The sequence below is a fragment of the Ictalurus furcatus genome, chromosome 23 (genome assembly GCF_023375685.1).
Source record: "Ictalurus furcatus strain D&B chromosome 23, Billie_1.0, whole genome shotgun sequence".
Classification (NCBI taxonomy): domain Eukaryota; kingdom Metazoa; phylum Chordata; class Actinopteri; order Siluriformes; family Ictaluridae; genus Ictalurus; species Ictalurus furcatus.
The window spans coordinates 20192493-20263127 of NC_071277.1; the positions used below are offsets into that span (position 1 = coordinate 20192493).

The 70635-nt window shown below is 38.7% G+C and overlaps 6 protein-coding genes and 2 long non-coding RNA genes across 19 annotated transcripts; 6 read left to right on the top strand and 2 right to left on the bottom strand.

The window, feature by feature from the left end:
• The first annotated feature begins 1533 nt into the window (after positions 1–1533).
• On the top strand, positions 1534–3135 carry LOC128599553 (uncharacterized). The gene is made up of 4 exons (XR_008384430.1): positions 1534–1784; positions 1891–1908; positions 2010–2091; positions 2293–3135. It is a non-coding gene; the product is annotated as an uncharacterized LOC128599553 (long non-coding RNA).
• A 9472-nt stretch (positions 3136–12607) lies between these two features.
• Positions 12608–17066, top strand: LOC128599417 (myeloid cell surface antigen CD33-like). The gene is made up of 4 exons (XM_053610953.1): positions 12608–12738; positions 15725–16096; positions 16896–17002; positions 17040–17066. The coding sequence occupies exons 1-4, from the start codon at positions 12696–12698 to the stop codon at positions 17064–17066; spliced, it is 549 nt and encodes a 182-aa protein (XP_053466928.1). The 5' UTR covers positions 12608–12695.
• LOC128599554 (uncharacterized) lies at positions 17064–17815 on the top strand. The gene is made up of 4 exons (XR_008384431.1): positions 17064–17150; positions 17257–17274; positions 17376–17457; positions 17662–17815. It is a non-coding gene; the product is annotated as an uncharacterized LOC128599554 (long non-coding RNA).
• A 2105-nt stretch (positions 17816–19920) lies between these two features.
• On the bottom strand, positions 19921–27258 carry LOC128599539 (carcinoembryonic antigen-related cell adhesion molecule 2-like). Its single transcript, XM_053611235.1, has 7 exons — positions 27134–27258; positions 23733–24101; positions 22946–23200; positions 22425–22769; positions 21674–21928; positions 21436–21544; positions 19921–21260 (listed from the first exon to the last, which is right to left on the bottom strand). The coding sequence occupies exons 1-7, from the start codon at positions 27174–27176 to the stop codon at positions 21107–21109; spliced, it is 1530 nt and encodes a 509-aa protein (XP_053467210.1). The 5' UTR covers positions 27177–27258; the 3' UTR covers positions 19921–21106.
• A 1587-nt stretch (positions 27259–28845) lies between these two features.
• LOC128599549 (uncharacterized) lies at positions 28846–34452 on the top strand. 3 transcript variants are annotated; one of them, XM_053611256.1, is made up of 7 exons: positions 28846–29027; positions 30072–30428; positions 30971–31225; positions 31375–31477; positions 32984–33038; positions 33666–33769; positions 34343–34452. In XM_053611256.1, exons 1-7 carry the CDS (start codon positions 28985–28987, stop codon positions 34407–34409), a joined length of 984 nt encoding a protein of 327 aa, XP_053467231.1. In that variant the 5' UTR covers positions 28846–28984; the 3' UTR covers positions 34410–34452. The 3 variants fall into 3 exon arrangements, with proteins under 3 accessions (XP_053467231.1, XP_053467232.1, XP_053467233.1); XM_053611257.1 differs by having other exon boundaries at positions 33675–33769; XM_053611258.1 differs by lacking the exons at positions 30072–30428; positions 30971–31225.
• Positions 34453–35944: 1492 nt separating this feature from the next.
• Positions 35945–43698, top strand: LOC128599542 (uncharacterized). 7 transcript variants are annotated; one of them, XM_053611242.1, is made up of 13 exons: positions 35950–36523; positions 37404–37775; positions 38137–38391; positions 38498–38515; positions 38657–38744; positions 38952–39006; positions 39143–39279; positions 39472–39579; positions 39771–41067; positions 41532–41897; positions 42462–42716; positions 42820–42910; positions 43059–43698. In XM_053611242.1, exons 1-8 carry the CDS (start codon positions 36310–36312, stop codon positions 39536–39538), a joined length of 1206 nt encoding a protein of 401 aa, XP_053467217.1. In that variant the 5' UTR covers positions 35950–36309; the 3' UTR covers positions 39539–39579; positions 39771–41067; positions 41532–41897; positions 42462–42716; positions 42820–42910; positions 43059–43698. The 7 variants fall into 7 exon arrangements, with proteins under 7 accessions (XP_053467214.1, XP_053467219.1, XP_053467212.1 ...); XM_053611240.1 differs by having other exon boundaries at positions 35951–36523; positions 39472–41067; XM_053611239.1 differs by having other exon boundaries at positions 35945–36523; positions 39146–41067.
• A 2745-nt stretch (positions 43699–46443) lies between these two features.
• LOC128599419 (myeloid cell surface antigen CD33-like) lies at positions 46444–50930 on the top strand. The gene is made up of 5 exons (XM_053610954.1): positions 46444–46503; positions 49519–49890; positions 50125–50379; positions 50492–50618; positions 50870–50930. The coding sequence occupies exons 1-5, from the start codon at positions 46461–46463 to the stop codon at positions 50928–50930; spliced, it is 858 nt and encodes a 285-aa protein (XP_053466929.1). The 5' UTR covers positions 46444–46460.
• A 13257-nt stretch (positions 50931–64187) lies between these two features.
• LOC128599725 (uncharacterized) lies at positions 64188–68478 on the bottom strand. Of its 4 annotated transcripts, XM_053611638.1 has the most exons (8): positions 68118–68478; positions 67627–67881; positions 67503–67520; positions 67264–67351; positions 67002–67056; positions 66729–66865; positions 66429–66536; positions 64188–66237 (listed from the first exon to the last, which is right to left on the bottom strand). In XM_053611638.1, exons 1-7 carry the CDS (start codon positions 68353–68355, stop codon positions 66470–66472), a joined length of 858 nt encoding a protein of 285 aa, XP_053467613.1. In that variant the 5' UTR covers positions 68356–68478; the 3' UTR covers positions 64188–66237; positions 66429–66469. The 4 variants fall into 4 exon arrangements, with proteins under 4 accessions (XP_053467613.1, XP_053467612.1, XP_053467610.1 ...); XM_053611637.1 differs by having other exon boundaries at positions 64188–66536; XM_053611635.1 differs by lacking the exon at positions 64188–66237 and having other exon boundaries at positions 66464–66862.
• Between the last annotated feature and the right edge of the window lie 2157 nt (positions 68479–70635).

The following is a 70635-nucleotide window of genomic DNA, read 5'->3' on the forward strand; positions in this document are numbered from 1 at the left end:
TGTGTGTGTGTGTGTGTATGCATCTACCATCATCTACCATTTACCACCTGCCCTCAAGTGTCAACATTTTAAGAAATATTGAATAAATATATATTATAATTTTGTATTTGTGTGTGTACACTATGTATTAAATGGTAGAAATATATACAAAAATACCCGTATAATTATATATATATATAAATAGTGTGTTTGTTTATACACCTGTAGAAATGAATAAATGTTTCCAGGTATGAATTTATACAGTAATAAAAATAAGAATGCAGTAATAAGAACTTAAAAACTCTTGAAAACACACGAGATATAAAACAATAAATAACTTCATCGATCTCCTTTAATCTCCGTTTATTTCTCTACACAGGTGTTCTCACTCAGGACAGTGGATGGGGTGTGAACTATCCGGATAATCCGATCTGTGCTGTGAGAGGATTCAGTGTCTCCATTCCCTGTAGTTATTCTTATCCAACATCAAATCCCAATATTCAGGTGACACAAATGCTTTGGTGCTCAATGAACTCAAACACAGATAAGTGTCATAACCCCCCGTATGTTTATAACAGTGCATCAATCACCACATCAGACTTTGAGTACGCTGGAGACAACAAATCAAACTGCACTTTGTTAATCCACAATGTACAGTTCAGTTATTCTGGAGAGTACAAATTCAGATTTCTAACTGATAATCCCAGTGCCAGATGGATAGGTATACCTGGAGCGATTCTACAAGTTGCAGGTAATTTTTAATGATTAAAATAAAAATAAAAATGATTCCTTATCTTCATAATTTACTTTACTCACTCATAATAAAAATGTAATAATTTTGCAGTCATCTTTCTCTTCAGGAACCCTGACAGTAAATTTGAGTCCAGCTTTAATTTTGATCAAGAAATCTCATTTAGCTGATGTTTATTTTTCAATAATACATTTTTAACTGTGTGAGAAATCCTCATGTGTAACTGAAATCTAAACAAACGCTTCAACTTACACTCTCAGAAAAAAGGGTGTAAACTGTCCCTTTCCTGCCGAGCTAGTCTTATCTTTTTACCTTTAACATGCATTTCACCTGGAAATTAGAACATAGTGTCCCTTTAAAATGAAGCTATGTAAATGAACTTTTAATTCTCTGTTAGAATAAAGCTTAAACATGTATGCATTGGTTTGTAAGCTAGCTACAGAAGGTGAAAACTTCAGGGACAAGGAACTGTACAGTTTAGTGCCTTTTTTCCCTGAGATTTTATTAGAATCAAACAGTAATAAGTTCAGTATTCTCCCAACACACAGTGTTAATGTCTTCATTTCTTAACTCCTAACACCTGAGAGTGACTCAGTTAATACACTCTTCTGTGTGTTTATTATCCCTGCTGCTGTCAGTCAATACAAACACACTGTACTGGACTGCATTACTGAGTCATTTAATTATAAGTAGATTTCATAAAAACAGTTAATGGTTTAGGACTCGACTGTATTATAACGATTAACACCCTCTCAGTCCTGATCGACTGACGTGGAGTCTTTCCTGCTCTCTGGAAAAGATTTAAAGGTGTCACTAATCAGGCTCAGTGGAATCGGAAGCCTTAAACAAGGAGACTCGTTAAATCTGACGTGTGATGTGAACTGCACACAAAGTTCCTCACAGTTTGTGTGGTCTAAGAACAACGAGCGCTTAAATACATCAGGACCCGTTCTTCACTTTCCTGCTGTAACCGTGAGGGATTCTGGGAGTTACACCTGCACTTGGAAAACCAGCATGACGTCAGGATCTGAAACGATCAGCCTTCTCGTCGAGGGTGGGTCCATCTGCTCACAACACTCCTGAATGTCTCGAATGATTACTGAAGGAAATAAAGTTAAATATTCACATGTAAATTCAATATTGCTCTTTTCTTTTAACAGGTGAAAACCCTGAAAGAGGTGGGTCCATCTGCTCATAACACTCCTGAATGTGTAAAATATTTAGAGCAGGAAAAAGTGACTTGTTTTGACTTTAATATTGGCGTGATTTTATTGAACAGATGAAATTCTTTCATGGCCGTTCTGGATCATTGCTTTGGTGGCAGCTGGACTGATTTTGGTAGTTGTGATGTACAACAGGAGGTACATTTATTCATTTACATTTATTCATTTAGTAGACGCTTTTATCCAAAGCGACTTACGAATGAGAAAATACAAGCAAGGTAAAACTATATTTTCATACATTACAATGTAAAAATTATTATTATTATTATTATTATTATTATTATCATTGTTATCAATGTGTATTTTGTGTCTCTTAAATGAGTTTGTGTGTGATTGCAGGTGCGTCCACACTGATCAGCTGAAGGAGGACGATTCAGACATCTACACCACAGTACAGTACAGTACATTCACCATGAACTGATCACACTTTCACACCTCAGTTACAGTTCAAATTTTAATTTTTCATTTTAAACAGGTTTAAAGTGCTGATCCTGGAGACTCCTTTCATAAATGTTATATAAACACTTCCTCACGAAAACCTTCATCATATCATCAATATATCAATTATATCATATCAATTTTAAGAATTTGTTTTTAGGATTCGACAGGGCTGTGGTGTAAGATTTGTTTTTATTGTGCTACTGATACTGAGCTTCAGGTTTTTATCACTTACTGCTTTAAACAATCTTTACATCTTTGAGTTACTGTTATAACGTAATAGTTTCCTGCTTTTTTGCTTATTGTTGTATAGAATAACTTGTTGATAAGAGGTATTGAATGAATTTGTGATGATGCATGAATGATGTAAACCATGTTTTTTTAAACCGTGGCTATATCATGTAACATTTCTTAGTCAGCAATATTTCACAACAGAAACTGGAGGGAAACAGCAGGCGTGATGTTACTGATTATTACTGATTCAAGAACTTCATTATCAAATGTATAAACCTTCCTTGTACAATGAAATTCTTAGTTTGTATGCTTTCACAGATGCTGCAGTGAAAAAAGTTAAATAGTAACAAATAAAACAACAGAATTGTTTAGACGTTGTTCAAAGTAAGCTGGAACAAAATCAAAATATGACCTAAAATTTGGAATTATAAGAATTATTCAACATAAATAACAGTGGAAGCAAATAAACCTATATAAAGTAAACTCTTGGTTATATTTACATGAGGTTTTGTCCAGTTTAACATAACGTGTGACTTCTGTATTGATGACTAAAGCGAGTTCACTATATCATAATGTTCATTGTTAAAGTAACATGTTTATCTGCTTTGGTTTGACTTTCATGTGAATCAAGGTTTTATAATTTATTAAACTGAATCCTCTAGTATCTAGTCTGATCTTTGAGGAAATTAATGGATAAGTGTTTCAGTGTGATGTGTGAAGAGCGTTCATTTCTAGATCTTATAAATGAATTAAATTGAAATAGCGCTATACATTCATCAATATTGCCCTCTACTGGCGAAAAACTGAAGCGCTACTGGAGCTCTATATTCACTAAATGATGAATTTCTGCACTGATATTTGTTAATATTTTACGACTTGTAATCCGATCCTGCATGTCTCCTGATGAAGTAGAAAAAGGCCAAAATGTTGTTGTGCTGTTTTTAAACTATCATTTGGAAAGTAACAAGTCAAGTCTGTGGGTTTTCTGCTTAAACCAGGTATTTTTCTTTTCTGTTTACTATCTTGTTTACTGCTGTGATCATTTTGAGGATAAAACCCTGTATGCAAAAAACAATCGTGGAAAGAGTACACAACACACTGACTTGGGTAAAAGTAATGGCGTAATAATTACTTTAAAACGTCAAAGTAGTCACTAAGAAAATTACTCCAGTAAGAGTAAACAAGTAAAAACAAAACAAAACTTAAAAAAAAAAAAAACTAATTTCTTTACAACAAATTACAGAACTAATCCGAAAGTCATATTTTCTCTTCAGCTCTTATGCTAACACAGTGAGCTATACTGAAGTAAACACCTCTATTATTAACAGTATATATACAAGAAAGGTAACGTTAGCTCGCTAGCTAATGTATACAAATGTACGGAGCCCCCTAGTGCCCAAGTCATGCACTTTTTAGACGGTCCCTTACTGACTGCACTGATGACCTGCGTTTCCCAAAACCCGCTTCCGCTTCCGGGCTTTAACCGGAGAAAATGTAAAAATATATTCAGTTGTATTGGTTCTATGTCCACTCAATACAGATTATGTCCCTTTTGTGTGTTTATTTCTTGAGAAATAGATGAGAGAAGCTCGAATGTACAGCGAATGTCCAATAGAAACCCAACTTTAACGCGGTGCGCGCGGTTTACAAAACCGAGAGCACGGATTACACACGGCTGTTTTATTTATTTATTTTTTAAACCTGGCACTAGGGGGCTCCGCACAAATGCATAGTTAGCTATCAAGAAAAGATTAATTTACACTTTACACAGTATCCTGAGCCTTAGCTGTAGTCTGTAGCAGCATTTAGATATATTTAACACAACAGGCACACACTCTGAGGTGATATTTGTTGGTTTGGTTCTCTACCAATTTGAAATGGTCGTTTTATAGTTAATTTGAATCCTGGCTCGATCTGAGTGAATTATCTCCATACTTGGACTCCAATTACTTTAAAATCCTACAGTAAAATTAATTCCTTTACATTCCGAGCATAATGAAACCCACTGAAACTAATATGTGTTGGTTTGATGGTCTATCAATGACTGTATTTATGAGTGGACAACATGGCGCCACTCACTCCCATTGTGTGTTTTTGAAGCCTTTTTGGGGTTGCAATGGGAGTCGCCATCTTGAAAAAATTAGTGCCAGAGTCTGCACAGTAGAGACTTGGGACAGTAGATACAGCAGGACAGACAGTGTGTCCTCCTCTCACCTGCCCCGACAGGAACCTGTCCACGATTACCTACAGAGCAACTTAAAATGGCGCTGTGGGAAGTAGAGCTTTAATAATTAATATGTAAAATGTGAAGCTCTACCCCATCTGAAAAAGTGCTCTTACATCCACTGCTCATCATCAGTTCATTTAAAAAGGAGAGACTGGCTAACATTACCAAGATATTTGAGTGTTCGCTAAGGTCGTACAGTTAATAAATTAATATGAAATGTAGCTAGTGTTAGGTGACTTGGATTGTGCCATCATTTCATCCACTCATGTCGGTTTGCTAGCTATAACATCAGTACAGTGAGCTACAGCTTAGACATCAAAATGAGCCACAGATCAGAAATTCTGTAGGCCTAGAGAATTCCCTGAGGAGGCTCTGTTAGAACAGTTTACAGTGGAACAGGACATGGCTTTGATACAGAACTGTCCAGAGCTTCAGGTGTGTGTTGGAAATGTGTGTGTTCCTTAGGCTTGACTGTAATATCTGACTCCTTCAATCACCTCATCAACCACACCGTTTTTTATTTATCACCAAATTTAAAAACAACCCACACATTTATCATAAGAAAAATATTGGGGGAGATGTTAATGTCAACGTGTAAAAATGACAGAATACTATTCCTGAAAATAATTTGTGGAGAAGTAACTTAAACTGGAAGTTTGACTCAGTCTCCATTCACTAACATGGGAATGGGCGGGGATAAAAACTGTTCTGCAGCCAACCACTAGAGGGCATCAGAGACATTCTGGCTTCACTTTTGGCTTTCTTGTTACAACGTCCAGTTTAGTATTATAACGTGCAGTTAAGTTCAAATGCAAAACAGGAAATGAATATGCTGTTTCACACCTCATGAGCTGAAAAATAAAAATAAACTTTATTCACAGGCAGAAGCGTTAAAGCATGAGGTGTGAACCTGTGATCAGCTCGCTGCTACTAAACATTAGCATAGATGTCAGAATCGTCCTCCTTCTGCTGGGCATTAGCATAGATGTCAGAATCATCCTCCTTCTGCTGGGCATTAGCATAGATGTCAGAATCATCCTCCTTCTGCTGCTCAGTGTGGACACTCCTGCGCTCACACAGAAACCTGTTTATGAGGCACAAACTATAAATTAATTGCTGTTAATTACTCAATTAACAGTTTGGCAGTGCAGCTCGTGACACGTCAAAATTGTATGCTTTCATAGAGACCTTTTTGGTTTCACCAAAAGATCGTGAATTTTTTAGACCGTAAAGATCTAGAAAAGCATGCAGAGTATTACCTCCTGTGGAAAATCACAGCTGCGATAGCTAAGATGAGGATAATCAGTCCACCTGTCACCACAACAATCATCCAGACTGACCAATGGTCAGGATTTTCAGGATTGTCACCTTTTAAAAAACAACAAGTGTTTAATATGTGAATATTTAAGTGAACACAAGTCACTTTATTTAGTAATCATTCGAGACAGTGTGATATTTAAACTTCAGGAGTGTTGTGAGCAGATGGACCCACCCTCGACGAGAAGGCTGATCGTTTCAGATCCTGACGTCATGCTGGTTTTCCAAGTGCAGGTGTAATTCCCAGAATCCCTCACGGTTACAGCAGGAAAGTGAAGAACGGGTCCTGATGTATTTAAGCGCTCGTTGTTCTTAGACCACACAAACTGTGAGGAACTTTGTGTGCAGTTCACATCACACGTCAGATTTAACGAGTCTCCTTGTTTAAGGCTTCCGATTCCACTGAGCCTGATTAGTGACACCTTTAAATCTTTTCCAGAGAGCAGGAAAGACTCCACGTCAGTCGATCAGGACTGAGAGGGTGTTAATCGTTATAATACAGTCGAGTCCTAAACCATTAACTGTTTTTATGAAATCTACTTATAATTAAATGACTCAGTAATGCAGTCCAGTACAGTGTGTTTGTATTGACTGACAGCAGCAGGGATAATAAACACACAGAAGAGTGTATTAACTGAGTCACTCTCAGGTGTTAGGAGTTAAGAAATGAAGACATTAACACTGTGTGTTGGGAGAATACTGAACTTATTACTGTTTGATTCTAATAAAATCTCAGGGAAAAAAGGCACTAAACTGTACAGTTCCTTGTCCCTGAAGTTTTCACCTTCTGTAGCTAGCTTACAAACCAATGCATACATGTTTAAGCTTTATTCTAACAGAGAATTAAAAGTTCATTTACATAGCTTCATTTTAAAGGGACACTATGTTCTAATTTCCAGGTGAAATGCATGTTAAAGGTAAAAAGATAAGACTAGCTCGGCAGGAAAGGGACAGTTTACACCCTTTTTTCTGAGAGTGTAAGTTGAAGCGTTTGTTTAGATTTCAGTTACACATGAGGATTTCTCACACAGTTAAAAATGTATTATTGAAAAATAAACATCAGCTAAATGAGATTTCTTGATCAAAATTAAAGCTGGACTCAAATTTACTGTCAGGGTTCCTGAAGAGAAAGATGACTGCAAAATTATTACATTTTTATTATGAGTGAGTAAAGTAAATTATGAAGATAAGGAATCATTTTTATTTTTATTTTAATCATTAAAATTTACCTGCAACTTGTAGAATCACTCCAGGTACACCTGTCCATCTGTCACTGGGATTATCAGTTATAAATTTGAATTTGTACTCTCCAGAATAACTGAACTGTACATTGTGGATTAACAAAGTGCAGTTTGATTTGTTGTCTCCAGCGTACTCAAAGTCTGATGTGGTGATTGATGCGCTGTTATAAACATACGGGGGGTTATGACACTTATCTGTGTTTGAGTTCATTGAGCACCAAAGCATTTGTGTCACCTGAATTCTGGGATTTGATGTTGGATAATAATAACTACAGGGAATGGAGACACTGAATCCTCTCACAGCACAGATCGGATTATCCGGATAGTTCACACCATATTTACTGTCCTGAGTGAGAACACCTGTGTAGAGAAATAAACGGAGATTAAAGGAGATCGATGAAGTTATTTATTGTTTTATATCTCGTGTGTTTTCAAGAGTTTTTAAGTTCTTATTACTGCATTCTTATTTTTATTACTGTATAAATTCATACCTGGAAACATTTATTCATTTCTACAGGTGTATAAACAAACACACTATTTATATATATATATAATTATACGGGTATTGTTGTATATATTTCTACCATTTAATACATAGTGTACACACACAAATACAAAATTATAATATATATTTATTCAATATTTCTTAAAATGTTGACACTTGAGGGCAGGTGGTAAATGGTAGATGATGGTAGATGCATACACACACACACACACACACACACAAACACACACACACTCACACACAAACACTCTCTCACACACACATATGCGTGCGCGCACACACACACACTCTCTCTCTCTCTCCAATCTCTCTCTCTCTCCTTCCATCTCTCTCTCTCTATCTCTCCTTCCATCTCTCTCTCTCTCTCTCCTTCCATCTCTCTCTCTCTCTCTCTCTCTCCAATCTCTCTCTCTCTCCTTCCATCTCTCTCTCTCTCTCTCTCCTTCCATCTCTCTCTCTCTATCTCTCCTTCCATCTCTCTCTCTCTCTCCTTCCATCTCTCTCTCTCTCTCTCTCCAATCTCTCTCTCTCTCCTTCCATCTCTCTCCTTCCATCTCTCTCTCTCTCTCCCTCCCCCATCTCCTCTTCCTCTTTCCACCTCCTTTGCTGTGAAGAACTACAAACACACAGCACATCCCTTCAGCACCGACATCTCACACACACCCACACACAGGTACACAAGCATACACACTCACACATACACGCTCCCACACATACACACTCACACATACACACTCCCACATACACACTCCCATATACACACTCACACGCATACACACTCCCACACATACACACTCCCACATACACACTCCCATATACACACTCACACGCATACACACTCCCACATACACACTCCCATATACACACTCCCACACATACACACTCCCATATACACACTCACACGCATACACACTCCCACACATACACACTCCCACATACACACTCCCACATACACACTCCCACACATACACACTCCCATATACACACTCACACGCATACACACTCCCACGCATACACACTCCCACACATACACGCTCCCACGCATACACACTCCCACATACACAATCCCATATACACACTCCCACACATACACACTCCCATATACACACTCACACGCATACACACTCCCACACATACACACTCCCACACATACACACTCCCATATACACACTCCCACGCATACACACTCCCACACATACACGCTCCCACGCATACACACTCCCACATACACAATCCCATATACACACTCCCACACATACACACTCCCACACACACACTCCCACATACACACTCCCATATACACGCTCCCACGCATACACACTCCCATATACACACTCCCACATACACACTCCCACATACACACTCCCACATACACACTCCCACACATACACACTCCCACACACACACTCCCACACACACACTCCCACATACACACTCCCACATACACACTCCCACACACACACTCCCACATACACACTCCCACATACACACTCCCACATACACACTCCACACATACACACTCCCACACACACACTCCCACATACACACTCCCACATACACACTCCCACACATACACACTCCCACACACACACTCCCACATACACACTCCCACATACACACTCCCACACACACACTCCCACATACACACTCCCACATACACACTCCCACACACACACTCCCACATACACACTCCCACATACACACTCCCACATACACACTCCCATATACACGCTCCCACGCATACACACTCCCACATACACACTCCCACATACACACTCCCACATACACACTCCCACATACACACTCCCATGCATACACACTCCCATATACACACTCCCACACATACACACTCCCACATACACACTCCCACGCATACACACTCCCACATACACACTCCCACACATACACACTCCCACACATACACACTCCCACGCATACACACTCCCACATACACACTCCCACACATACACACTCCCACACATACACACTCCCACACATACACACTCCCACATACACACTCCCACACACACACTCCCACATACACACTCCCATATACACGCTCCCACGCATACACACTCCCACATACACACTCCCACATACACACTCCCACACATACACACTCCCACATACACACTCCCACATACACACTCCCACATACACACTCCCACACATACACACTCCCACATACACACTCCCACATACACACTCCCACACATACACACTCCCACATACACACTCCCACATACACACTCCCACACATACACACTCCCACACATACACACTCCCACATACACACTCCCATGCATACACTGTCCCATATACACACTCCCACACATACACACTCCCACATACACACTCCCACGCATACACACTCCCACATACACACTCCCACATACACACTCCCACACATACACACTCCCACACATACACACTCCCACACATACACACTCCCACATACACACTCCCACACATACACACTCCCACACATACACACTCCCACATACACACTCCCACATACACACTCCCATGCATACACACTCCCATATACACACTCCCACACATACACACTCCCACATACACACTCCCACGCATACACACTCCCACATACACACTCCCACACATACACACTCCCACACATACACACTCCCACGCATACACACTCCCACGCATACACACTCCCACATACACACTCCCACACATACACACTCCCACACATACACACTCCCACATACACACTCCCACACACACACTCCCACATACACACTCCCACGCATACACACTCCCACATACACACTCCCACATACACACTCCCACATACACACTCCCATGCATACACACTTTGCATATTGTAGAAAAATACAACTTGTGTGCATATATAGTGAATTTTAGTGATTTTTCTTTCAGATAAACTCTTTCTTGAGGGAAAACACAGGAATTAGTTGAGAAGCTTTTAAACACGTTTTTTAAATGACACGAGTTTGGTTACAGGACTGAGAAAAATGCGTCCATCTTCCACTTAGAAATAATGGAATAAAGTTACCTGAGATGGACCAGTGCACATTCTGAATAAGTAAATATGTGTGCTATGAGATTCAGTGTTGAAAAAAGATCAAAAATGATGGCACCCGTTCGGTGGAACGGCCCTTATCTTAATCACGTGTCTCTCTGCACTCTTTTTAAATGACTGTTTTCACTTAATACACGACTTTGCTGCCGTCAAAAAGTATTTTTAAAAGAATTATGGCATAAAGTGTTTTCTTTGTGTTATCTAATTTTGTGTTGTAGTTATGTGTTTGTGTGTAAGTGTATAATCAGTAACTGAGCGTACACACGGCTACATCAATCAGAAAACAGTTAAAACTCTGAACAATAATAGTGTGTAAGAGTGAGAGGATGTTTCATACCGGACAGCGTGAGCAGAATCACAGACCAGTGCAGCATCTTCATCTCTTCTTCAGGAAGAACTTCACACACTGTTGGGTGTGTTTATATACTGAGCTGAGCTCTTGACGTGAGAACTAAAAGATGTTCCTGCAAAAAAGGTTGCAGCCTGTATCGCTAGACCACGTAAAATAGCGTCAGACTATTTTAACAGGAAGAAGGGCAGAAGCCTCATGCGACATTTCGTCCCCACACACATTCACAGACGCACGTGTCCAAACTTTAACCAGTAATATATTTACACCATATTAACATTCAGTTCGAATACACCGGCTTAAAGAAATAACACCTACAGATTTACTCAGTGACCACAAACAGCCTTAAACAAATCCAAACCATTTTATAGTTTCAATTCTTAACAGCATCCAGAAGAAGCTTTGCACGCTCTCGACATCTCCTCACCCAACTTCATGAGGATCTTCACCCAGGGGGCTTTAGTTAAATAAACCGAGCTCCTCACCGCTCCTCTAAATACTACGTGAAAAACTATTTGTTTGAGGAAAGAATTTAATTTTAAGTAAAAACTCGATTTATATTCAGGAATACACGATAAGGCCAAATGTACGTGACACCTGAACGTCAGAATGGTTTTAAATCTGAAGCATCAACATTTCCCTTCACTGGAGCTGAGGACATGAGTTCAAACCAGGAAAAGACCATTATTCCTCTTCTACCTAACGTTACATGATGCCAGGATCACAGGGGAGGGAGGGAGAGAGAGAGACACACACACAGTTGACCTGAGGTCACCCTGGGATATAAATAAATATATATGAAAATAGTTGTATTATTATGCTGTTATTACTCACTCAAACATTATTAGTATTAGTATTCTTAAATAATAGAGAACAGTGTGTGCTTTGAGCAGGTGTATCAAACTGACTGATATATAAGGTTGGGACAAAAGCCTTTATGCTTGTGTGTGTGTATGTGCATGCGTGTGTGTGTGTGTGTGTGTGTGTGTGTGTGTGTGTGTATGTGCATGTGTGTGTGTGTATATATGTGCATGCTTGTGTGTGTGTGTGTGTGTGTGTATGTGCATGCGTGTGTGTGTGTGTGCATAGTGCATGTGCATGTGTGTGCGTGTGTGTGTGTGTGTGTGTGTGTGTTTGAGGAACAAGATGTTGCATGATGCCTCTGGTCATCTTCCTGTGTTAATGATTTGACACTCTTGTGGTGTTGTCAGACTGATTGCGTTCTTTTTTTCTCCAGGATCTGCTTTTAGTTGTCACGCTATAACGGAGTCAGTGAACTCATCTCCATATATATATATATATATACATATAAACTCAGTATATAAACACACCCAACACTGTGTGAGGTTCTTCCTGAAGAAGAGATGAAGATGCTGCACTGGTCTGTGATTCTGCTCACGCTGTCCGGTATGAAACATCCTCTCACTCTTACACACTATTATTGTTCAGAGTTTTAACTGTTTTCTGATTGATGTAGCCGTGTGTACGCTCAGTTACTGATTATACACTTTATACTGTTTAATATTAGTGGACATTTGATTTCGAGCTGATGGATGATTTCTAATGATGCTGAGTTTCAGTTTTGTTGAGAAAATAACATGATTAATAAGAAACAAATCACAATAGTAAATATACTATATCTATATATTCTTTTTATTTGAGTTTACATTTGGTTTTTGTTAGTCTTTAACATTTAGAACCCATCATTTCCATTCAGATAATTAACAGAGCCACTGTAAGTGCAACACAAAAAAAGATCACACAAAGACAAAGCACACAGAAGCAGGATCTTTTAAAAGTTCATTGTTTTGTTTATTGGGTGTAATAGAACAGGTTAACAAGCTTTAATGCACATTCATTTTCACATACTGTACATTATTGCAGTACATCTATTCCCAGTCTGTCTGAAACGCTCTGATTCAGTTCAAGTTTCTCCAAAGCCCCTCCTTCTGAAAAGCCCAGCGTGCTCTGATTGGTCAGCTGACCCATCGTGTTGGGATTGTCCAAAAACCTCAAGCGTGTGTCGGAAATGTAACACCTCCCCCTTAAAAATTCCCACAGCTGAATATCAAAACACAAAACTCTGCATTTGAACAGTCAATAGCGGTTACTTCATAAAATAATAAAACATATTTGTAGGTTCTGATTCAGAAGTGCAATATTGTCCGAGCAAAGTGGGAATCGCCCCATTTTTCAGGAATAGCCTTCGTGTACAGCCTGCGTTGTTCTCTCTCAGGTTCTGTATAATGCGCTGTGCACAAGCAAACTTTTGGGTCGTACTGCTCAGGAACAGCGTTGTAAATAAATGTTAACCACTGATTCCTAATTTCATCTGTTTTCTGAAAGGCCAAACAAAGGGGTTTTGCTTTCGCATCGAAACACGCCGCGTCTCCACGACATGCCGCCAAAACAATTCAATGAAGCTCCGCCTTCTTTCTTCACGCCTGCCTTTGGGCGGGATTGTGATAATATTTCAAATAGTGACATAGACGCTTGCTGAACTTATATCCGGTCGTTTACGGGTGATTTAGCACCAGGTTCGACACGAACTTGCGGTGCGCAATCAGAGAGTGTGCGGCGTTCGTCCGGCCTACTCCAAACCAACCGAAGATCTGCACGCTGCGGTATCGCTACGTTTAGGTGGGATTCTGACTTAGAGGCGTTCAGTCATAATCCCACAGATGGTAGCTTCACACCAGTGGCTCCTCAGCCAAGCACACGCACCAAATGTCTGAACCTGCGGTTCCTCTCGTGCTGAGCAGGATTACTATTGCATCAACACATCATCAGTAGGGTAAAACTAACCTGTAGTGGAAATCGAGGGGTATTAGACGGGTCTGGAGCAGTGCTCTCTGTTAGAGAGAATAAACGTTAGAGTGGGAGACTATGAGTTTTGCACCTTTGCAGATACATGCACTTTACACACTTTACACACTAAAGGAGAAGGAAAACATGGAAAGACATCATATGACCCCTTTAATGAAATAAAAGGCACACTAGACTCCTGCTGTACATCTAACCTCTGACCTTTAATTAACTGATAGACAGAAAACACTGCGCCCCAGGGAGCTGTACTACATTTCAAACAGGTTGCCATGTGCTGATAAAACCATTCATATCATTATGTATGGAATATGTCAGGTTTGTTTCAGAGCTAATATTACAGTTTTTTATGATTGCTGTGACAATTTTTTCAATACTTTAAACAATTTTCCTAAACTCTTAACACAGTTAGCACAACATCCGTCTGTGTGGGCTGTACAATTAACACATTTCTTGTTGCTTTGACACACAATGCATACAGTTAACACACATTTAAAATGATTGAACTTCTTTTACACACGAGATCAACCGAGAACAAAACAATGGATTTTTACTGCCACATTTACACATGCTTTCACACGGTATGTCAGCACAGATAGCATCATGTGTGTGTGTGTGTGCGTGTGTGTGTGTGTGTGTGTGAGTGTATGTGTGTGTATGTGTGTGTATGTGTGTGTGTGTGTGTGTGTGGGTGTGTGAGAGAGAAAGTGTGTGAGAGTGTGTGTGTGTGTGTGTGCGCGCACGCATATGTGTGTGTGAGAGAGAGTGTTTGTGTGTGTGTGAGTGTGTGTGTGTGTGTGGGTGTGTGTGAGAGAGTGTGTGTGAGTGTATGTGTGTGTGTGAGTGTGTGTGAGTGTGTGTGTGTGTGTGCATGCATATGTGTGTGAGAGAGAGAGTGTTTGTGTGTCTGTGTGTGTGGGTGTGTGTGAGAGAGTGTGTGAGAGAGAGTGTGTGTGTGTGTGTGTGTGTGAGAGAGAGAATGTGTGTGTGTGTGTGTGTGTGCATGCGCATGCATATGTGTGTGAGAGAGAGAGTGTTTGTGTGTCTGTGTGTGTGTGAGAGAGAGAGTGTGTGAGTGTGTGTGTGTGTGTGTGTGTGTGTGAGAGAGAGAGAGAGTGTGTGAGAGAGTGTGTGAGTGTGTGTGTGTGTGCGTGCACGCATATGTGTGTGTGAGAGAGTGTTTGTGTGTGAGTGTGTGTGTGTTTGTGTGTGTGTGTGTGTGTGTGTGTATGCATCTACCATCATCTACCATTTACCACCTGCCCTCAAGTGTCAACATTTTAAGAAATATTGAATAAATATATATTATAATTTTGTATTTGTGTGTGTACACTATGTATTAAATGGTAGAAATATATACAAAAATACCCGTATAATTATATATATATATAAATAGTGTGTTTGTTTATACACCTGTAGAAATGAATAAATGTTTCCAGGTATGAATTTATACAGTAATAAAAATAAGAATGCAGTAATAAGAACTTAAAAACTCTTGAAAACACACGAGATATAAAACAATAAATAACTTCATCGATCTCCTTTAATCTCCGTTTATTTCTCTACACAGGTGTTCTCACTCAGGACAGTAAATATGGTGTGAACTATCCGGATAATCCGATCTGTGCTGTGAGAGGATTCAGTGTCTCCATTCCCTGTAGTTATTATTATCCAACATCAAATCCCAATATTCAGGTGACACAAATGCTTTGGTGCTCAATGAACTCAAACACAGATAAGTGTATAAACCCCCCGTATGTTTATAACAGCGCATCAATCACCACATCAGACTTTGAGTACGCTGGAGACAACAAATCAAACTGCACTTTGTTAATCCACAATGTACAGTTCAGTTATTCTGGAGAGTACAAATTCAGATTTATAACTGATAATCCCAGTGACAGACACACAGGTGATCCTGGAGTGATTCTACAAGTTGCAGGTAATTTTTAATGATTAAAATAAAAATAAAAATGATTCCTTATCTTCATAATTTACTTTACTCACTCATAATAAAAATGTAATAATTTTGCAGTCATCTTTCTCTTCAGGAACCCTGACAGTAAATTTGAGTCCAGCTTTAATTTTGATCAAGAAATCTCATTTAGCTGATGTTTATTTTTCAATAATACATTTTTAACTGTGTGAGAAATCCTCATGTGTAACTGAAATCTAAACAAACGCTTCAACTTACACTCTCAGAAAAAAGGGTGTAAACTGTCCCTTTCCTGCCGAGCTAGTCTTATCTTTTTACCTTTAACATGCATTTCACCTGGAAATTAGAACATAGTGTCCCTTTAAAATGAAGCTATGTAAATGAACTTTTAATTCTCTGTTAGAATAAAGCTTAAACATGTATGCATTGGTTTGTAAGCTAGCTACAGAAGGTGAAAACTTCAGGGACAAGGAACTGTACAGTTTAGTGCCTTTTTTCCCTGAGATTTTATTAGAATCAAACAGTAATAAGTTCAGTATTCTCCCAACACACAGTGTTAATGTCTTCATTTCTTAACTCCTAACACCTGAGAGTGACTCAGTTAATACACTCTTCTGTGTGTTTATTATCCCTGCTGCTGTCAGTCAATACAAACACACTGTACTGGACTGCATTACTGAGTCATTTAATTATAAGTAGATTTCATAAAAACAGTTAATGGTTTAGGACTCGACTGTATTATAATGATTAACACCCTCTCAGTCCTGATCGACTGACGTGGAGTCTTTCCTGCTCTCTGGAAAAGATTTAAAGGTGTCACTAATCAGGCTCAGTGGAAACGGAACCCTTAAACAAGGAGACTCGTTAAATCTGACGTGTGATGTGAACTGCATACAAAGTTCCTCACAGTTTGTGTGGTCTAAGAACAACGAGCGCTTAAATACATCAGGACCCGTTCTTCACTTTCCTGCTGTAACCGTGAGGGATTCTGGGAATTACACCTGCACTTGGAAAACCAGCATGACGTCAGGATCTGAAACGATCAGCCTTCTCGTCGAGGGTGGGTCCATCTGCTCACAACACTCCTGAATGTCTCGAATGATTACTGAAGGAAATAAAGTTAAATATTCACATGTAAATTCAATATTGCTCTTTTCTTTTAACAGGTGAAAACCCTGAAAGAGGTGGGTCCATCTGCTCATAACACTCCTGAATGTGTAAAATATTTAGAGCAGGAAAAAGTGACTTGTTTTGACTTTAATATTGGCGTGATTTTATTGAACAGATGAAATTCTTTCATGGCCGTTCTGGATCATTGCTTTGGTGGCAGCTGGACTGATTTTGGTAGTTGTGATGTACAACAGGAGGTACATTTATTAATTTACATTTATTCATTTAGTAGACGCTTTTATCCAAAGCGACTTACGAATGAGAAAATACAAGCAAGGTAAAACTATATTTTCATACATTACAATGTAAAAATTATTATTATTATTATTATTATTATTATTATTATCATTGTTATCAATGTGTATTTTGTGTCTCTTAAATGAGTTTGTGTGTGATTGCAGGTGCGTCCACACTGATCAGCTGAAGGAGGACGATTCAGACATCTACACCACAGTACAGTACAGTACATTCACCATGAACTGATCACACTTTCACACCTCAGTTACAGTTCAAATTTAAATTTTTCATTTTAAACAGGTTTAAAGTGCTGATCCTGGAGACTCCTTTCATAAATGTTATATAAACACTTCCTCACGAAAACCTTCATCATATCATCAATATATCAATTATATCATATCAATTTTAAGAATTTGTTTTTAGGATTCGACAGGGCTGTGGTGTAAGATTTGTTTTTATTGTGCTACTGATACTGAGCTTCAGGTTTTTATCACTTACTGCTTTAAACAATCTTTACATCTTTGCGTTACTGTTATAACGTAATAGTTTCCTGCTTTTTTGCTTATTGTTGTATAGAATAACTTGTTGATAAGAGGTATTGAATGAATTTGTGATGATGCATGAATGATGTAAACCATGTTTTTTTAAACCGTGGCTATATCATGTAACATTTCTTAGTCAGCAATATTTCACAACAGAAACTGGAGGGAAACAGCAGGCGTGATGTTACTGATTATTACTGATTCAAGAACTTCATTATCAAATGTATAAACCTTCCTTGTACAATGAAATTCTTAGTTTGTATGCTTTCACAGATGCTGCAGTGAAAAAAGTTAAATAGTAACAAATAAAACAACAGAATTGTTTAGACGTTGTTCAAAGTAAGCTGGAACAAAATCAAAATATGACCTAAAATTTGGAATTATAAGAATTATTCAACATAAATAACAGTGGAAGCAAATAAACCTATATAAAGTAAACTCTTGGTTATATTTACATGAGGTTTTGTCCAGTTTAACATAACGTGTGACTTCTGTATTGATGACTAAAGCGAGTTCACTATATCATAATGTTCATTGTTAAAGTAACATGTTTATCTGCTTTGGTTTGACTTTCATGTGAATCAAGGTTTTATAATTTATTAAACTGAATCCTCTAGTATCTAGTCTGATCTTTGAGGAAATTAATGGATAAGTGTTTCAGTGTGATGTGTGAAGAGCGTTCATTTCTAGATCTTATAAATGAATTAAATTGAAATAGCGCTATACATTCATCAATATTGCCCTCTACTGGCGAAAAACTGAAGCGCTACTGGAGCTCTATATTCACTAAATGATGAATTTCTGCACTGATATTTGTTAATATTTTACGACTTGTAATCCGATCCTGCATGTCTCCTGATGAAGTAGAAAAAGGCCAAAATGTTGTTGTGCTGTTTTTAAACTATCATTTGGAAAGTAACAAGTCAAGTCTGTGGGTTTTCTGCTTAAACCAGGTATTTTTCTTTTCTGTTTACTATCTTGTTTACTGCTGTGATCATTTTGAGGATAAAACCCTGTATGCAAAAAACAATCGTGGAAAGAGTACACAACACACTGACTTGGGTAAAAGTAATGGCGTAATAATTACTTTAAAACGTCAAAGTAGTCACTAAGAAAATTACTCCAGTAAGAGTAAACAAGTAAAAACAAAACAAAACTTAAAAAAAAAAAAAACTAATTTCTTTACAACAAATTACAGAACTAATCCGAAAGTCATATTTTCTCTTCAGCTCTTATGCTAACACAGTGAGCTATACTGAAGTAAACACCTCTATTATTAACAGTATATATACAAGAAAGGTAACGTTAGCTCGCTAGCTAATGTATACAAATGTACGGAGCCCCCTAGTGCCCAAGTCATGCACTTTTTAGACGGTCCCTTACTGACTGCACTGATGACCTGCGTTTCCCAAAACCCGCTTCCGCTTCCGGGCTTTAACCGGAGAAAATGTAAAAATATATTCAGTTGTATTGGTTCTATGTCCACTCAATACACATTATGTCCTTTTTGTGTGTTTATTTCTTGAGAAATAGATGAGAGAAGCTCGAATGTACAGCGAATGTCCAATAGAAACCCAACTTTAACGCGGTGCGTTTTTACAAAACCGAGAGCACGGATTACACATGGCGTTTTTTGTTTTTGTTTTTTTTTTAAACTTGGCACTAGGGGGCTCCGTACAAACGCATAGTTAGCTATCAAGCAAAGATTAATTTACACCTTACACAGTATATTGAGCCTTAGCTGTAGTCTGTAACACAACAGGCACACACTCTGAGGTGATATTTGTTGGTTTGGTTCTCTACCAATTTGAAATGGTCGTTTTATAGTTAATTTGAATCCTGGCTCGATCTGAGTGAATTATCTCCATACATGGACTCCAATTACTTTAAAATCCTACAGTAAAATTAATTCCTTTACATTCCGAGCATAATGAAACCCACTGAAACTAATATGTGTTGGTTTGATCAATGACTGTATTTATGAGTGGACAACATGGCGCCACTCACTCCCATTGTGTGTTTTTGAAGCCTTTTTGGGGTTGCAATGGGAGTCGCCATCTTGAAAAAATTAGTGCCAGAGTCTGCACAGTAGAGACTTGGGACAGTAGATACAGCAGGACAGACAGTGTGTCCTCCTCTCACCTGCCCAGACAGGAACCTGTCCACGATTACCTACAGAGCAACTTAAAATGGCGCTGTGGGAAGTAGAGCTTTAATAATTAATATGTAAAATGTGAAGCTCTACCCCATCTGAAAAAGTGCTCTCACATCCACTGCATCAGTTCATTTAAAAAGGAGAGACTGGCTAACATTACCAAGATATTTGAGTGTTCGCTAAGGTCGTACAGTTAATAAATTAATATGAAATGTAACTAGTGTTAGGTGACTTGGATTGTGCCATCATTTCATCCACTCATGTCGGTTTGCTAGCTATAACATCAGTACAGTGAGCTACAGCTTAGACATCAAAATGAGCCACAGATCAGAAAATCTGTAGGCCTAGAGAATTCCCTGCGGAGGCTCTGTTAGAACAGTTTACAGTGGAACAGGAAATGGCTTTAATACAGAACTGTCCAGAGCTTCAGGTGTGTGTGTTCCTTAGGCTTGACTGTAATATCTGACTCCTTCAATCACCTCATCAACCACACCATTTTTTATTTATCACCAAATTTAAAAACAACCCACACATTTATCATAAGAAAAATATTGGGGGAGATATTAATGTCAACGTGTAAAAATGACAGAATACTATTCCTGAAAATAATTTGTGGAGAAGTAACTTAAACTGGAAGTTTGACTCAGTCTCCATTCACTAACATGGGAATGGGCGGGGATAAAAACTGTTCTGCAGCCAACCACTAGAGGGCATCAGAGACATTCTGGCTTCACTTTTGGCTTTCTTGGTACAACGTCCAGTTTAGTATTATAACGTGCAGTTAAGTTCAAATGCAAAACAGGAAATGAATATGCTGTTTCACACCTCATGAGCTGAAAAATAAAAATAAACTTTATTCACAAGCAGAAGCGTTAAAGCATGAGGTGTGAACCTGTGATCAGCTCGCTGCTACTAAACATTAGCATAGATGTCAGAATCGTCCTCCTTCTGCTGGGCATTAGCATAGATGTCAGAATCATCCTCCTTCTGCTGGGCATTAGCATAGATATCAGAATCATCCTCCTTCTGCTGCTCAGTGTGGACACTCCTGCGCTCACACAGAAACCTGTTTATGAGGCACAAACTATAAATTAATTGCTGTTAATTACTCAATTAACAGTTTGGCAGTGCTGCTTGTGACACGTCAAAATTGTATGCTTTCATAGAGACCTTTTTGGTTTCACCAAAAGATCGTGAATTTTTTAGACCGTAAAGATCTAGAAAAGCATGCAGAGTATTACCTCCTGTGGAAAATCACAACTGCGATAGCTAAGATGAGGATAATCAGTCCACCTGTCACCACAACAATCATCCAGACTGACCAATGGTCAGGATTTTCAGGATTGTCACCTTTTAAAAAACAACAAGTGTTTAATATGTGAATATTTAACTGAACACAAGTCACTTTATTTCCTTCAGTAATTATTCAAGACAGTGTGATATTTAAACTTCAGGAGTGTTGTGAGCAGATGGACCCACCCTCGACGTGAAGGCTGATCGTTTTAGATCCTGACGTCATGTTGGTTTTCCAAGTGCAGGTGTAATTCCCAGAATCCCTCACGGTTACAGCAGGAAAGTGAAGAACGGGTCCTGATGTATTTAAGCGCTCGTTGTTCTTAGACCACACAAACTGTGAGGAACTTTGTGTGCAGTTCACATCACACGTCAGATTTAACGAGTCTCCTTGTTTAAGGGTTCCGTTTCCACTGAGCCTGATTAGTGACACCTTTAAATCTTTTTCAGAGAGCAGGAAAGACTCCACGTCAGTCACTCAGGACTGAGAGGGTGTTAATCATTATAATACAGTCGAGTTCTACAATCTGAATCAACAACACGTCCTTATATAATGTGTTTCGTTAGTTTTTCTATTTTTATTAATATATGTTTTCTATATAAAGTGTTTTATCACAGCGCTGTTGAGTTCTGGACTGTGATTGGTCAGAAGGTGATTAATTTTCTATAACAGCAGCTCTGACAGTAGCGCAGCTACAAATCACAGGTTTATATTAATGCGCTTGTGCTGTTATGAGAAAATAATCAACTCATTTTCTATTATCCAATAACAGCACAGCCCATCACATTCTGTCTCTAATTTATTATCAGCCGAAAATATATTTGATAACTGGTAGAATAAAAACACGCCTTTGCAGTTGAATCTTATAGAAAGTTCATTATGCACATGAAGAATATATTATTTAAAATTAAAAAAAAACAACAACATAGGATTTACCTGCAACTTGTAGAGTCGCTCCAGGTACACCTGTCCATCTGCCTTTGGTCTCATTAGTAATAAATCTGAATCTGTACTCTCCAGAATAATTGAACTGTACATTGTGGATTAACAAAGTGCAGTTTGATTTGTTGTCTCCAGCGTACTCAAAGTCTGATGTGGTGATTGATGAGCTGTTATAAACATACGGGGGGTTTTCACACCCTCCTGTGTTTGAGTTCATTGAGCACCACAGCTTTTGTGTCACTTGATAATTGTGCTGTGGATAAGAATAACTACAGGGAACGGAGACACTGAATCCTCTCACAGCACAGATCGGCGTGGTATAATTCACACCCCAAACACCTACAAAATAAGAGTGTACATAAAGCAGTTAAGATTTAAAAAGTTACAAAATATATCTTTCTTTCAAGATCTACATTTGAGAAGAAGTACATACAGATCCTATCAATAACAATTTCTTAAAATGTTCCAGCACACACACACACACGGGCAAAAATGTTGTGAGCAGATGGACCCACCCTCGACGTGAAGGCTGATCGTTTTAGATCCTGACGTCATGTTGGTTTTCCAAGTGCAGGTGTAACTCCCAGAATCCCTCACGGTTACAGCAGGAAAGTGAAGAACGGGTCCTGATTCAGGTAAGCGCTCGTTGTTCTTAGACCACACAAACTGTGAGGAACTTTGTGTGCAGTTCACATCACACGTCAGATTTAACGAGTCTCCTTGTTTAAGGGTTCCAATTCCACTGAGCCTGATTAGTGACACCTTTAAATCTTTTTCAGAGAGCAGGAAAGACTCCACGTCAGTCACTCAGGACTGAGAGGGTGTTAATCATTATAATACAGTCGAGTTCTACAATCTGAATCAACAACACGTCCTTATATAATGTGTTTCGTTAGTTTTTCTATTTATATTAATATATGTTTTCTATATAAAGTGTTTTATCACAGCGCTGTTGAGTTCTGGACTGTGATTGGTCAGAAGGTGATTAATTTTCTATAACAGCAGCTCTGACAGTAGCGCAGCTACAAATCACAGGTTTATATTAATGCGCTTGTGCTGTTATGAGAAAATAATCTACTTCACGTCAGGCCGCATCACACCACCAAGTCAGTGATTATTTTCCAATAACAGCATGCCCCATCATCTTCTGTCCTTAATTTATTATCAGCTGAAAATATTTTTGATAACTGGTAGAATAAAATAATAAAAACACGCCTTCACAGTGGAATCTCACAGAAAGTTCATTATGCACATAAAGAATATATTATTTAAAATTTTTTTTTTTTTAAACATAGCATTTACCTGCAACTTGTAGAGTCGCTCCAGGTACACCTGTCCATCTGTCACTGGGATTATCAGTTATAAATCTGAATCTGTACTCTCCAGAATAACTGAACTGTACATTGTGGATTAACAAAGTGCAGTCTGATTTGTCGTCTCCAGCGTACTCAAAGTCTGATGTGGTGATTGATGAGCTGTTATAAACATACGGGGGGGTTTGACACTTATCTCTGTTTGAGTTCAATGAGCACCAAAGCTTTTGTGTCACCTGAATATTGTGATTTGATGTTGGATAAGAATAACTACAGGGAATGGAGACACTGAATCCTCTCACAGCACAGATCGGATTATCCGGATATTTCACACCCCAATCACTGGGAGCGAGAACTCCTGCAAAATAAGTGCGTACATAAAGCAGTCAAGATTTAAAAAGGTAAAATAAAAAATAAATCTTTTAACATCTACATTGGAGAAGAAGCACGTTCAGATCTCATCAGTAATTTTAGACATTTCTTCAAATATGCCAAAACACACACACACACACACACACACACACACACACACAGAAGAAGCGATGTTGTGAGCAGATGTATCAGTGAATCAGGACTGAAAGGGTGTTAATCATTTTAATACAGCGGTCCACCTGCTCCTGCTTGATTGGGATGAAAACCTGCACCCACAGCGGCCCTTCGCAGATGAGATTGGACACCGCTGGTCTAACTAGTATCTAGAGTAAGATGTGTTCGGGTAACATAAGCTAAGCTCATTGCTAGCTCGTTACTCTTTGCTATGACAGTAGCACCCTGTTGACTCATCTAAGATAATGAAGTATTCATTCTGTTCATTCTTACACTGTATATAAAATATAGTAATATGACTGGTGTGGGTGAGGCACTGGGTAAGTTTCCACTTCAGAAACTTCAGAGTAAGTTACTTCAGAAACGGCTCTCCAGATACTTGATTACTTTGGTTCTTTGTTAACGTTTACCTGCAACTTGAAGAGTTATTCCAGGATCACCTGTCCATCTTCCATCATCCTTATCGGCTATAAATCTGAATCTGTACTCTGCAGAATAACTGAACTGTACATTGTGGATTAACAAAGTGCAGTTTGATTTTTTGTCTCCAACGACAATGTTGTCTTTAACTCAGGGCCAATTCTAGACATTTGGAGGCCCTTGGTAAAATTTATGTTGGAGGCCAACGACACGAAATGATGCTGATTGACAGAATAAGGCCCAGTTTATTTTTAAAAATACATTACAATCAGTCCAAAATACATGACGACAACTCACATACCTGCATCATGAGCTGCACTTTTCATCGCCATCATAAGTCTCAATTAAAGTCAGTCCACTGCAGAAAAGTTGCATTTTTGCATTTTGTTCATCGTACCCTATCTGTTCGTACATTCAGAGGGTGGGACCCAGTTTGAAACGGGGACATTAATTGGTTTCACTACAGGTGAGTGACAATTCATCTATATCCAATGGACAAAGAGCCGAGACTTTTGCTGCCCGTCTTGACTGGTGGACTAGCGTACAGTGATGTGACGGTTATGGAGGCCCCGCCTCCAGGCCCAAGGTCGTAGGCATTTGCCTACTCTGACAATTAATAACTGTGAACATCTACTCTTGGCTTGAGCCCTGGGTTTCGACTGTTGTTGAAAAGGATAAACCAACGTGAAGACCAAAGAACTGTCTATGGGAGAAAAGCAATCCATTTTGAAGCTGAGAAAAGAGGAGGAATTGAGCCATTGCACACACATTTGACATAGCCAATATAACAAAATGTCCTGAAAAAGACAGAAAGCACTGGTGTACTAACAACCAGACATGGAACAGCTCGGCCAATGAAAACAACAGCAGTCGATGACAGAAACATTGTGAGAGCTGTGAAAAATAACCCAAACACCCAAAAACAAAATCTCCACAGGGCAGGGATGACTGTCACAATCCACCATTTGAAGAAGTGCAGAAGCAAAGATGCCACATATCATAAGATGCAGCCCACTCATCAGCAGTAAGAATCAGAAAGCCAGATTGATATTCACAAATAAATACAGAGATGAATCACAAAAGGTCTGGAACCAAGATTAACCAGTACCAAAGTGATGGAAAGGCCAAAGTGTGGAGAAAGAAAGGATCTGCTCATGATCCAAAACAAACGATCTTTTGGGTCAAGCATGGTGAAGTTGGTGTCATGGCTTGGGCTTGCATGGCTGCTTCTGGAACATTCTCACTAATCTTTTTTGATGATGTAACTCATGATGGGATCAGCAGAATGAATTCACAAGAGAAATGCATCCAATCGAATTGGAGGAACTTCATCATGCAGCAAGACAACGACCCAAACACACTTCCAACTCAACACAGATCTTCACCAAAGGAAAAAGTGGAAGGTTTTAGACTGGCCAAGTCAATCACCAGACCTTCACCCAACTGATCAGCATTTCACCTCCTGAAGAGGAGACTGAAGGGAGAAACCCCCGAAACAAACAACAACCGAAAGAAGTCTGTAAAAGCAGTTTGGTGGTTAGTGGATCACCGGCTTGATGCAGTTGTTGCAAGCAAAGGATATGCAACCAAATATTACGTGTTATTTACTTTAATTTCCTTAGAAAATTGGGTGTTCATTTCACCTAAAATTGTGCTTTTGCCACTAAAAGTGCCATGTTCTAAACTGTTTAACACCTCCAGATGTAAATATCAGGAAGTGAAATCTGAAAGTCTGATCTATCGTCTCATATTCATCTTTTGATCTGAAATACAAATGTCTTCAACGTATAACAAGAACAATAGAATTGGTCTTGCTGTTCCAATACTGTTTTTATGACGACCGTTACAATTATTAATGTGCTTTTTTTCTTATTAATCATCATGTTATTGCCTCAGCACAACTGAACCTTACTTAAATCATCATTAGGACTGATTTATCAGTCAATCGTTCACTAACAATAGACAGTATAATATGTTTGTGCAAGTGTATAATCCAGTAACTGACCATACACACTGACCGTACACACTGACCATACACACTGACCGTACACACTGACAATACACACTGACTGTACACACTGACCATACACACTGACAATACACACTGACTGTACACACTGACCGTACACACTGACTGTACACACTGACCGTACACACTGACTGTACACACTGACCGTACACACTGACTGTACACACTGAGCGTACACACTGACCGTACACACTGACTGTACACACTGACCGTACACACTGACTGTACACACTGAGCGTACACACTGACTGTACACACTGAGCATACACACTGACTGTACACACTGACCGTACACACTAACTGTACACACTGAGCGTACACACGGCTACATCAATCAGCAAACAGTTAAAACTCTGAACAATAATCGTGTGTAAGAGTGAGAGGATGTTTCATACCGGACAGCGTGAGCAGAATCACAGACCAGTGCAGCATCTTCATCTCTTCTTCAGAAAGAACCTCACACAGTGTTGGGTGTGTTTATATACTGAGTTTACTGACTTGGTCATAATGTGAGAACTAAAACCACTTCCTGGATCAAAAGAATGCACCCTGTAACTCAAAAACAACAGCAGCAACAAACTATTAACACAGGAAGATGGTGCCAGATGAGTAGTTTTTTGTTTTTTGCATAAATGTACACACACACACACACACACACACACACACACACACACACATGCACACACACACATACATACACACACACACACACACACACACACACACACACTGCTTGTGTCCAGATATTATATTTGAATACACCTGTTTAAAGCACGGTTTATTCACTTTTACTCTTTTCAACTATTTCAGGATACTAACCTTATACTATTAGAATAATAAAATAATTATAAAATACAAATAATGAAATAACACAAACTGCAGTCCTCCTGACCCTTTGCACACTTCTTCATGAGGCTCTTCACCCAGGAGGTTTTTCTTAAAATTCTCAGCTGAAATGAACTCCTCACTGCTTTTCCTACATGAAAACCTATTTGTCGGAGGAAAATAGTTCATTTTAAAGTAAAAAAAAGAGAAAAGATTATAATATATTTTGTCTGAGAAATGCATATATACAACGGCATTAACGTAAGTCTTTACATTTAGCAGGGGATCTGGTCAATAAGGTGCACTCGATAAGCACAGAATCGAAGTGAAATAGGCAATTAGGATTAAGCTGTCATATACGACCAATAACTGTATATACAGTATGGGTGGATGTCATAACAGGGATGTCTCTGAGGCCCTCTAGTGGCTGGCTGCGGTACCGTTTTAAACCCTGTCTATTCTCCTTAGTGATTGGGAAAGGTGGCGAACTTCCATTTTAAGATAAATCTCCTTAAATTATTTTTGGGAAAAAGTCTTCAGATGACCTTGATATCTCCCCCGTATTCTTACTTACGAGTTGTTTTATATGAGTTATTTGGTAATAAATAAAAGGGCGTGGCAGCAACCCCGGTAGTGCGAAGCAAATATGCATGCCACTAAGCTCCCTGTTCCCTGAGTACAAGTACAAGGACAATGAAATGCAGTTCACATCCAAGCAGTAGTGCACATAACATATGTTATAATGCAACACATTTAGATAACAGTGTACAGGTAAATGCCCTGCGATGGACTGGCACCCTGTCCAGGGTGTACCCTGCCTTGTGCCCGATGCTCCCTGGGATAGGTTCCAGGTTCCCCGTGACCCTGAAAAGGAGTAAGTGGTAGAAGATGGATGGATGGATGGATGGATGGATGTACAGGTAAATGTAAACAGTATGACTCATACCAGTTATGCAAATAGAATGAAGTTAAATGAAACAAATAAGAATTATAGTGCAATAAGTTGAGATAAACAGTATACAGGTAGAGGTAAACAGCAACAGGAGTAAGTAATAAAACACAATGAAGTTGATTATTTTCCTATAACGGCACAAAAATCACACATTTTTGTTATTAGTATTAGAACGAGTTCATTAATATAAACCTGTGATTTGTAGCTGCGCTACTGTCGGAGCTGCTAATTATAGAAAATTAATCACCTTCTGACCAATCACAGTCCAGAACTCAACAGCACTGTGTTTTACACTAATATACCCCTCCCCCATCACCGTGTGTGAATTTATTAGTACACACAGGTAAACTTCCTCTCTGTGTATTTTCACAGGAACACATTTGACTTCCCACTTATTATAACCAGGTCAGTGAGCTAAGCGAACATGCAGACACAAAGCTGATCACAGCTACATTTGTTAACAGCAGGGATGAAGATGCTTCAGCTGGTTACGATTCTACTCACGCTGTCCGGTATGAAACCTCATCTCACTCTCAGTTTCTTCTACATAATTATTGCTCAGTGTTGTCAGTTTTTCACTGATTCATGTTGCAGTGTGTATTGGACTATACACAGGTACAAACATACTGACATATTAATCTGTGTCTGATCAGAGACTAATAATGATGGGTTAAACTGATGTGTAGATGTTATTTGATATTTTTACATTTAAATATATCACTAGTACATTCTTAACGTGCTAATCATGCTCGACTGCTATTGCAAGTCAAAGACACACTGATGAATAAGAAATGAAACCAAATGTAATGAATTATCTGTCATCATCTTACATCTGTCTTTTTATGAGGAGCTTTATGCTATATTTTGTACATGCTGTGCTGTTTTCCCCAATGATTCGGGAGACCAGGTTCCTTTTATAGGCCGTCTAAGTCATACACTGGGGTAAAAGACTAATTAAAATAGGACATGTATTACAGGTGTGTGTGGTGAAGTAATGTCTAAGGCTTTCTCTACACGCTTATTTTGAGGCTGTTCGCTCGTCCTGTTATTGTGAAACATGCTGAGCCAGTTTGTGCTGTGAGAGGATTCAGTGTCTCATTTCCCTGTAGTTATATTATCCACAAAATGATCAGGTGATCCTAGAGTGACTCTACAACTGCACTTTATTCATATTTCATATATGTTCATATATATAATCATTTACAATCCAGAATTCAGCAGTGCTGTGGTAAAATAAATGATGGATTCTTACTGAAGAAATATAATTTAAAAAAAACCCAAACATAAAAAAACATGTTCTTGCTGCTGGATTGGGACTTTATGACTCGACTGTATTATAATGATTAACACCCTCTCAGTCCTGAGTGACTGACGTGGAGTCTTTCCTGCTCTCTGAAAAAGATTTAAAGGTGTCACTAATCAGGCTCAGTGGAAACGGAACCCTTAAACAAGGAGACTCGTTAAATCTGACGTGTGATGTGAGATTTTATAAATATGTCTTTTTTTAACCTACCTTTTAAAATCTTGACTGCTTTATGTACACACTTATTTTTCAGGTGTTTTCAGTGATTGGGGTGTGAACTATCCGGATAATCCGATCTGTGCTGTGAGAGGATTCAGTGTCTCCATTCCCTGTAGTTATTCTTATCCAACATCAAATCCCAGTACTCAGGTGATACGAATGCTTTGGTGCTCAATGAACTCAAACACAGATAAGTGTATAGCCCCCCCGACTGTTTATAACAGCTCATCAATCACCACATCAGACTTTGAGTACGCTGGAGACAACAAATCAAACTGCACTTTGTTAATCCACAATGTACAGTTCAGTTATTCTGGAGAGTACCAATTCAGATTTATAACTGATGTGAACAGATGGACAGGTGTACCTGGAGCGATTCTACAAGTTGCAGGTAAATGCTATGGTTTTTAAATAATAATAATAATAATAATAATAATAATATATTCTTTATGTGCATAATGAACTTTCTGTGAGATTCCACTGTGAAGGCGTGTTTTTATTATTTTATTCTACCAGTTATCAAAAATATTTTCAGCTGATAATAAATTAAGGACAGAAGATGATGGGGCATGCTGTTATTGGAAAATAATCACTGACCTGGTGGTGTGATGCGGCCTGACGTGAAGTAGATTATTTTCTCATAACAGCACAAGTGCATTAATATAAACCTGTGATTTGTAGCTGCGCTACTGTCAGAGCTGCTGTTATAGAAAATTAACCACCTTCTGACCAATCACAGTCCAGAACTCAACAGCGCTGTGATAAAACACTTTATATAGAAAACATATATTAATAAAAATAGAAAAACTAATGAAACACATTATATAAGGACGTGTTGTTGATTCAGATTGTAGAACTCGACTGTATTATAATGATTAACACCCTCTCAGTCCTGAGTGACTGACGTGGAGTCTTTCCTGCTCTCTGAAAAAGATTTAAAGGTGTCACTAATCAGGCTCAGTGGAAACGGAACCCTTAAACAAGGAGACTCGTTAAATCTGACGTGTGATGTGAACTGCACACAAAGTTCCTCACAGTTTGTGTGGTCTAAGAACAACATACAGTTAAATACATCAGGACGCGTTCTTCACTTTCCTGCTGTAACCGTGAGGGATTCTGGGAGTTACACCTGCACTTGGAAAACCAACAGGGCATCAGGATCTAAAGTGATCAGCCTTCTCGTCGAGGGTGGGTCCACCTGCTCACAACACTCCTGAAGTTTAAATATCACACTGTCTCGAATGATTACTGAAGGAAAGGAAGAAGTCGATCATGTGCCCCTACACTCCTGTAGCAAGTGACTTGTGTTCAGTTTTTTCTTGTTTTCTTCTCAACAGGTGAAAATCCTGATCATCTGCCAAACTGGATCATTGCTGTGGTGACATCTGGAGTGATTTTCATCATCTTAGTCCTCTTAGGAGCTGCGATTTGCAACAGGAGGTAAAATTCTGGATGTTTCCATACAGATAGGATGATACTCACGGCCCCCAAAGGTTCAGAAATGCGATATTATTTATTAAAAATACAGCATGTCTTCATGGAAGTATGCAGTCATCCTGAGGAGATGGGCAGGGCGTGTAATGTTGTAGAGCAGAGGCTAATCAGTTTGAATGTCTGTGAAGAGCAGTTCTCTTACGAGGACCTGTTGCATCTTGCAGATGGATTAGACTGGACAGTTTAAGAGGCAAATATAAGATGCTGAACATTATGAAAGCGAGTACACAGTCCTGTTTACTCTGCTATGGATCGGAAAGCGATGTTGGGACGGTCCGTCGTTTTAGAGAGTGCTGTGTAAACACAAGACTTCCACATGATACGTTACGATTTTGATTAAAAAGATAACAATTTGATGTTTGACAGTACCACTGAATCTGCGCAGTACGATATATTTCGATTCGAGTTAATAGCCTGTGATCGTTATGTGACCAGACGGATATGTTCAGAATCTGGGGTAGGCCTACCGTTAATTTGTGAATGATGATGATGTCGAAAAGGACTGTTTTAAAACTATCAGAGTTGTGGACAAATCCCCTTGCTAGCCTGTTTAATTATTTACACACCACTTTAACAATGTGAATTATTTTTTACACACCAGTTGCTTGTCCTTTTTTGACAATAATGGATCGATGATTATTAATTTCAGTCACTGCCTTTTAAATCAATGAATCAATCCAAATCATCAGATTGTTACACCCCTACAGCACCCATGAAGTGTGTTGGAACTCGGTGATGTAAATCTTTTCTGGATGATTAAAATGCTTCAGCGTCACCAGAAGTAAGATGCTTGAAGAATCAGAAGACCAAGAGCCAGAGTATAGTCAAAGAGATGGTTTATTATGTGCACAAAGACACGCTGGGCATTACAGCGTTTCGTAGTCTTAATCTTAGTCTAAACATAAGTTGGATACAGGTGGCTTTTATACTCATATGTACGTGCAAGCAACATACCCAAGGCTAGTTAAGGAAAACATAAAAGAAAAACAGAAGACAAAACACCTTGATAAAAACGTAATCAAGGACAGAAACCCAAAAGCATCATGAGACCATGAGTGAGCAAAAATCGGAAATGACTGGATCATAATCATGGCAAATAAGGAAAAATATTTCAAAAAGGTCCATCGTGTTAACCAGGTCAAAAGCATTAGACAGATCAGTGAAGGCCATGAACAGTGGCTGTCTCGGCTCTTGAGCTGAGGATCTCATGGGATCTTGGGTGTTTGTCGATTAGGATGAGGATGGAGATTCCCAGGTTGTTGCTGAAATTGTTGTGGTCACTATTATAGAGCAGCCTTCTTAGTCATGGTCCTGGAATACTAAATATTTAGTGTTTTAACGAGGCTGGTGGTTTCTGTTCCTCCCCTCTGAAGTTTACCTCATGCACTGGTTTCACCGTCCACTGGCTGGTCTGATATCTAAATTAAGGTATCGTCTTTCTGCTTCTGCTAGGAGGAAACCTGATGCTCCGGAAGACAACAGCAGAAACGCTGGAGAGCAAGCACAGGTATGACATAGTTAATAGTCGACACTTAGTTCTGCACAGTAGAGACTGCATTCTTAAATAATCATAACCAAACCCCGTCATACTCTGAACTCTGAAAGAACCTCCAACGTAAGAGGGGTTGAAAATAACCGTTAGCCATTTTTTCTAAAGCCAAAGCCGATGTTCTTCTAGCACATATTCTCTGACAGTTAAATGAATGAGAAGGAGATCTCACCAGTTGCTACGGCCAAATAAATCATTCAGAGTAACAACAGCTCAAAGAACCTCAGGAGAGAAAAAAAACCCCAGCAGCCCTCTGTGTAGGCTTCATTACTTCAGAATGGACTGCCCCATTAGCATTCCCCGTGCTTTAGCATTCCAGTTTCAATGTGAACATTAAACAATAAGTAGAATGGGGTGGAGGTGAGCACAGGAACGCTAATTTCTTTGCTTTGTAAGAATATTATCTGTGTTTATTTTTTCAAGAGTTAAAATGTGAGGTCACTTCCAAGAACCAACTTTATCATTCAAATCAAATACAAAAACTTTATTATTATTATTATTATTCAAATGTAGCTGTGTCAGAAATACTTCTTTGAATCGTGTTCACACACTTTATCATTTATTTTATTGTAATGGTAATTTGAGTCCCCGCAGGTAAAGCAGCTTCCTCTGCCCAATGAAGAAGTGCCACAGCAGGGGGAAGTGACTTATGCAACTGTGTGTGCCAAAGACAACAATCTGACCAATGGGTAAGAACTAATGCTGTGTAGACAAAGGCAGGTTCAGGTTAACTGTTTGCTAGCTCCTTTATCCAAAACACAGGGACATTTTACTCACATAAACTTGGGACTTAGCAGACCCTGTTAATTTAACCTATAGGCTTAGTCCTCTGTCAGTTTGTAATAATTATAATAATATTAGATGCAGTTATGGTTTAATAAATAGAGTGTTTTGAGTAAACTCGAATCATACTAGCTAAATACAACTTAGCTAACAGCTAGAGAACCCAGTCTTGCCGTTCTCTGTGCCGCCTCAAACGTTCAATGAATTTCGAGGTTATTGCATCTCTGAGTTCTGTCTCATCTCCATCACTGAGATTTCCTGCAGCTTTTTTCCATATTAAATTTGTCTTTTTTCATTTGTAGATGTTAGTCATTAGGAGCATGTTTTCAGCCCTGCTTTGTTTATCTTTATTTAAGCACTTCACACGTGTTCATATTCACAAATCAAAGTGCTGTTCAATGTGATCTACAACAGTTGTAAGCGGATTCCATGTGTGTATGCTATACACGGCTCATAAATGGATTTGTGTGTGATTGCAGGCGTGTCCACACTGAGCAGAAGAAGGAGGACATATCCGTTATCTACAGTACTGTGACAATAAAATGATCACGTCTTTGACATCATATCTTGAGGCGCTTATTTTACTCAGGCAGCTTAAAAAGGGGGGGGGGGGGGGGGGGATTAGCGTGTGACTATGCAACCTGGCGCGCTACTAGAAGCTGGATTCAGAGTGCACAGTGGTGACACCTGCTGGTGAAGAGGATGTTTTACACACACTCCTGCTGCCCAGTGTGATGTGATCCTGACACAGTCCTTCTTCTGGAGCAATCCTAAATGCTCTACTCCTGCTTCTTCATCTTAGAGCTTTCTACACGTCCACCTCACCTTCCTGCTGCAGTAGATAATCTCATCTGGACACTACAGATTTGAACTTCCTATGACCTGCAGCTGTAATTATAAAGACTGTCTCATGTTCATTCCAGGATTCTGATTCACAGTATGATGATACAGAACCACTCATATCATTGCAACACACATTACTATGTGCCTTTTCTCTGTAATGATTTATAATCCCACTATCCAGTGGGACCCAGAAGAGGATCTGTTCCCGCTCTAATTCTGGTTCTTCCTCATGCCGTCTCACAGTTTTTCCTTCCTCATCACCTCTGGATTGTTAGATTAGGGACCTAAATCTACATCCAGATTTCTGTAAAGCTACACCAAAAAAACCAAAAAAGTAACTGATTTACTGAAGCTACTGAAGCTACACCAAAAAAGTAACTGATTTTTATTTGTAAAATTGAATTAAAATATATATTTTAACTTGTTTGTAAGTTAGTCAAGAGCTTTGATAATATATTACATTTGCAGTTTCTTCTTTTCTTTGTCTTAAACTGTAGTAATAAACATATCAAATATCAACAGAAAAATGTTTAGTTCACTTTTTGTCCACTCAGGACCACCACATTATCATAAACTAAGCAGCTGTAAAGAAGTCTTTATGCTCTGCCCACTTCCCAATCACCTCACGTCACAGCAAACCAGTGACTACATTTCCCATCCTGCACTGCGGCCTACAAACATGGCCGCCATGGACCGCAATTCCCAGAACACTCGCCTTCATTCTAATCACGCACACCTGCATCCAATTCACAGCACAATCACAACCACAGGTTAGAAGGACTTTCTATTACTTCACTCTTTGTGAAGTAAACGCTCGTTACCTTCGGTCTCTGGCGTTACAAGCCTGGATACCGTGTTTGTTTATTCTGGTTTTGACCTTTTTTTGGTTTTGACCTTTTTTTGGCCTGATATATTTTAATACTAGATTTTAGGTTTTATTAAGTATGTACATTTATGCATACAGTATTTAATTAGATGTCTTATTTGGTTAAATAAGATTTGGTTAAATACTGTGTGTATCCACACAGTGTCTTGCCTTAAAGAATATTATTTAAATGGAAAAAAAAAAGGAACGGAAACTTAAATTAGGTTATTTGTGCCCTTGAATGACCCCCCCACCCCCCCACCCCTCCCCCCAAAGAATGTGTAAATCTGTGGTGTAAGTGGCACTTCAGCAAGCTTGTAACCGCAGGATAGGAACAGAGAGAGAAAGAGGAAGCAACTGAATAGTGAAAAAACACAAAAAGGATGCAGAATGAAGAAATATGGTCATGAGAGAGAGTAAGAGAGAGAGAGAGAGAGAGAGAGAGAGAGAGAGAGAGAGAGAGAGAGAAAAAGAGTCCAAACACAGAGATGAAGCCGTCTCGTGTTGCTAATTCCGCTAAGTCACTTCATCTCCATCAGCAGTAATGAATATCTCCATCTTGGAAAAACGACACCAAACCTGCCAAAAAAAAGTGTTGTAAAAATGAGCATGACGGTCTCAGATACCAAGTACTAGCAGATAGCTTTAGCACAATGTTAGCAAAACAGATCGCTGAGGGACCAGAGTAGATTCTCCACTGGCTTTATAATGATACTTATGTTAAATTAAATAGTTGTAATGGAGTGCGTGTACCAATTAAAAATTGTGCATGATGCCTCCAGCTACATCCCCAAGTGTTGTAATCAATTTTTTTTTGAGGAACTTCTTTCAGTTCTCACTTATAGTTACCAAATCAATGAGCTAAGTCTGTACACAGAAACAAAGCTGCTGTGCGCAGTTCTTGGTGAAGAAACGATGAAGACGCTGTACTTGTTCACGCTCACGCTGACTGGTATGAACAATATTTCACTCTTGGGTTTTAACTTTTTGCTGATTAATGTTGCAGTGTGTACGTTCAGTTATTTAATACTTTATTAAGTACTTTAAAATAATAATTAACTCTTCATTCGTTTCTGATCAAGAACTTGACTTAAGCTTCGTTAATGAAGATGCGATAAGAATTATTGTGGTGTTGTGACATTTCAAAACTTTAAATATCATCAGTGTACCTGTGTGGTGTATGAATAAGCACTTGGAACTGATATAAAATATTTTAGTGGGGTTCAAACCTGAAATCCACCACCTCTCAGATACTTCTGAATTTTCCACTGAGTGCAGAATCATGCATTATGTTACACAAATAATGTAAAAAATAACTGTACATTGTGTACTGTATAATTATATAACATAGCAGATATGATTTATCGGGTGATAGGGGTCGACAGACCGGAAGTGTGTACACGTCACACTCACTATATTACGTACATGATGACAGGCTGTAATGAGAGGTTTATATTAATGCACATGTTCTAACACTCATTCACAGGGATTTGAACTCTAAGCCTAATAATAAACAGCTAATTGATTTTACTGTACCATGACAGGCTAAAGAGACCTTTTTTAGTTCCCTGACTCTTGAATTAAAATCTTAAAAGCCTGTTGTCCAATGAGCGTTAATCTTCTGCCTCATTAAAACAGCGACTACATGAACACCTAACACACACTAACTGATGCACAATGTCAAAGACCCTTAGTTTTGGAGCTGAGGAGTCAAAGGAGATTTTTACGCAGGTGGCATTGTTTACTGACAAGAGATTGAGTTTAAAGAGAGATTTGATTAAAATAAATAAATAAATAAAACTTCAATTGATTTTGCATCACATGTTTTGCAGGTGTTCTCACTCAGGTCAGTAAATATGGTGTGAACTATCCGGATAATCAGATCTGTGCTGTGAGAGGATTCAGTGTCTCCATTCCCTGTACTTATTTTTATCCAACATCAAATCCCAATATTCAGGTGACACAAATGCTTTGGTGCTCAATGAACTCAAACAGAGACGTGTGTATAAACCCCCCGTATGTTTATAACAGCGCATTAAACACCACATCAGACTTTGAGTACGCTGGAGACAACAAATCAGACTGCACTTTGTTAATCCACAATGTACAGTTCAGTTATTCTGGAGAGTACAGATTCAGATTTATAACTGATGTGACCGGTGGAAGATGGACAGGTGTACCTGGACCGACTCTACAAGTTGCAGGTAAATTTTAATGATTAAAATAAAAATCCAAATTATTATTACATTTGTATACCTTACTTTCTTTACTGGATTATTCTGTAAATCTTGCAAATGTAGTATTCTTTTTGAATCAGGTCCAGTATTTATTTATTTGTTTGTTTGCTTGTTTAATTAATGAATCTACTTGTCTACTTAATATCCTGCTAGTCAATTATGATCAATCAGTAAAGGCTTTAAGACAATAGGTACATAAATTTGGACTCATATTAGTGAAGAATGATTGAATATTGTTTGATACTTTATGACTCGACTGTATTATAATGATTAACACCCTCTCAGTCCTGAGTGACTGACGTGGAGTCTTTCCTGCTCTCTGAAAAAGATTTAAAGGTGTCACTAATCAGGCTCAGTGGAAACGGAACCCTTAAACAAGGAGACTCGTTAAATCTGACGTGTGATGTGAACTGCACACAAAGTTCCTCACAGTTTGTGTGGTCTAAGAACAACGAGCGCTTACCTGAATCAGGACCCGTTCTTCACTTTCCTGCTGTAACCGTGAGGGATTCTGGGAATTACACCTGCACTTGGAAAACCAACATGACGTCAGGATCTGAAACGATCAGCCTTCTCGTCGAGGGTGGGTCCATCTGCTCACAACACTCCTGAATGTCTCGAATGATTACTGAAGGAAATAAAGTTAAATATTCACATGTAAATTCAATATTGCTCTTTTCTTTTAACAGGTGAAAACCCTGAAAGAGGTGGGTCCATCTGCTCACAACACTCCTGAAGTTTAAATATCAGACTGTCTCGAATGATTTCTAAAGAAAAATGTATCATTACACTCCTGTAGAAAGTGACGTGTTTAGTTACATACTGTTGACGTCTTTTCTTTTTTGAAGATTTTGCTCAGTGGCACATCTGGATCATTGTTCTGGTGATTGTTGTTGTGATTTTGGTGATTGTGGCAGCTGTAATTAACCACAGGAGGTGAGACTTAACATACGTGACTAAACTGAGATAAAATTATTGGTGATTTGATGTACTTCGATATTTAATAGAATTGCTATGATGGACAAATCAAAATATTTTTAACCCCAACTCTACATTCCATTTGGGAAAAAGCTGCCACGGTGGACAGGACACTGTATATTCTAAAAGCCGTACCTGTAAACTGTGTGTTTCTGCTTCCGTTAGGAAGAGAGTAGAAGCTCAAGAAGAAAACAGTGGGAAAGGTGCAGAGAAAGCACAGGTATGACCTTTAAAAAGAAATCACAAACCCAGCACTGGACAGTTTAGGGTTTTCCGAGTCCTAGCACAGCGATAACGTGAGCGTGAACACAGGAACACTTTAGAAGCGGTGGTGATAATTGTACTTCTTATTTTAGCAGGTTGGAGAAAACACACATGATAAACCGACAAAGCCACAGCTAAACATCGTTCCTCAACTGGATGATGAAACGTTGCACACGGAGGAAGTGACTTATGCGACTGTGTTTGTCAAAGACAAGAAACCTGAGCAGGGGTACGAGCTAGTGCAGTCACATACTAATCACCTAACACATATGATTCAGCATAAGATGTTACGGAAAACTGTGATAGATTGGATTCAGATGAATGGAGAATTGTAAAAGTTCACAAGTCACAATGCTGTTAAATATGATATTTAACACTTCATAACAATTAACACGTGTGTGTCCTGTGGCTTGGGTTTCAGACGTGTCCACACTGAACGACAGGAGGAGGATGACAGTGTTATCTACAGCACTGTCAAAAACACCTGATCACATTTTTACATCTCATTCAACCAGACACCGTGAGGCCTGTAAATATTCCCCCTGCGGGACGTTAAAATAAAATGTGTGTCATTTTAGGGCTTATTAATGTCATATAAAGTGTCCAGCTGTTTGCTTTAAACGTACACTTGGATAGGAGATTGCCTTTACAACTGAATCTGTTTTAATAATCGCTCAAGCTAATTTTTTCCTTTAATAATTGTGTTGTTTTGGGAAACAGACTTTCAGTAAGTGCTTTATCCTGGTCAGGCTCCTGGTGGATCCAGAGTCTATCCTGGGAATACTGGGAGCAAAGCTGGAATAAATTCACCCTGGATCTGACGGCAGTCCATTGCAGGGCACCGTGTACACACTCATTCACACACTCATTCACACACTCTTTCACACAATCATTCACACCTAGGAGCAATTTAACATAGCCAGTCTACCTACAGACATGTTTTTCAGAAGGTGGGAGGAAACTGGAGAACCTTGAAGAAACCCACGCTAACACAGTGAAGATTATGCTGCCTTTTCTCCCTAAAGAATGATAAATTCTGATGCTCTGTAACCATTAATGTAAATGCTTTCCTAAAACACAAAAATCCACTGTATCTTTAAGTTAAAATGTTTATTTTTATTTATTTTAACCAAAGTACAGGTGTGTTGTTGTTGTTTTATCGTATAGAGAAAATCGTAAATGTTACTAGTTCTATTTTTTTTTTTAAATTGTGGAATTCTGCATGAAAACTTTTTTTTTTTTTTTAAATTTGCTTCTCAGACAACAGCTATAATATGGAGTGTATCGTATTGTCAGAAATACATAAACATATCTTATAATCAATATATCTTTCAACACGTGTCTTTTTTTCAAACGGTTCTTTTAGTTTCACGTACTATTGACATGAATGTGATTACTTCTGAGCTGTAGTCACTTACTGTGTTTATGACAGGAAAAACAAAACCACAGCTCTGTTTACGACACTGTTCATTTGTAAAACACCCAACTGAACACTGTACTTCCATATTTGGATAAAATCTGCTCACACATACCAACTGCACCATGATAGATCAGGCTGATCCTTCAAATCTGACCCACTAGAGATATTCAACCCGAAAGACATGACTTCTCCATGCGGGGGTGTCCCGTCCCATCCACCGCTGGCTATATCATGTGACATCAACAGTAACAAGTGTGTTTTAGTGATTATTGATCAAACCCACTCATCTTACCAGTCATTTTACCCCCTCATTACCTCATCTCGCTCACCTGGGTGGGTTTTGACACTGGTTTTACCTGCCAGACACATTACTGGAAGTGCGTGTGTTTACTTCTTCTTTTGGACATTTTTTAGGAACAACATTTTAGCTCTCACTTCTCATTTATTAATCATTGAGCAAAGCATATCAGCAAACAAACACACACACACACACACACACTCACTCAGACACACACATGAAGCTGCCCGTGTGGATCACCTGCTGAACCAGAGCGATAAAAATGCTGTACCTGGTGGTGATTCTGCTCTCTGTGTCAGGTATGAAATAAACTGTTCAGTGTTCAGTTCTTAGCGTTTTGCTGGCACCAGGACACGGACAGATTCTTTCATTTTTATTTGTAAGGAATAAACCAGTGTGTTGTAAAGAAAAAAAGCTCTGATATTGGAGACTCCTTCATTAAAAGATAAATAAATGTTAATTAAATGTCACCATATCAATGATTACACACGTTTTTAATGCATTTCTGTGGAGTATCTGCTGTACCATGTGACACCGTGTCCTGGTGTCTCACAATCACTGTAACGCTCATCAACTATTCGAGAGAGCTTACAGAGATGTTTTATATGAATCTTTACGCTCTCTTTTGAAAGACTAAAACATTTTTGATATACAAGCAGCATTTTGTAGTGGAGGAAAACAATCATTTAAAACAAAATGGACATTTTATCATTTTGTTTAGTCTTTAATGTTTCACACATTTTTCGACACACTTGTTTTGCAGGTGTTTTCAGTAAATGGCGTGTGAACTATCCGGATAATCCGATCTGTGCTGTGAGAGGATTCAGTGTCTCCATTCCCTGTAGTTATTATTATTATCCAACATCAAAACCCAATATTCAGGTGACACAAATGCTTTGGTGCTCAATGAACTCAAACACAGGACTGTGTGAAAACCCCCCGTATGTTTATAACAGCTCATCAAACACCACATCAGACTTTGAGTACGCTGGAGACAACAAATCAAACTGCACTTTGTTAATCCACAATGTACAGTTCAATTATTCTGGAGAGTACAGATTCAGATTAATAACTGATAATCCCAGTGACAGATGGACAGGTGAACCTGGAGCGACTCTACAAGTTGCAGGTGAATTATAATAATGAATCCTTTAGGAATAAATGTATATTTCTGCAAAGGCGAGATTCTCTTCTTGAGATTACAGTTGCATCAACAATCTGAGTTAAATAATTTAATCATGAATTAAAAGCGAATACAGGATTAACTTTTAATTAATTCCCAAACAACTGACTTAACTGATTCAAGAACACGTTATTAAAAACTGAGAGAAACAATAAGAAACAAATATATTTATGTATTCTGTTCACACACATTATTGCTATATTTCATTTAGGTGTACGCACACACTGTGTTAATTATTGAGTGTTTTAATGACTATCACATGATATTGACTCAGATTCCCCTCTGTACGTTATGCATTATCATCTCTACGGCATTCTCTCAGTGAGAACACAGTTTGGACAAATTTTGTTGTGAAATATGAATCTGATTATTTAGAACGATCAGAAAAAAATAACTACTTTTGTTGGACTCAGATTTGAAGTCTCAACTGTATTGCGACTGTATTATAATGATTAACACCCTCTCAGTCCTGAGTGACTGACGTGGAGTCTTTCCTGCTCTCTGGAAAAGATTTAAAGGTGTCACTAATCAGGCTCAGTGGAAACGGAACCCTTAAACAAGGAGACTCGTTAAATCTGACGTGTGATGTGAACTGCACACAAAGTTCCTCACAGTTTGTGTGGTCTAAGAACAACGAGCGCTTACCTGAATCAGGACCCGTTCTTCACTTTCCTGCTGTAACCGTGAGGGATTCTGGGAGTTACACCTGCACTTGGAAAACCAGCATGACGTCAGGATCTAAAGCGATCAGCCTTCTCGTCGAGGGTGGGTCCATCTGCTCACGTCACTCCTGAATGTCTCGAATGATTACTGAAGGAAATAAAGTGACTTGTGTTCATGGTAAATAATGTAGGTTCCTCTTCAACAGGTGAAAATCAGTGGACAATCTGGATCATTGTTTTGGTGATAGCTGGAGTGATTTTCATTTCAGTGACTGGAGCTGTGATTTACAACAGGAGGTAAAACTCTGCTTCTTTTTTTATACAATACAATCTGTACAGTCTAAAACACTCACAATCTGCTGGTGAAACCAACGTCTCGCTCACAGGCTGTAATGCCAAACAGTTAAAAACAGCATTTAACATGTATTCTCTGGTCCATAAACAGGTTTCCGTGTGACTGCAGGTTTCTCCACACTGGGCAGAAGAAGGAGGACGACTCTACTATCTTCGCTAATGTACAGCAGCAGAAAGAGGACAATTCTAATATCTATGAAAATGTACAGCAGCAGAAAGAGGACAATTCTAATATCTATGAAAATGTACAGCAGCAGAAGGACAGTTTTGCTATCTATGCTAATCTATAGTAACGTAGAGCTGATCACAGTTTCACACCTCATTAACTCTATTCATGTCTTCTAAAAATAAATAAATAAATAAATAAAATCTAACAATATACAGAACACACACTTGCTGTGTATTGTGTTTGAACTGAATTTTATAATGTCATAAACAAAGTATGGTAAAGAAGTTTATGTGCTGCTGATATGTATTTACAATGTAAGGAATCAAATATTCTGAGGCGTGTTTTTATAGGAAAATAATCAGTGCCAGGGTGGCGTGATGTTCTCAACGCAAAGCAGAAATTAAATTCAATTTAATCCTAATTCAGTTATCTGGAAGGTGTATTGGTGTCTTTTTGGAACGCTTTAAAATGCTTTACGTGGAAAACAAAAGCTTAACGTTGTTTAATGTGCAAAAATAAAATCATTGATTCCGGAAGCCCTAAGCGGCCATGCATTGTTTATTTTTTGTGTTGTTTTCTCGTGATCTCGACTTCATTTAAATTGTTTTCTCGTGATCTCGACATAACAAAAGCTGCTTTCTCACTGTGTAATTTTATCCTGAGAAAATCTGGCGCTTTGTGAGTGGGACTGGTGTTACATGCACGTTACAATCTTCTCCATCATAAATGTAATAATTCCCTGCTGTAGAGATGGACGTTATCTCGGTATTGAGAGAGGGGTGTGTGTCCCCTTTTCAAGGGTCAGACACTAATGAGGTATTTTTTGTAAGCCACTCCAGAAGATAGCCTCACCCTGATTCCCTCAACACAAAGCCAGTAGGATTTTTCCATTGGCTTTTGGATTATTGCAGAAAATAAACTTAAATCTAAATCTACTGGTAAATTTTTCAGTTTCCTGTAATTGAGTAATCTTATTTTTTTTCCTATTTTAAAAATGACAGTCTTTAAGCCACTGAGACACCGTCGGTGGTCTGGAGGATTTCCAAAGGAGCAACAGACGTCGCCTGGTTATTAAAGATGTAAAGGCCGGAGTATCTAACTGCTTTGTGTTGTACTGAGATAAATCTAACGGCACCCCAAACATTGCTATACCAGGGCAAATATCAATTTTAATTTTAAGAATTGCAGATGTAGTCATAAAGTACTTACATCAGAATCTAGGTAGCATTGGACAGAGGGAAAACATATGGTTTAAAGGTTAAGGAAAGTAGTGACATCTGTCACAAGCTGTTTCTTTATGAAGGGTTTCTATAGAGCCGAATGATCAGGCTTCATAATGCTTTGGTGTAAGGTCGCAGGCCACCACGGCCCGGCCCACCACCAGAGGGAGACGGAGAGCTGCCTCTTGGTAATTAGTGGTAACCGGCTCCACCTGTGACTGGCCTAATTAAGGGCTGCTTAAAAGCTGTCGGGTTGTTCAGATGCGTAGTCTTGAGTTCCCCCTGGGCTGGGTATCTATCTATCTATCTATCTATCTATCTATCTATCTAAATAAATAAATGAAATTTAAATAAATCTATAAATTAAATTTATTAATATATTTAATTTATTATTTAAAAAAATTATTATTAATATACTGATTTCTGAATAAAATAAATATATTTTTATTTTATTTTAGTTATTTATTTTAAGCGCTGTAATCTAGTCCTTTCTTCTGAACTGTGTTGGCCCTGCCTCACCTTGTCAACCTAGCCACTCTCTCAAAGCTTCAGGTTCCTTCTCTTGGGGGGGAACCTTTTAGTTTCTTGGTTAGTTCTCTGTAATGAGCAGTTACAGGTTTCCCTGCTGGTCTTACGTTAATGCTTTTAGTTTCTCCTTTGTTCCTGTTCTTGCTAACTCATGCATTTCTTTGTTTTGATTTCAGTCCTCCTCGTGGTGCACTGCTAATGTGCTTGCTTTCTAACCCAGAGGTTGTGATTTTTTTTAAAAAAATCTGTTTTCGAGTGATGTTTAATTTGTGTATTTTAGAAGAGTTCTTTTTCAGTTTGTGACTTCTCTAAATAAGCAGTGCAGAGTGTGTTGGCCTGAGCTTATTATCTATTTGCTGTTTTGGAGGTTTCTGTTCATCGTCCTTATCTGCACTGCAATCACTCTTCTGTGACGTGAGTGTTACATGTGGCTCACACGTTTTGCCCACGTTTCCTGTATACTGAGGTTGGGGGTTTGAATTCACTGCAGGGTGATGAACTCGCACATGGACAAGTGTAAATGCCTTCATGTGTTTAACAGTTCATCAAACACCAACGCCAGTGCACAGTTCGGTTATTCTGGAGAGTACAGTTTCAGATTTATAACTGATGTGGGTGGTACCTGATACGCAGGTGATCCGGGAGTAATTTTTAATATTGATCACATAATGTTCTTTCCAAACCTACAGGAATAAATGTATAGTTTTGCAAAGGCAAGATTCTCTTCTTGAACCTACAGTTGCATCAAAAATTCTGAGGTAAATGTAGTTAAATCATTTCATCATTAAAGGTGCAGTAAGTGTAACAGTTGGGTGGGTTTGACATTTGAATGATTCCCACCAATGTTTGTGACGCTCCACCTCAGGATCTCCAGTGGTCTGTGGAGTGTGTGTATAAAATGACTGACAGGAAGTATTCCAGCCTGGAAATCAGTTTTCCAAACAGGTTTTCTCAGCCTCTTAATGTACTGGTCCTGAGGCCATGCCTTAAACCCTTATATTTTACCATGTTTTACAGATCTTCCAGGTTATTTGTACAAGTAACAAACATCTACTATAACACCTTTTAATCGAAAGCTAATACAGGAATCAAAAATGCATTATTTAAAGCTGATTAAAAAAAGCTGTATGAGTTGGGGGGAAAAAACAATAGAAAATACACCCATTATTGTTGTATTTCATTCAGGTGTACTCTCAGTGTTCATTATTGACCTCTTTTAAAGACCATCATGTGATATTGATGCATTACCATCTCTACTGCAGAGATGGGGAACAATCTAATGCCCATGCTTTTGGAAGGGGGTGTCCAACTGGATCGTATGTGATGGTCAAGTGTTCACATACTTTGACCATGCAGTGTATTTCTGTATCAAAGTGCGCGTGCAAAAGACTGTGCATGAGGCCTCTGACCATCTTCCTGTCTTAAGGGGTTGACACGTATGGTGTCTGAGTTTGTAGCTATATTGGGTATGTTCTTTTAATCCAGGAAGTACTCTAAATTGTCACATTATGACCAAGTCAGTAAACTCAGTATATGAACACGCCAAACACTGTGTGAAATTCTTCCTCAAGAAGCGATGAAGATGCTGCACTCGTCTGTGATTCTGCTCACGCTGTCCGGTATGAAACATCCTCTCACTCTTACACACGATTATTGTTCAGAGTTTTAACTGTTTTCTGATTGATGTAGCCGTGTGTACGCTCAGTTACTGATTATACACTTTATACTGTTTAATATTAGTGGACATTTGATTTTGATTTCTAATGGTGACGTTTAAGTAAGTTTCAGTAATAAGAAACAGAAAATCTTTAGTAATTAACTATAATCATTACAGTTGCTCAGGTTCTGGACTTTCAGTGCACTATTAAGATCAAGACTCAGTTAGATTTGATTAGTATTGTGTTTTTAAAAGTGGACTCTCACTGAGCAGCTTTACAGAAATATATAAACACTCAAGATATAAATTTGAAACGTATAAATTTATCCCTAATGAGCAAGCCACATGTCACGATTGCAAGAAAACTGAGACGACATGAGGAAAAAACCTTGAGAGGAACTAGACTCATAAGGAAACCCGTCTCCTTCTGGGTGACACCAGATTATAGTGTGATTATAGATTAAAAACAGATAACACAAGAGCGCACACTAGTGTATGTGATTGTGCCCTGCGATGGATTGACACCCTGTCCAGGGTGTACCCCGCCTTGTGCCCCATGCTCCCTGGGATAGACTCCAGGTTCCCCCGTGACCCTGAAGGAAGGATCAGCGGTACAGAAGATGGATGGATGGATATTAAGATATTTTATAAGGAGTCATATTTGTCAGGTTTTGCTTCTTCTGAAAGGTCTTTTTAATGGCAATAAAATCATGCTATAAGCTAAAAGAATCATTGAGACTAGAATTGTGTTGAAGCAGCGTTTGAAGAAACTTAAACGTCGCTGCTTTTGAGATGTAACTTTTCAAAGAGTGCAGAGAGACACATAGATAGAGAGATTAAACAGAGATTAACACATTTCATGTGAAATCTCTCTGTGGTGAATGGTAATACTAATTGGTGGTGGTGGTGTGTGTGTGTGTGTATTATTTGCATGCGCCATTTGCCGTTTAACACCTTCACTGAAGTGTGAAAATGTGTGTGCATCGTAGGGATGTCACGATACCAAAAATCTAGTAGTCGGTACCGATACCACCAAAAGTACATGATACTCGATACCAAAGTCAATACCGTGGTGTGGTATAAAAATAAAAAATTAAATTAAAAACTCTCCTGGAGGACATCCTCCTCTGGCTGATACTGGCGGGGGGGGGGGGTATTTTAGTTATCAAACACTGTCTGACAATGAGTGGTGGTGCACTCCTAAACGCGCGCGCGCGCACACACACGCACACCTTATACTCTGAATGCAAGCATTAGTTTAACTTCACTGATATGGTGGCAGCCCAAAAAGAGTTATTAAAAGCATGAACATGTGAATAATTATTAGTGGCATTAGACTACATGTATCTGACAGGACACGGGCTGAATGGCGATGCATGGTGGAACATTCGGAGGTAGTTTATAACATCGCAATGCGTTAGCGTCGTTAACAATAACTGGCTATCACTAACATTACATGGAGCATAACGTTAGCTGGTTTCACGGCTACAATGCCAGTTGCCTCAAACAAACATAATATAGGACCGTCTTTCAGGTGCTTCGCCAAATTCCAGGTGTTTCCGCGCTTTGTCTGAAATGAACGATAGCATCGGTTGCACACCGGAAACCCATACTAGCTTTCCTCTCTTTTCCTCTCAACGAGTCGGGGCGGAGCTAAACTGGTTGAGCTAAGCTAAACTTCTGTAGTTTTTCCCGTGTGCTTGTGGGCGTTCTTCTTCTTCTTCTTCTTCACCACTTGTGGACCAACTAAAACACTTGCGCGTATTTGCTGCCCCCTTCAGGTCCGGAAGAATTGCAACTACGGTACCTCCATTAGAATCGGTTCCAACGATAGTGCAGAAAAACAAAATTAAGACTTTAACTAAATATGAATACTTTATTCATAGTCATCAGATAATGTATCCTAATTGAATATTAATACAGATAGGCAGATTATTCCATTTTCTGATTGTTTTATTTGTTTGTTTGTTTTTAGAACGCTTGCTAGCTTTAGGGACTGGGATCCCACCAGAAGAAATGAAAAAATATATATTATGCCAAAACATTATGCGAAGACATTGAAGATGCTAAATTGCAAACGGATTTTTGATATCTCGAATGGTGTGACCATGGTAAGGGCTTAAATTAATGACAAAAAAGGGAAACAGGAAGTGTCTCGTATCTTCTAAGTGCATTGTCTTGAAATTATTCTACAGCGCTCGCTTCACTGTGTATAATTTTTATTCACCCACTGGGCGGCGACGGCACTGTAGTGCTTGGGCCCCTCATCATTGCTTGCAGCTATATTTTAAAGTTGAATTTTATAGGACAGCTTGTGGAAGCTCATGGGTAGGGCTGCCACAATTTCAGCAAAGGAACACTGATCACCTTTTATGAACCGTCTGGAATGTAACAAGCACGAAAAGTAAAGTAAATCTAATTTTTTTAAAAAAAACAAAACATTATTATACTGATATATTGTTGTCAACTGTAGCCCAAATAATAGTTTCTTGATTAGTGAAAGATGTTGCTTTGAAAAACAGTTAGCTTACTCAGTCACGTTAGATAAAAGTTCTCCAGAAAGTTCCTCAGGGCGTCTGGTCCAGGAGTTGAATAAAGTTATGTTCTGAAAGTTTCTATTCATTGTTTTTTCAGTGTTTTCCAATGATTCCAGGGCATCATGGTAGGATTAATATAAAAATAAATCCTGGTACAGACAACGCCCACTTCCAAATATGAATACAAAAGAGATATGACTAACCTGATAATGGTGTTCCATTACACCCCTGGAATACAGTGAATGTGTAAAAAGTATATATAAAAACCTAGAAGTAAAAATACATATATGAAAGTATATACAAATATAACTTTTCATTTATTTATTTATTGATTTCTGTTTTATATGAATGTATACAGGAAGTAATATATACAGATATAAAGATATAAAGGTGTATTGTGTACTCAATCTCCTTTAATCTCCGTTTATTTCTCTACACAGGTGTTCTCACTCAGGACAGTAAATATGGTGTGAACTATCCGGATAATCCGATCTGTGCTGTGAGAGGATTCAGTGTTTCCATTCCCTGTAGTTATTATTATCCAACATCAAATCCCAATATTCAGGTGACACAAATGCTTTGGTGCTCAATGAACTCAAACACAGACGTGTGTGAAAACCCCCCGTATGTTTATAACAGCTCATCAATCACCACATCAGACTTTGAGTACGCTGGAGACAACAAATCAAACTGCACTTTGTTAATCCACAATGTACAGTTCAATTATTCTGGAGAGTACAAGTTCAGATTTATAACTGATATGACTGGTGGAAGATGGACAGGTGTACCTGGAGCGATTCTACAAGTTGCAGGTGAATTTTAATGATTAAAATAAAGATACAAAATTATTCCTTATCTTCATAATTTACTTTACTCCCTTATAGAAATGCAATAGATATTTTTTTCTCTTTGTGAACTGTGAAAGTAAATTTGAGTCCAGCTTTAATTCAATTTAAAAAAAAAAGTCATCATTCAATAACTAGATTTCTATCTGTGTGAGAAATCCTGAGTGACTGACGTGGAGTCTTTCCTGCTCTCTGAAAAAGATTTAAAGGTGTCACTAATCAGGCTCAGTGGAAACGGAACCCTTAAACAAGGAGACTCGTTAAATCTGACGTGTGATGTGAACTGCACACAAAGTTCCTCACAGTTTGTGTGGTCTAAGAACAACGAGCGCTTAAATACATCAGGACCCGTTCTTCACTTTCCTGCTGTAACCGTGAGGGATTCTGGGAATTACACCTGCACTTGGAAAACCAGCATGACGTCAGGATCTAAAGCGATCAGCCTTCTCGTCGAGGGTGGGTCCATCTGCTCATAACACTCCTGAATGTCTCGAATGATTACTGAAGGAAATAAAGTGACTTGTGTTCAGTTAAATATTCACATGTTAAATAATGTTGTTTTTAACAGATGACAACACTGAAAATCCTGAAACTCCTGACCATCCTGGTCATTGGTCAGTCTGGATCATTGTTTTAGTGACAGCTGGAGTGATTTTCATGGTCTTAGCTGTCCCAGCTGTGATTTACATCAGGAGGTAAAACTCTGCATATTTCCACACATTATAATCTACACACAATCACATCCTGTGTTGGACTTTAATCGAGTCTCAGAATTTAGTTTCAGTCGTAGATTTTTCGCTCTACTTGATAACAGTTGAAGTCGAGTTTACTGCAATATTTAACGTGTACAGTATTGTTCCTTACTCTAGTGAAATGAGGTGTATGAGATCACAGTGTGTATTCCAGGGCATGTCCATGTGCACTGTGTGTTTTCTGCTTCTATTAGGAGGAAATTTAAAGCTCCGGAAGACAACGGGGGGGAAAGTGGAGAGAAAACCCAGGTATGACCTTTTCAAAGAAATGTGTTTTAAAGTCTATTTTTAAAAAGCACAGTACATACCATGAGCATAGGAGCCATTATACATGGGGGGACATGTCCCCCCCCCCCACACACACACATTTCAAAATGTTGGTTGTGTCCCTCCCACTACAATATTTTAAGAGGAAGAGGACAGAGGAGGATAAACAGCAGGTCATATGAGCAGAAAAGACAGAGGAGGATGAGCTTGTAAGTTGTATGGATAGCTACCAGTTAGCCAGCTAGTTCACATCACACCGTGTTGGATGTTTGGGACGAGGACATCATCGTGTGAGGATCGCTCCCACTGTTGGTGAGTTGGAGTGTTTTCATTTTCTGTCGTGATTCTGGAAAATGTCACCATGGTAGGTCAGTGCTGCTGCATCAAGATCTGCCGCAGTAGCTCACCCCTTCATCCAGAGAGAAACCTGCACAATGGAGTGTTTTTTCTTTAGCAAAATATCCTCCAACTCGTACTTCTAGCTTCGCCTCTCCAACACAAACAGCGATCCTCACAGGATGGACCCACGTCTCAACATGTACTGTGGCAGCTACATTCACTAGCAGCTGTTCTTAATGATTATAGTAGTTAGTGTTTTAAATGAACAATTCTCTGTTTGGAGTAATATTAATGAATAAATTGAGCTTCGTTCAGTGACGTACATCAGAACTCGTATCCCTCCCCAGTCTGAGTATTCTCAATCTTCTGTCTCTGCAGATACCCTCTTACAACCACACCAATTAGTACATTCTGTTCCCAAAAGTCATTAGAAATGAACATTTAAGTGCTTTTTTTTTTTTAATCTGTTCAGGGGAGCATGTGCTGAACCCCTCTAGCATTTCAGCGTCTACGTTTGATGTAGACTGTCATGAAGCAGCGTGTCAACTAATTCAGATGATCTTTATCTCACTTTACTCAGACTTAAACTGTTCATGAAAGTGTTTCTGACTTGTTTACACATTGCTGCACATGAGCACTGCTGATGCGTGCGTGATGTTTTTACAGACAAAGCCACAGTTAAAACAAGTTGCTCAAGTTCCTGATGAAGAAAAGTGGAACAAAGAGTACGTGACTTACGCGTGTGTCCAAAACAAAGCTACAAACAAAAGGTAAAATATATATACTGCAATATACAGTGGAGCTTGCTTTTAAAATACAGTTTAATATGTTGTAGAAAACTAATATTTAATTTAGAGTAGCGCCGGGCAATATGATGATATGAACAGGTTTTAGAGCAACCTCTGCTTCCATCCAGATTCCATCCATCTTTACTTCTGAAAGACTCTGCCTCTCTAAGATCCTCTTTTTATACCCAATCATCTTACTCACCCGTTCCCAATTAACCTCCAGCTGGTTCTTTTTACCAACACTTACTTTTCCAGCCTTTTCTTGCCCCGTCCCAACTTTTTTCAGACGTGTTGCGACCATCAAATTCGAATTTACCTTTTTTTTTCTTCTTAAAAACGGTAAATTTCCTCCGTTTAAACATTTAATATGTTTTCTATGTTCTATTGTGAATAACATACGGCTTTATGAGATTTGCAAATCACTGCGTTCTGTTTTTATTTACGTTTTACACAGCGTCCCAACTTTTTTGGAACTGGGGTTGTATGTCACAACATTCTTTTCTTAAATATAACGGATCTTTTTAAATGAATGAAACAACACACGTCGTGTTTCACAGAAATGTCTTTGAGAATGGTGATGTGATATTTTTGTCATATCTCCCGGCTCTAATCGAGAATAATATAGAATTGTAAAAACATACGCTGTGTTAGCTGTGTTAACAGTGGCAGGTTAAACTGAGACTGAAGGAGAATTGTAAGAGCAGTGTGTATTATCAGTGTTCCTTCTCTAAAATTACAGCAGGATTCTTTAAATGAAATAAATAAGGAATAAAACACTCTGTGGTGAGCTGTTATACGTAACAGTTGCATCAGTAACATCATTGCATCATTTCCACACCAGCGCCTCTCATATCTTTAAACAGAAGTGTGTTAGTGAGAAGCCACAGAGGTCAGAAACAGGTGTGTGTCATTTCAATCAATCCAGACTGCAGAATCTCTCACCATCTTCAAAAAACAGCTAAAAACCCACCTCTTCCATGAACATCTAACCAACCCATACAAATAAATAAATAAATAAATAAATAAATAAACTTACTCTGGCACTTTACTTCTTCTGGACCTCAATTAATGGATCTTGTATGATAGCACTACTTGTATTGTACTCGCTTTGCTTGTATTTTCTCATTTGTAAGTCGCTTTGGATAAAAGCGTCTGCTAAATAAATAAATGTAAATTTCAGGTGTGTCCACACTGAGCAGAAGGAGGAGGACAATTGTGTGATCTACAGCATTGTGAAAAAGGCCTGATGACGCTTTCACACCTCATTCACCCTCAGAACAGATGAGTTTTATTTAGAGAGCATCATAACGCCTGGGATTTTCCCCGTGCATGCAACTCAGTAGGATTTAAGACTTGCTAATATCACAGGAAGTGTCCGTTTATTTACTGTAAACATCCTGTTTGGAAGGACATTTTAAATGAATTTGTTTTCAACACATTCTTATGATTTCTTTAGTGTAAAAATGAACGTGTCTGGAAAGATGACACTGTAATTTAAAAGGTCCTGTAGAATAAACAAGATATTGTTTATATCCACATATTTGTGCTTTTTCTTCAGTTTAAAGTCACTCCAGGAAGCGTCCCATCTTTTCTACTGTCTCCTGATAACAGTTCCTGAGTTACTATGACAGTAGCACAGGTACAGCCTATATACATGTTCTAGTCATGTGACCATCATGTGACCTACTAATGCTCAAGCACAGCTTTTGTGGCCACACCCCCTTACAAGTTCTTACTGTATAATAAAGGACGAAGCAATCAGTTTGCATTAAATATATAAGATGTGTGTATTAGGCTACTTTTAGTGCAACAAGCGTGTGTACATCATGAAGACACGCCCATCTGTGTGATCCATACAGAGAGCCCTTCTCCTGTGTGATTTAGTTCAGAATCACTCCAGACGTCCTCCGACAACATTACTTAAGTCGGGAAAACTAATCCCATCTGAATACGGCTTTAGAAACAAGAGTCTCCGATTCTGATGTTGATTATTAGCATTTAATGCAGGAAATCTTTAATTATATAAAATCCCATCACACAAAAAAGTATCTGGCACATGAATGTAAATGTAAATGATTGTTTGCATCCTTATGTTAGTAGAGTGCTTTATTTTATTTTATTCTAACAAAAACCTATTTTAATCATAATGGGGGAAATGTTGTGATTTGACTTTTTATGTACAAGGTAACATATGTGCTGTAACATATATGCTATATAGTTTCCTTCCTATATTTTTAAGCTGTTATTTATCTTTAGATTGTTTTACTTTATTAACTAACACAGTAACAGTGATGATAATGATCATGCACACTGCTATGTTCATGTATTTGCCTGCTATGGTTTGAATAATGTAGATGAAATTGTTTTGGGGTTTTTAGCACCAGATTCTCAACTGTCTAGTTTGATTCTTTCAGAAAATAAATGTATAAAGGTTGAGTGTAAAAGTTCATGTCTTCATATACATGTTCATAATGTGTTGAGGTTTCCTGCGAAGAACAATATCGCCATCTAGTGGTGGAACCCTGAAGTTTTCATTTTCTCTTCACTGCCTGAGCTGTTGTAATAAAGCATCTGTTTAATCAGGCTGCTCTGGATGTGAATTCATTACCGTGTTTTAACCATCATCCTTCCGAATAGAGAAAGAAAAAAAATCATGGGCTTTAGAACTTAAACACAATTTTACTGATCTAGAACTTCAATGTGAAACACGTCTGAGGCCTTAAAAATAAAACCCCATCATTCTGCAGAGGAAGTAACTGTAAAAGATGTAGTTTAACACAAACAGACTGGAAGTATTTACTAAATATGTCCTGTATACAGACAAGTGGGTGTGGGTTTCTGCTTCAGGCTTCATTTGTGTATCAGTTGTATTAAAATTATACAGCACAAGTACTAATCGAACGCAGTATAAATGTGATGTACTTATGGCTGGTTTCTTTCTGAACACTTCAGTGTAAAAGCAGCGTGCACTGCATCCTGGGGAGTAGCAGCTCACTTCAAGCACTGCTTACAGGAAAAAGGAGGAGAGACTACTCTCATTTACATGCAGAAGATCATAAAAAGCAGTAAATGATCCTGAATCAGGACCTCTTCGAATGTTAAATAGTTGGAGTAAATTCTAGAAAATGACAGAATCGTATAGAAATCTTATAGAAATTAAGACTTGTTTCCAAACCAACTTAAAAAAAAAATTGTTCCACGACTGTAATGACAATAAATGTAATAAATTGCCGAGTTGTACATCATGAAAGTAAGCTCAAATGCACTACACAGGAATTGTGTATGCTGTGGAACCTTCTGTTTCAGCGCACAGAGGAAATTCGTAAGAAGAAGCCTTTAAGCTGAGCATGAGGTGTGAACCTGTGATCAGCTCATTGCTATTGTACGTTAATGTAGATATCAGAATCGTCCTCCTTCTGCCGGACATTAGTGTAGATATTAGTCACATCCTCCTTCTGCTTCTCAGTATGGACACGCCTGCATTCACACACAAACCTGTTTATGAGGCACAAACTACACGTTATTTGCTGTTAATTGTTAAATGAACAGTTTAGCATTGCAAATTGTAACATGTCAGAATCATAGGCTTTAAGTGAGACAGTTATTTAGACTGTACAGATCGTATTGTATAAAAACACGTATTTTACCTCCTGTTGAAAATCACAGCTCCTACGATGACTGTGATGATGACGACACTCACTCCAACTGTCAGTGAAGCAATCATCCAGACTGGCCAACCTTCAGGATTTTCAGTGTTGTCATCTGTTAAAAACAACATTATTTAACATGTGAATATTTAACTGAACGCAAGTCACTTTATTTCCTTCAGTAATCATTCGAGACAGTCTGATATTTAAACTTCAGGAGTGTTGTGAGCAGATGGACCCACCCTCGACGAGAAGGCTGATCGTTTCAGATCCTGACGTCATGCTGGTTTTCCAAGTGCAGGTGTAACTCCCAGAATCCCTCACGGTTACAGCAGGAAAGTGAAGAACGGGTCCTGATTCAGGTAAGCGCTCGTTGTTCTTAGACCACACAAACTGTGAGGAACTTTGTGTGCAGTTCACATCACACGTCAGATTTAACGAGTCTCCTTGTTTAAGGCTTCCGATTCCACTGAGCCTGATTAGTGACACCTTTAAATCTTTTTCAGAGAGCAGGAAAGACTCCACGTCAGTCAATCAGGATTTCTCACACAGATAGAAATCTAGTTATTGAATAATAAACCAACATTTTTTAAATAAAATTAAAGCTGATCTTGGCAACAAGTTCACAGCAAGAAAGATATCTGCAACACTATAATTTATAGATAAGGAATCATCTGGATCTTTATTTTAATAATTAATATTTTACCTGCAACTTGTAGAGTCGGTCCAGGTACACCTGTCCATCTTCCACTGGGCACATCAGTTATAAATCTGAATCTGTACTCTCCAGAATAACTGAACTGTACATTGTGGATTAACAAAGTGCAGTTTGATTTGTTGTCTCCAGCGTACTCAAAGTCTGATGTGGTGATTGATGCGCTGTTATAAACATACGGGGGGTTTATACACACGCCTGTGTTTGATTTCAATGAGCACCAAAGCATTTGTGTCACCTGAATACTGAGATTTGATGTTGGATAATAATAACTACAGGGAATGGAGACACTGAATCCTCTCACAGCACAGATCGGATTATCCGGATAGTTCACACCCCAGCCACTGACCTGAGTGAGAACACCTGTGTAGAGAAATAAATGGATTAAAAAAGATTGATAAAGTTATATGTTGTCTCTAAATAATAATAATAATAATAATAATAATAATAATAATAATATAGAAAAAATATAAAACAAACAAATAGCCTCAGGTGAAAAAAAACCCAACAGATTTTAAAATGTCCATCCATCTTCTACACCGCTTATCCTTCAGGGTCACAGGGAACCGGGAGCCTATCCCAGCAGGCATGGGGCACAAGGCGGGGTACACCCTGGATAGAGTGCCAATCCATCGCAGGGCACAATCACATACACATTCACACACTATGTGTATGAACTGTGTTGGACATGCCAATCAGGCTACCATGCATGTCTTTGGACGAATCGGGAGTACCCGGAGGAAACCCCCACAACATTGCTTCAGTTCACTGATGTTTGAGAGCATTTGTTTATGCACAGCTCTCTTAAAATCCCACCACAGTATCTCAGTGAGGTTGAGGTCTGCACTTCGACTTGATTTTTGTCTTCTTTAGCCATTCAGATGATAATGATACTTTATTGGTCACATATACAGCATAGCACAGTGAAATTGTTTTCTTCACAGCCTGTCAGGAAGTTGGGGTCAGAGTGCAGGTTCAGCCATGATACAGCACCCCCTGGAGCAGAGAGGGTTAAGCTTGCTCAAGGGCCCAACTGGGGCAGCTTGGCAGTGCTGGGGCTTGAACCCCCGACCTTCCAATCAGTAACCCAGAGCCTTAACTGCTAAGCCACCACTGCCCCATGATTTGCTTGTGTGCTTGGGATTATTGTCCCGCTGCATGAGCTAATTGTGGCCCGGATGAAGCTGCTGGACAGATTTTTGCGTTTGTCTCAAGAATATCCTGATATAAAGTGTTTATTGTTGTCTCAATGACTGCAAATTTCCCAGCTCCTGTGGCTGAAAAACAAACCCAAACATCAGATGTTTGTGGTAATATTGCGTGTTTGTTTTTTGCCAAACATCTCCATTGTAGTCTCATCAGGCCAAAGGATATTGTTCCACAACATTTATGGTTTGTTCAGACCACGACGCAGTTTTGCAAACTTTACAAAAAGTCATGCTCCATATTCTTTTTGGAGAGAAGGGTTTTTCCCTACCCACCCTCCCACGATAGCCATACTTGTTCGATGTTTCTCCAATTGTGCTGTCATGAACATAAACATTTGATGTGCTTACAGAGGTCTGTATCTCTGGGGCTTGTCCTTGGACTGAATTCACTGGGATGCCAACTCCTGAGAAGATTGCCAACTGTCTTGAAGGCTCTCCGTTTGTGAACAATCCTTCTCACTGTAGAATGGTGAATTTTAACTTGTTTGGAGATGGCCTTATGACCCTTCCCAGATTAATGAGTGGCAACAATTGCTTCTCTGCGGTCAAGGCTGATGTCCTTTCTTCTTCTCATGAAGCAAACACACACCTGAGTTCTCTGGAACACGAAACTGCCAAAAGCTCTGCTTTTATAGGTCACACTTTTTGGTTAATTAATATACTAATCATGTGCATTTTTAGCAGCCAGGTGTTTATAATCACTCTCAATGATTGGGGAAGTTTGGTTTCTAACTGTGGTTTACTTTTTGGAAAGACTGACTACATCTTGAAATTTGTTTTGTGTTTTTTTGTCTTTGTTGTGACCTAAGGTCATTTATTTACTTATAGAAGTTGAGGACCTTTATGTGACCGTTAGACCTTAATGTGACTCATGTGTGCATGATCTCATGATGTACATGAGGCTGATGGGTAATGTAGTCCTGACAGATGGAGTCATATTTATCCATTAATATTTTTTCAAACTGTTCAACCCATCTCTATCCTATCTATGTGTCTCTCTGCACTCTTTGAAAAGCTATATCTCAGAAGCAGCGACGTTTAAGTTTCTTCAAACGCTGCTTCAACACAATTCTAGTTCAATGATTCTTTTAGCTTATAGCATGATTTTACTGCCATTAAAAAGACCTTTCAGAAGAAGCAAAACCTGACAAATATGACTCCTTATAAAATATCTTAATATCCATCCGTCTTCTATACCGCTTATCCTTCCTTCAGGGTCATGGGGGAACCCCGGGAGCATGGGGCACAAGGCGGGGTACACCCTGGACAGGGTGTCAATCCATCGCAGGGCACAATCACATACACTAGTGTGCGCTCTTGTGTTATCTGTTTTTAATCTATAATCACACTATAATCTGGCGTCACCCAGAAGGAGACGGGTTTCCTTATGAGTCTAGTTCCTCTCAAGGTTTTTTGCTCATGTCGTCTCAGTTTTCTTGCAATCGTGACATGTGGCTTGCTCATTAGGGATAAATTTATACGTTTCAAATTTATATCTTGAGTGTTTATATATTTCTGTAAAGCTGCTCAGTGAGAGTCCACTTTTAAAAACACAATACTAATCAAATCTGAGTCTTGATCTTAACAGTGCACTGAAAGTCCAGAACCTGAGCAACTGTAATGATTATAGTTAATTACTAAAGATTTTCTGTTTCTTATTACTGAAACTTACTTAAACGTCACCATTAGAAATCAAAATCAAATGTCCACTAATATTAAACAGTATAAAGTGTATAATCAGTAACTGAGCGTACACACGGCTACATCAATCAGAAAACAGTTAAAACTCTGAACAATAATCGTGTGCAAGAGTGAGAGGATGTTTCATACCGGACAGCGTGAGCAGAATCACAGACCAGTGCAGCATCTTCATCTCTTCTTCAGGAAGAACCTCACTCTCAGTGTTTGGCGTGTTCATATACTGAGTTTACTGACTCGGTCATAGTGTGAGAACTTAGAGTACTTCCTGGATTAAAAGAACATACCCAATATAGCTACAAACTCAGACACCATACGTGTCAACCCCTTAAGACAGGAAGATGGTCAGAGGCCTCATGCACAGTCTTTTGCACGCACACTTTGATACAGAAATACACTGCATGGTCAAAGTATGTGAACACTTGACCATCACATACGATCCAGTTGGACACCCCCTTCCAAAAGCATGGGCATTAGATTGTTCCCCATCTCTGCAGTAGAGATGGTAATGCATCAATATCACATGATGGTCTTTAAAAGAGGTCAATAATGAACACTGAGAGTACACCTGAATGAAATACAACAATAATGGGTGTATTTTCTATTGTTTTCCCCCCAACTCATACAGCTTTTTTTAATCAGCTTTAAATAATGCATTTTTGATTCCTGTATTAGCTTTCGATTAAAAGGTGTTATAGTAGATGTTTGTTACTTGTACAAATAACCTGGAAGATCTGTAAAACATGGTAAAATATAAGGGTTTAAGGCATGGCCTCAGGACCAGTACATTAAGAGGCTGAGAAAACCTGTTTGGAAAACTGATTTCCAGGCTGGAATACTTCCTGTCAGTCATTTTATACACACACTCCACAGACCACTGGAGATCCTGAGGTGGAGCGTCACAAACATTGGTGGGAATCATTCAAATGTCAAACCCACCCAACTGTTACACTTACTGCACCTTTAATGATGAAATGATTTAACTACATTTACCTCAGAATTTTTGATGCAACTGTAGGTTCAAGAAGAGAATCTTGCCTTTGCAAAACTATACATTTATTCCTGTAGGTTTGGAAAGGACATTATGTGATCAATATTAAAAATTACTCCCGGATCACCTGCGTATCAGGTACCACCCACATCAGTTATAAATCTGAAACTGTACTCTCCAGAATAACCGAACTGTGCACTGGCGTTGGTGTTTGATGAACTGTTAAACACATGAAGGCATTTACACTTGTCCATGTGCGAGTTCATCACCCTGCAGTGAATTCAAACCCCCAACCTCAGTATACAGGAAACGTGGGCAAAACGTGTGAGCTACATGTAATACTCACGTCACAGAAGAGTGATTGCAGTGCAGATAAGGACGATGAACAGAAACCTCCAAAACAGCAAATAGATAATAAGCTCAGGCCAACACACTCTGCACTGCTTATTTAGAGAAGTCACAAACTGAAAAAGAACTCTTCTAAAATACACAAATTAAACATCACTCGAAAACAGATTTTTTTAAAAAAAATCACAACCTCTGGGTTAGAAAGCAAGCACATTAGCAGTGCACCACGAGGAGGACTGAAATCAAAACAAAGAAATGCATGAGTTAGCAAGAACAGGAACAAAGGAGAAACTAAAAGCATTAACTTAAGACCATCAGGGAAACCTGTAACTGCTCATTACAGAGAACTAACCAAGAAACTAAAAAGGTTCCCCCCCAAGAGAAGGAACCTGAAGCTTTGAGAGAGTGGCTAGGTTGACAAGGTGAGGCAGGGCCAACACAGTTCAGAAGAAAGGACTAGATTACAGCGCTTAAAATAAATAACTAAAATAAAATAAAAATATATTTATTTTATTCAGAAATCAGTATATTAATAATAATTTTTTAAAATAATAAATTAAATATATTAATAAATTTAATTTATAGATTTATTTAAATTTCATTTATTTATTTATTTAAATAGATAGATAGATAGATAGATAGATAGATAGATACCCAGCCCAGGGGGAACTCAAGACTACGCATCTGAACAACCCGACAGCTTTTAAGCAGCCCTTAATTAGGCCAGTCACAGGTGGAGCCGGTTACCACTAATTACCAAGAGGCAGCTCTCCGTCTCCCTCTGGTGGTGGGCCGGGCCGTGGTGGCCTGCGACCTTACACCAAAGCATTATGAAGCCTGATCATTCGGCTCTATAGAAACCCTTCATAAAGAAACAGCTTGTGACAGATGTCACTACTTTCCTTAACCTTTAAACCATATGTTTTCCCTCTGTCCAATGCTACCTAGATTCTGATGTAAGTACTTTATGACTACATCTGCAATTCTTAAAATTAAAATTGATATTTGCCCTGGTATAGCAATGTTTGGGGTGCCGTTAGATTTATCTCAGTACAACACAAAGCAGTTAGATACTCCGGCCTTTACATCTTTAATAACCAGGCGACGTCTGTTGCTCCTTTGGAAATCCTCCAGACCACCGACGGTGTCTCAGTGGCTTAAAGACTGTCATTTTTAAAATAGGAAAAAAAAATAAGATTACTCAATTACAGGAAACTGAAAAATTTACCAGTAGATTTAGATTTAAGTTTATTTTCTGCAATAATCCAAAAGCCAATGGAAAAATCCTACTGGCTTTGTGTTGAGGGAATCAGGGTGAGGCTATCTTCTGGAGTGGCTTACAAAAAATACCTCATCCCTGCAGGACTGACGACTTCCACATTAGTGTCTGACCCTTGAAAAGGGGACACACACCCCTCTCTCAATACCGAGATAACGTCCATCTCTACAGCAGGGAATTATTACATTTATGATGGAGAAGATTGTAACGTGCATGTAACACCAGTCCCACTCACAAAGCGCCAGATTTTCTCAGGATAAAATTACACAGTGAGAAAGCAGCTTTTGTTATGTCGAGATCACGAGAAAACAATTTAAATGAAGTCGAGATCACGAGAAAACAACACAAAAAATAAACAATGCATGGCCGCTTAGGGCTTCCGGAATCAATGATTTTATTTTTGCACATTAAACAACGTTAAGCTTTTGTTTTCCACGTAAAGCATTTTAAAGCGTTCCAAAAAGACACCAATACACCTTCCAGATAACTGAATTAGGATTAAATTGAATTTAATTTCTGCTTTGCGTTGAGAACATCACGCCACCCTGGCACTGATTATTTTCCTATAAAAGCACGCCTCAGAATATTTGATTCCTTACATTGTAAATACATATCAGCAGCACATAAACTTCTTTACCATACTTTGTTTATGACATTATAAAATTCAGTTCAAACACAATACACAGCAAGTGTGTGTTCTGTATATTGTTAGATTTTATTTATTTATTTATTTATTTTTAGAAGACATGAATAGAGTTAATGAGGTGTGAAACTGTGATCAGCTCTACGTTACTATAGATTAGCATAGATAGCAAAACTGTCCTTCTGCTGCTGTACATTTTCATAGATATTAGAATTGTCCTCTTTCTGCTGCTGTACATTAGCGAAGATAGTAGAGTCGTCCTCCTTCTTCTGCCCAGTGTGGAGAAACCTGCAGTCACACGGAAACCTGTTTATGGACCAGAGAATACATGTTAAATGCTGTTTTTAACTGTTTGGCATTACAGCCTGTGAGCAAGACGTTGGTTTCACCAGCAGATTGTGAGTGTTTTAGACTGTACAGATTGTATTGTATAAAAAAAGAAGCAGAGTTTTACCTCCTGTTGTAAATCACAGCTCCAGTCACTGAAATGAAAATCACTCCAGCTATCACCAAAACAATGATCCAGATTGTCCACTGATTTTCACCTGTTGAAGAGGAACCTACATTATTTACCATGAACACAAGTCACTTTATTTCCTTCAGTAATCATTCGAGACATTCAGGAGTGACGTGAGCAGATGGACCCACCCTCGACGAGAAGGCTGATCGCTTTAGATCCTGACGTCATGCTGGTTTTCCAAGTGCAGGTGTAACTCCCAGAATCCCTCACGGTTACAGCAGGAAAGTGAAGAACGGGTCCTGATTCAGGTAAGCGCTCGTTGTTCTTAGACCACACAAACTGTGAGGAATTTTGTGTGCAGTTCACATCACACGTCAGATTTAACGAGTCTCCTTGTTTAAGGGTTCCGATTCCACTGAGCCTGATTAGTGACACCTTTAAATCTTTTTCAGAGAGCAGGAAAGACTCCACGTCAGTCAGTCAGGACTGAGAGGGTGTTAATCATTATAATACAGTCGCAATACAGTTGAGACTTCAAATCTGAGTCCAAAAAAAGTAGTTATTTTTTTCTGATCGTTCTAAATAATCAGATTCATATTTCACAACAAAATTTGTCCAAACTGTGTTCTCACTGAGAGAATGCCGTAGAGATGATAATGCATAACGTACAGAAGGGAATCTGAGTCAATATCATGTGATAGTCATTAAAACACTCAATAATTAACACAGTGTGTGCGTACACCTAAATGAAATATAGCAATAATGTGTGTGAACAGAATACATAAATATATTTGTTTCTTATTGTTTCTCTCAGTTTTTAATAACGTGTTCTTGAATCAGTTAAGTCAGTTGTTTGGGAATTAATTAAAAGTTAATCCTGTATTCGCTTTTAATTCATGATTAAATTATTTAACTCAGATTGTTGATGCAACTGTAATCTCAAGAAGAGAATCTCGCCTTTGCAGAAATATACATTTATTCCTAAAGGATTCATTATTATAATTCACCTGCAACTTGTAGAGTCGCTCCAGGTTCACCTGTCCATCTGTCACTGGGATTATCAGTTATTAATCTGAACTTGTACTCTCCAGAATAACTGAACTGTACATTGTGGATTAACAAAGTGCAGTCTGATTTGTTGTCTCCAGCGTACTCAAAGTCTGATGTGGTGTTTAATGTGCTGTTATAAACATACGGGGGGTTTTCACACAGTCCTGTGTTTGAGTTCATTGAGCACCAAAGCAATTGTGTCACCTGAATATTGGGTTTTGATGTTGGATAATAATAATAACTACAGGGAATGGAGACACTGAATCCTCTCACAGCACAGATCGGATTATCCGGATAGTTCACACCATATTTACTGAAAACACCTGCAAAACAAGTGTGTCGAAAAATGTGTGAAACATTAAAGACTAAACAAAATGATAAAATGTCCATTTTGTTTTAAATGATTGTTTTCCTCCACTACAAAATGCTGCTTGTATATCAAAAATGTTTTAGTCTTTCAAAAGAGAGCGTAAAGATTCATATAAAACATCTCTGTAAGCTCTCTCGAATAGTTGATGAGCGTTACAGTGATTGTGAGACACCAGGACACGGTGTCACATGGTACAGCAGATACTCCACAGAAATGCATTAAAAACGTGTGTAATCATTGATATGGTGACATTTAATTAACATTTATTTATCTTTTAATGAAGGAGTCTCCAATATCAGAGCTTTTTTTCTTTACAACACACTGGTTTATTCCTTACAAATAAAAATGAAAGAATCTGTCCGTGTCCTGGTGCCAGCAAAACGCTAAGAACTGAACACTGAACAGTTTATTTCATACCTGACACAGAGAGCAGAATCACCACCAGGTACAGCATTTTTATCGCTCTGGTTCAGCAGGTGATCCACACGGGCAGCTTCATGTGTGTGTCTGAGTGAGTGTGTGTGTGTGTGTGTGTGTGTGTGTTTGTTTGCTGATATGCTTTGCTCAATGATTAATAAATGAGAAGTGAGAGCTAAATGTTGTTCCAAAAAAATGTCCAAAAGAAGTAAAGTATACACACACACTTCCAGTAATGTGTCTGGCAGGTAAAACCAGTGTCAAAACCCACCCAGGTGAGCGAGATGAGGTAATGAGGGGGTAAAATGACTGGTAAGATGAGTGGGTTTGATCAATAATCACTAAAACACACTTGTTACTGTTGATGTCACATGATATAGCCAGCGGTGGATGGGACGGGACACCCCCGCATGGAGAAGTCATGTCTTTCGGGTTGAATATCTCTAGTGGGTCAGATTTGAAGGATCAGCCTGATCTATCATGGTGCAGTTGGTATGTGTGAGCAGATTTTATCCAAATATGGAAGTACAGTGTTCAGTTGGGTGTTTTACAAATGAACAGTGTCGTAAACAGAGCTGTGGTTTTGTTTTTCCTGTGATAAACACAGTAAGTGACTACAGCTCAGAAGTAATCACATTCATGTCAATAGTACGTGAAACTAAAAGAACCGTTTGAAAAAAAGACACGTGTTGAAAGATATATTGATTATAAGATATGTTTATGTATTTCTGACAATACGATACACTCCATATTATAGCTGTTGTCTGAGAAGCAAATTTAAAAAAAAAAAAAAAAAAGTTTTCATGCAGAATTCCACAATTTAAAAAAAAAATAGAACTAGTAACATTTACGATTTTCTCTATACGATAAAACAACAACAACACACCTGTACTTTGGTTAAAATAAATAAAAATAAACATTTTAACTTAAAGATACAGTGGATTTTTGTGTTTTAGGAAAGCATTTACATTAATGGTTACAGAGCATCAGAATTTATCATTCTTTAGGGAGAAAAGGCAGCATAATCTTCACTGTGTTAGCGTGGGTTTCTTCAAGGTTCTCCAGTTTCCTCCCACCTTCTGAAAAACATGTCTGTAGGTAGACTGGCTATGTTAAATTGCTCCTAGGTGTGAATGATTGTGTGAATGAGTGTGTGAATGAGTGTGTGAAAGAGTGTGTGAATGAGTGTGTGAATGAGTGTGTGAATGCGTGTGTACACGGTGCCCTGCAATGGACTGCCGTCAGATCCAGGGTGAATTTATTCCAGCTTTGCTCCCAGTATTCCCAGGATAGACTCTGGATCCACCAGGAGCCTGACCAGGATAAAGCACTTACTGAAAGTCTGTTTCCCAAAACAACACAATTATTAAAGGAAAAAATTAGCTTGAGCGATTATTAAAACAGATTCAGTTGTAAAGGCAATCTCCTATCCAAGTGTACGTTTAAAGAAAACAGCTGGACACTTTATATGACATTAATAAGCCCTAAAATGACACACATTTTATTTTAACGTCCCACAGGGGGAATATTTACAGGCCTCACGGTGTCTGGTTGAATGAGATGTAAAAATGTGATCAGGTGTTTTTGACAGTGCTGTAGATAACACTGTCATCCTCCTCCTGTCGTTCAGTGTGGACACGTCTGAAACCCAAGCCACAGGACACACACGTGTTAATTGTTATGAAGTGTTAAATATCATATTTAACAGCATTGTGACTTGTGAACTTTTACAATTCTCCATTCATCTGAATCCAATCTATCACAGTTTTCCGTAACATCTTATGCTGAATCATATGTGTTAGGTGATTAGTATGTGACTGCACTAGCTCGTACCCTTGCTCAAGTTTCTTGTCTTTGACAAACACAGTCGCATAAGTCACTTCCTCCGTGTGCAACGTTTCATCATCCAGTTGAGGAACGATGTTTAGCTGTGGCTTTGTCTGTTTATCATGTGTGTTTTCTCCAACCTGCTAAAATAAGAAGTACAATTATCACCACCGCTTCTAAAGTGTTCCTGTGTTCACGCTCACGTTATCGCTGTGCTAGGACTCGGAAAACCCTAAACTGTCCAGTGCTGAGTTTGTGATTTCTTTTTAAAGGTCATACCTGTGCTTTCTCTGCACCTTTCCCACTGTTTTCTTCTTGAGCTTCTACTCTCTTCCTAACGGAAGCAGAAACACACAGTTTACAGGTACGGCTTTTAGAATATACAGTGTCCTGTCCACCGTGGCAGCTTTTTCCCAAATGGAATGTAGAGTTGGGGTTAAAAATATTTTGATTTGTCCATCATAGCAATTCTATTAAATATTGAAGTACATCAAATCACCAATAATTTTATCTCAGTTTAGTCACGTATGTTAAGTCTCACCTCCTGTGGTTAATTACAGCTGCCACAATCACCAAAATCACAACAACAATCACCAGAACAATGATCCAGATGTGCCACTGAGCAAAATCTTCAAAAAAGAAAAGACGTCAACAGTATGTAACTAAACACGTCACTTTCTACAGGAGTGTAAGAGCTCGTCATGATACATTTTTCTTTAGAAATCATTCGAGACAGTCTGATATTTAAACTTCAGGAGTGTTGTGAGCAGATGGACCCACCTCTTTCAGGGTTTTCACCTGTTAAAAGAAAAGAACAATATTGAATTTACATGTGAATATTTAACTTTATTTCCTTCAGTAATCATTCGAGACATTCAGGAGTGTTATGAGCAGATGGACCCACCCTCGACGAGAAGGCTGATCGTTTCAGATCCTGACGTCATGTTGGTTTTCCAAGTGCAGGTGTAACTCCCAGAATCCCTCACGGTTACAGCAGGAAAGTGAAGAACGGGTCCTGATGTATTTAAGCGCTCGTTGTTCTTAGACCACACAAACTGTGAGGAACTTTGTGTGCAGTTCACATCACACGTCAGATTTAACGAGTCTCCTTGTTTAAGGGTTCCGTTTCCACTGAGCCTGATTAGTGACACCTTTAAATCTTTTTCAGAGAGCAGGAAAGACTCCACGTCAGTCAGTCAGGATTTCTCACACAGATAGAAATCTAGTTATTGAATAATGACTTTTTAAAAAAAAAATTGAATTAAAGCTGGACTCAAATTTACTTTCACAGTTCACAAAGAGAAAAAAATATCTATTGCATTTCTATAAGGGAGGAAAGAAAATTATGAAGATAAGGAATAATTTTCGATTTTTATATTAATCATTAAAATTCACCTGCAACTTGTAGAATCGCTCCAGGATCACCTGTGTATCTGTCACTGGGATTATCAATTATAAATCTTAACTTGTACTCTCCAGAATAACTGAACTGTACATTGTGGATTAACAAAGTGCAGTCTGATTTGTTGTCTCCAGCGTACTCAAAGTCTGATGTGGTGTTTAATGTGCTGTTATAAACATACGGGGGGTTTATACACTTATCTGTGTTTGAGTTCATTGAGCACCAAAGCATTTGTGTCACCTGAATATTGGGATTTGATGTTGGATAAGAATAACTACAGGGAATGGTTGTCCTCCAGGAGAGTTTTTAATAAAAAATTTTATTTTTATACCACACCACGGTATTGACTTTGGTATCGAGTATCATGTACTTTTGGTGGTATCGGTACCGACTACTAGATTTTTGGTATCGTGACATCCCTACGATGCACAAACATTTTCACACTTCAGTGAAGGTGTTAAACGGCAAATGGCGCATGCAAATAATACACACACACACACACACACCACCACCACCAATTAGTATTACCATTCACCACAGAGAGATTTCACATGAAATGTGTTCATCTCTGTTTAATCTCTCTATCTATGTGTCTCTCTGCACTCTTTGAAAAGTTACATCTCAAAAGCAGCGACGTTTAAGTTTCTTCAAACGCTGCTTCAACACAATTCTAGTCTCAATGATTCTTTTAGCTTATAGCATGATTTTATTGCCATTAAAAAGACCTTTCAGAAGAAGCAAAACCTGACAAATATGACTCCTTATAAAATATCTTAATATTTCCTCTTAAAAAAACTTACACATTCCTACATGATGATATGAATGGTTTTAGCAGCACTTGGCAACTTAAACATCTGAATTACTAATATTGTGTTCTGTTTCTTATTAATCATCATGTTATTGATTCAGCACAACTGTAACTTAATTTAATCATTTCAAATCTTTTAGCAGACTGGAATTAATAATTTACTAAAATTAGGCAGTATGATGTGTTTGTGTAAGTGTATAATCAGTAACTGAGCGTACACACGGCTACATCAATCAGCAAACAATTACAACTAAAATTAAAAACAATAATAGTGTGTAAGAGTGAGAGGATGTTTCATACTGGACAGCGTGAGCAGAATCATAGCCAAGTGCAGCATCTTCATCTCTTCTTCAGGAAGAACCTCACACACTCAGTGTTGGGTGTGTTTATATACTGAGCTCACTGACTTGGTCATAATGTGAGAACAAAAGCTGTTTCGGAGAAAAAATAGCATGCTATTTTCAACAGCTGTTAACAAAACGCAAAGTGCCAAACGACTTCAGCAGAAAGATGATGACAAACTTCACGCTAAAGATCCACCCTCAGAACCCCTCCCTTTTTTACCCCCTAGCTCCCCTTTACACACACACACACACACACACACACGGTAGGATGTCAGGAGGTCGCAGGTCACATCCCGTTCACTTAGTGCATGTCAGATGAAACACAGACAGTGTGGAAAGTTTGACTTTTTTCTGGGATTTTCTACCGTTCATACCCTGATCTCTGACCCCGACTCTGACGATGAGCCAAAGGTTGAGTTCATACAAGTGTTTTAAGGAAGTTGACGACTCTGACTCGACTCACCTTGACTCTTAAAGTGACAAATCAGAGTCGACTCACATTGACTCAAAGTGACGAAACAGAGTCGACTCACATTGACTCTCAGTGACCAGTCAGAGTCGACTCACATTGACTCAAAGTGACGAATCAGAGTCGATTCACCTTGACTCTCAAAGTGACGAAACAGAGTCGACTCACCTTGACTCTCAAAGTGACAAAGTGAGTCAACTGCTTTTATTTCCAGCAAATTTCTTAACATGTGTAAATATTTGTATTAACATAAAAATATTCAACAACTGAGACTTAAACTGAAGAAGTTTCACAGACATTTGAGGAACAGAAATGGAATAATGCGTCCCGGAACAAAGGGGGGGTCAATATCAAAAGTATACAATATGTCTATATCGTCTCAACAGACTGTGAAGAGGTTCACAAGGATCACAGCTGGAGAATTGCAGATGTTAGTTGTGTCTTGGGGTCAGAAAGTCTCCAAAACTACAATCTGAAGTCACCTACATCACCACAAGCTGTTTGGAAGGGTTTGAAGAAAAAAGCCTCTACTCTCATCCAAAAACAAACTCGAGCGTCTTCAGTGTGCAGACACTACTGGAACTTCAAATGGGATCGGGTTCTATGGTCAGATGAAACCAAAATAGAGCTTTTTGCCAATAAACACCAGAGGTGGTTCTGGAGCACACAGAGAGGTAGCCGTATGGAAAAGTTCCTCATGCCCACGGTTAAATATGGAGGTGGATCTTTAATGTTTTGGGGCTGTTTTTCTGCCAGAGGACCTGGACATTTTGTTAGGATACATGGCATCATGGACTCCATCAAATATCAACAGATGTTAAATGAAAACCTGACTGCCTCTGCCAGAAAGCTTCAAATGGGCCGTGGTTGGATCTTCCAGCAGGACGATG

Bases quoted from the DNA above. Each gene is read 5' to 3' on its own strand.
- LOC128599419 (XM_053610954.1), top strand. From the start codon at position 46,461: ATGAAGATGCTGCACTCGTCTGTGATTCTGCTCACGCTGTCCG. The intron at 49,891-50,124 runs GTGAATTTTAAT...TCTCTGAAAAAG, and splicing joins AGCGATTCTACAAGTTGCAG to ATTTAAAGGTGTCACTAATC. The intron at 50,619-50,869 runs GTAAAACTCTGC...TGCTTCTATTAG, and splicing joins GCTGTGATTTACATCAGGAG to GAGGAAATTTAAAGCTCCGG.
- LOC128599725 (XM_053611634.1), bottom strand. From the start codon at position 68,355: ATGCTTTGGTGCTCAATGAACTCAAACACAGATAAGTGTATAAACCCC. The intron at 67,882-68,117 runs GTGAATTTTAAT...TCTCTGAAAAAG, and splicing joins AGCGATTCTACAAGTTGCAG to ATTTAAAGGTGTCACTAATC. The intron at 66,866-67,001 runs GTATGACCTTTA...TTCTTATTTTAG, and splicing joins AAGGTGCAGAGAAAGCACAG to CAGGTTGGAGAAAACACACA.
- LOC128599539 (XM_053611235.1), bottom strand. From the start codon at position 27,176: ATGAAGATGCTGCACTGGTCTGTGATTCTGCTCACGCTGTCCG. The intron at 21,929-22,424 runs GTAAATCCTATG...TCTCTGAAAAAG, and splicing joins AGCGACTCTACAAGTTGCAG to ATTTAAAGGTGTCACTAATC. The intron at 21,261-21,435 runs GTAATACTCTGC...CCTCATAAACAG, and splicing joins GTTGTGATTTTCCACAGGAG to GTTTCTGTGTGAGCGCAGGA.
- LOC128599549 (XM_053611256.1), top strand. From the start codon at position 28,985: ATGAAGATGCTTCAGCTGGTTACGATTCTACTCACGCTGTCCG. The intron at 30,429-30,970 runs GTAAATGCTATG...TCTCTGAAAAAG, and splicing joins AGCGATTCTACAAGTTGCAG to ATTTAAAGGTGTCACTAATC. The intron at 33,770-34,342 runs GTAAGAACTAAT...GTGTGATTGCAG, and splicing joins GACAACAATCTGACCAATGG to GCGTGTCCACACTGAGCAGA.
- LOC128599417 (XM_053610953.1), top strand. From the start codon at position 12,696: ATGAAGATGCTGCACTGGTCTGTGATTCTGCTCACGCTGTCCG. The intron at 12,739-15,724 runs GTATGAAACATC...TTCTCTACACAG, and splicing joins GATTCTGCTCACGCTGTCCG to GTGTTCTCACTCAGGACAGT. The intron at 16,097-16,895 runs GTAATTTTTAAT...TCTCTGGAAAAG, and splicing joins AGTGATTCTACAAGTTGCAG to ATTTAAAGGTGTCACTAATC.
- LOC128599542 (XM_053611237.1), top strand. From the start codon at position 36,310: ATGGAGTGCGTGTACCAATTAAAAATTGTGCATGATGCCTCCAGCTAC. The intron at 36,524-37,403 runs GTATGAACAATA...CATGTTTTGCAG, and splicing joins GTTCACGCTCACGCTGACTG to GTGTTCTCACTCAGGTCAGT. The intron at 39,007-39,142 runs GTATGACCTTTA...TTCTTATTTTAG, and splicing joins AAGGTGCAGAGAAAGCACAG to CAGGTTGGAGAAAACACACA.